The following is a 70,532-nucleotide window of genomic DNA, read 5'->3' on the forward strand; positions in this document are numbered from 1 at the left end:
TTTTTTTTTTTTTTTTTTTTTTTTTTTAAATTCTGTGTGGATCAATTCCCACCAACCTCCATCTTTTGTATGAGGCTCTCTGGGGGGAAACGTCCTTCCACACTCCATGAACCCTCTAACAAAATAGGAAACACGTCCTTTCAGCTCTCCGAGCCCCTTCAATAATCCTGCCAGGATTGTGATAAGAGTTTGAAGAAATGGGGCGGCCTTGGATTGGAGTGAGGGCACACAGGCCAAAGGTCCTCCTCCCTCGACCGAGAGGCGTTGTGGCTGTAGCCCGCGTTAGACTTCCGGCGCGGCAGAGTTTGGGCGTCATCCTGATGGTGTCATGCACGGCGGTCAAGAGGGAGGTCCCTGAAGTACATAAAGCTCTTCTCCGGGGCGCACCCATGCCTGCCCTTCAAACGGGCGGTGACTCGCGCCTGGCCTATCCGTCGGTGGAGGCTCACAAGATTACGTCATGTCCGGTGCCCGGGTGTTGCCGTCTCCAACGGCCAACCACTGTGGGGCCGGGAGAGAATCAAGGTAACATCATAGGGAGGGGTCGTCATACGCCCATGCATCTGCTCCTCTCTTCTCACCGGCACCAACCGCACAGGCCCGGGGGTTGTTGACAGCCTTAAAACAAGCTTGCCTCAGCCCCCCTCCCTAAAGTTAGCTTTAAAACAGGCCCGTTTGGGCCTCTATTTGTAGAATTAGCTTTAAAACAAGCCTGTCTGAGCCTCTATTTGAATCTTGTATTTACTTTTCGACTAATAAAACGTTGTGATGTTTGTTTCCTTCTCCTATTCTCTGAATCTTTTACTATCCTGCAACGATCATATCTTGTGCAAAAGCGTTATTGTTGGTTGTTACTTTTTTTTTTTTTTTTTTTTTTTTCCTTTTTTTGAAGTCGTGGTCAGTGTCGCAGGTGGTGACGAAAAACTACACAATCTTGTGCAAGCCCCCAACGGTGGAAATCGCTAGCCGTTGCGCCTGCTAATGCCCTAGTTCTCCCTACAGACGGCGCCAATTGTAAGGACTCAATTTGGAAAGGCCCTCGTAAATCAAAAGGAAAATCATCCCAAAAGCCCAAACAATACATTTTTAGAGAGTGGGTTTAAGAACTAGGCCCTAACAAACGGACAACGCCCAAAACAAGACTCACACCCGTTGAAGGCCAGCATGCCAAAGTTACTCCTCAAGGTTTCTCCTCGGCACCGATCTGAGGATCCTAACAGAGGTTCCCCCCTTAACTGTTCTGTTAGTTCCCCTTATATAGTCCTCTTCTCACCATCTCTTTCTTCCACCTGTTGATCATCCACGCGCTCCCCTTCTGACCATCCGTCCCATCAGTTGCATTATCAGTAATCATGTGATTTGTAGTGGCCAAGGTTGCCCTGTCCAGGAGTCACATCTCCATTAGTGCAGTTAGAGGGTTAGGCGAGCGCATTTATTGTGGAGGTGACAACCTGTCCTGGGCTTGTTCCCCCACTTGGTGTTGGCCTCGGTCCACTGAGGACAGGGTCATCCTCGGCGGGGGTCCTTACAACTCAGGCCTTTATACAACGTCCTCGGGCGATTCTCCATCCTCGGCATAGGCCTTGGGCCGGATGTAAAATGGGCCGATGCTATCAGACTTTCAGGCCCCACAATTATAATAAAAGAACTTAGTATCTTATATCTAGATTATGTTCGATGGTGATCTTTCATAGAATAAAACTCATCTTTTATCATCTCTATGGTGTAATTAGAGAAATTTTCATTTTCAATATAAATTACTAAATCATCTACCAAAGTGAATAACAAAATTTCAATAGAACCAATCAAGATTTCGAAGACTTGAATGATGCAAAATTTTAATAGATATAAGGGCAAGTTTTACAATTAAAAAATGAAATTAAGGAAAATAAAAATCTCTGCCTCTATAATTACAAGGTCAATTGACCAATTCTTTTTTTGGGAAATTCATTTTAAGCGCATAACAAAATAGCACATTTTACAAATTATGGGTCACAACTTTTGGATCTGTCAGTTATTTTTGTTGGTCGGTGAATAGGAGTTTGGTAGTGGAAGGAGATATTTACCACTGGTTTAATTGTGGGTGACAAGCTATTACACACATTCATTTTTGAATTGAAACTTTGACTTAAAATCATAACTTTAAACTTCAAAATCATAATTTTAAATTACGATTTCAGTTTTAAAAAAATCGTGTGTGAAATTGTGTACAACAAGTAACAAACACAAGCCCTACGGGATTGACGGGTAGTTGAGATGGTAGGTTCCATCATACCCACCTAACAAAGTAACTAATGTGTACCTATTATTCAACATTATCGTTTCATCCTGTAGCATTAATTAATTTTCCCTCACCTCCTCATTCATTCATCTGTGCTATTGCGGATTGGACCCACAAAAATAATGTTGAATCAAAGTTACACGCACTTGTCATGTTGAGATTGTCTTCTAGTATGTGTTCCGTGTACCATACGTTCACGTGCACGGTTGTACTTGGGACTTTTTTTTCTTTCCTTCTTTTTTTTCTTTTTTTCTTTTTCAAGCCGGGTTCAATTAGAAGTCAAAAAGTTAAAAACTTTTTTTTTTCTTTTTATATAATACAAATTCTACCACATCTAATCTAAATTTATAGGAGTCTGATTTATGGTTGTAGTTTGTGTTTAGTGAAAGTTTTCACTGAACACGTTGAATAGTGGACATATGTCCACCTTTAAATACGTATCCAAATTTAAACGTGTCCAATAAAAATTTTTACTAAACAAAAGTCGGGTCCGTGATATATAGGTAGGTGAAGCTTATTTTGAAAACTGGATTCCTAATCTTTTTCCCTTTACATCATACAAATAATTATAATATAGAATACTCAAAGAAAGTGACTATCATTTCTATTTTTGGTAGTGCGAGAGTTGCTTATAAGTACACTTGTTTTGTGATCTTTTAGGAGAGACAGACAGAGATGGACTTTTGGATCTGTGTAATCTGTCTATGCCTTAGCTGGACCATAATTCAAGCGCTTCATTCCATCCCAAGAAGAAGCACAGCAATACGCAGTAAGCTTCCCCCAGGACCAAAATCATTTCCCATCATCGGAAATGTATTTGAACTCGGTGACAAACCTCACAAAACACTGGCCAAGCTTGCCAACACTCATGGTCCCTTAATGAGCCTAAAGCTAGGCCAAATAACCACAGTGGTCATATCTTCAGCAGCCATGGCCAGAGAAGCTCTCCAAACCCATGACCAAGTGTTCTCAAACCGTACCATCCCAAATTGTATCCATGCCCACAAACACCATGAGTTTGGCTTGCCTTGGATGCCTGTTTCCACTCGGTGGAGAAACCTTAGGAAAATATGCAACTCTGAGTTATTTGCCAGTAAGATTCTTGATGCCAACCAAAATCTCCGACGCAAGAAAGTGCAAGAGCTCCTTACTGATATCCATAAAAGCAGCCTAGCCGGTGATGCAGTTGATATTGGTAGAGCAGCCTTTAAAACTTCACTGAATCTGTTATCAAACACCATTTTTTCAATGGATTTAGCAAACCCAAATTCAGATACAGCTAGAGTGTACAAGCAGGTCGTGTCGAGCATCATGGAAGAGGCCGGAAAGCCGAACTTGGGGGATTATTTTCCCATTCTAAGAAAGTTTGACATACAAGGCATAAGGCGGCGTATGACAATTCACTTCGGGAAAATGACAGACATCTATGACAACATAATTAGTCAACGGTTGAAGTTAAGAAAAGTACCTGGTTTTATATCAAAGAAAGATGTGTTAGATACTCTTCTCAACGACAGTGAGGACAACAGGGTGGAGATTGATAAAAATCAGATTAAACATTTCTTACTGGTCTGTATATTTCTACTCTTTTCTGTTTAACATAAATGTTTTTCAAAGTAAGTTAATAGCTTTGACTTATTGTTTATGTATAACTTGTTTCAATCACGTGGCAAATTCCAAAAGGATCTATTTTCTGCCGGCACGGACACAACATCATCCACCCTGCAATGGGCAATGGCTGAGCTTTTACACAACCCGGAGATACTATCAAAGGCCGGAGAGGAGCTGAGGCAAACCATTGGCAGAGGCAATACAGTTGAAGAATCAGACATTCCTAAGTTACCTTATCTACAAGCTATAATCAAAGAAACCTTCCGATTGCACCCAGCAGTTCCCTTACTACTTCCTCGTAAAGCCGAAGCACATGTTGAAGTTAAGGGCTTCACAGTCCCAAAGGGTGCACAGGTTCTGGTCAATGCATGGGCTATAGGCAGGGACCCAAGCATATGGGACAACCCAAACTCATTCATGCCAGAGAGGTTCTTGGGGTCAGAAATTGATGTTAGAGGCCACAACTTTGAGCTGATTCCATTTGGTGGTGGGCGGCGAATATGTCCTGGCTTGTCATTGGCTATACGAATGGTGCACTTGATGTTGGGCTCTCTCATCCACTCGTTTGATTGGAAGCTTGAAGATGGAATTACAAAAGAGGACATGAATCTGGAGGATAAGTTTGGCCTTACATTAGATATGGCTCAACCATTACGAGCTATTCCTATCACTTTCTAATGTCATTGTGCTTTTTACATAGCTATGTAAAATAACTTGCTGCTTTAAGAACTGAATAACAAATGCAATGTGCTTTTGTATTTTCATATCGTGTTGCAAAGAGCAATCACACCGGCCATTGTAAAATACAAAAATGGTGAGTTTTACATTGCTAAAAAAAACTATCCACATCAATGGATCTATAATATTGTTTATGTGCAAAAAATGTTATATAGAGCACCTACTGTAGATGTGGAATATGTGCCAAATGCTAAATATTTGGCACATATCCCACACCAAACCCAATTTGAGGCCATTTAGCAGATGTGGGATATTGTATTTTTTTTGCAACATTGAACAGTACCGTGGCAAATTTGCCACGGCACGGAATGCACGTGGTAAAATTTTTAATGTGTTAATTGTGTTGTTAAGTTGTAATAAATATTATTTTAATGTGTAGTAAATATTATTTTAATGTATAGAATTGAATTATAAAACATCTGATAAATGAGATGTTGTAAAATGATGTGGTAAAATAATAAAGTAGGCTTTTGGTGTGGTAAAATGACATAATTTTTAGAACATCTGCTACGGATGCTCTAAGATGAGTCCAGAAGGTGTTTCCTGAAGTATGTGAATTCCTGTCGAGACTCGAGTCCAACTTAACTTCTCTTTACATAAAACAGCCCTTAGATCCTTCCATTTATTAATTTTTTGGTGAAAATGTACTTAGTTTTGGTCTCTACATTTTAGGCATATTCTCATTTTGGCTCCTAATTTGATTTCGTGCCTATCTCAATCTCTGAAAACAAAAAACCATGTCAATTTTGGTCGTTGCCATTAACCCAATAATGGAAAATTCATACATGGCAGACGGAACACAGTGTTAGCATATATGCTGACATTCTTGGGGTCTGAAATTGATGTTAGGAATTTTGAGCTAATTCCATTTGGTGGTGAGAGGCGAATATGTCCTGGCTTGCCATTGGCGATACGAATGGTGCACTTGATGCTGGGCTCCCTCATCCACTCATTTGATTGGAAGCTTGCAGATGGGATCACACCAGAGGACATGAACCTGGAGGATAAGTTTGGCCTTACGTCAGATATGGCTCGTCCATTACGAGCTGTTCCTATTATTTTCTAATGTTGTTTCGCTTTTTGTTTAGCTATGTAGAATAATTTTCTGCTTTAAGAACTGAATAAAATATGCTTTAGTATTTTCATATTTTTTTGCAATTAGATGAGTACAAAAGGGATTCCCTGATGTATGTGAATTCCTGTTAGCTAGATACAATTTAACTTCAATTTACATCAACCACCCTTAGATCCTTCCATTTATTTATTTATTTATTTTCTCTAGTCGACTAATTAATGCGGAAAACAAAAATGAAGCTGCCGCACTGCAATAAAGCATTTCCGCTCCAACTTTTTGCTGTGTCTGAAATGTTTTAGTCAAAAAATAAAAAAAGAGTGTGGACTTAGTCTGTTCTGTTAACATAAATTCCATCTTATTTATGTAAAAAAAAATTTCTCTCTCTCTCTCTCTCTCTCTCTCTCTCTCTCTCTCTCTCTCTCTCTCTTAATAGACAGAGTTAAGAAAAAATTCCATTAGATTTCAAATTAGAATTCAATTAGAGAATAATTTTACATCGTGTGTCCTATCTAATCTAAGTTTTAAAATTTTTATACTAAGTGAGTTAATTCAGTATATAAATTGGATTTCAATTAGAGTTTAATTTTGCACCACATGTCCCTTCTAATCTAAACTTTTAAATTTTTGTGCTAAGTGAATTAATTTAATGTAGAAAACGAGGAGTTTGAATGATTTTATATTTTTATGAGCCATTTTTTTGTGTAACAAAAAATAATTCAAATTTATAAGTCATTTATGTAATATCATGATTATGTATGGTCCATTACCAACTAGGTAATATATATATATATATAACCAAATCTTGGAGAAAATTCAATTAGAACCAAAATTAGATTTTGTTTTTGTTAGCTTCCCATAAAAATTAAATTATTTAGATTTTTGCTGTTATTATTTCTCTAAACTAATGATCGTATTTTTTATATTGTTTCTATTAAGATATTTTGTACGCGAAGATCTTGAAGCTAGCAAATTGTAATTGAGCTAAACGATCTCATGCACATATCTCTGTTCAATTTAGGAGATACTATTAGACCAATCTGTTCTTTTTTATTTTGTGTTATATTTAGTAAAATTTCACATACAATGATTGTAAATTGATATTGTATGTGTATTATCTAATCATGGTTTTTAAAATTATATACATAATAACAATATAGTGAGAAATTTGGCATAACTAATATCATGAAAATTGCAAGGAAAATCTATTTTAGGGGATGTTTGGATTTTTTTTTTTTATCACTCAATTTCCGTCACTCACCACTCATCACTCATCACTCATCACTCTAAAATACCATGTTTGTTTGGCATCATCACTCACTTCCCATCACTCAATATTTTTCACACTATTTGTGGGCCCCATACCTGTCACCCAGTGCAGCTGTTTTTTTTTTTTTAGTATCCAAACTCACCGAACCTAGTGAAAAAAAAAAAAAAAAAAAAAAAAAAAAACCCAGAACATGAAGACCGAACCAGTGAAAAAAAAAAGAAAAAGAAAAGAAGAAACCAAGAACAGACCGAACTAGTGAAGAAGAAAAAAAAAAGAACAGACCGAACTAGTAAAAGAAGAAGAAGAAAAAAAGAAAAGAAAAAAGAAACCCAGAACAGATTGAACTAGTGAAGGGAAAAAAAAAAAAAAAAAAAAAGAAGAAGAAACCCAGAACAGCAGTCTAGTGAAAAGAAGAAGAAGAAAAAAAAAAAAGGAAGAAGAAGAAACCAGAACAGTGGTCCAGTGAAAGAAGAAGAAGAAGAAAAACAAAACTGCACAACCAACCTAGGAGAAGAAAGAAAAAAAAAAAGTCAAAAGTTGTCAAAAGGTGCAGTTGCGCACTATTTGTGGGTCCCCTATGTGTGTTTAATTACAATATTGCCATTGAGTAATGAGTTATGGAAACTGAAAATAGCCAAAAATGTGTTTTTAGTTTCCATAACTTATAACTCAAAAATCAGAGAATTGAGTGATGGAAACAGAGTTATCATTTGCCAAACAACCTTTTTGCTATGGGTCCCACTATTTTTGAGTTATGAGTTATGAAAATTGAGAATTGAGTCATGGAAATTAAAAATCCAAACACCCTCTTAGTATCTCTAAATGTCCTGGTCAAACTAATGTTCTATATGTTTAATAACCCAAGCTAATATCAATAACATCACTAAAATTCATCATTCTCATACGTAAGCATACAAGTTACATACTAGTAACAGTAATAGAAGAAGAAGATCAATGTATATATCAATGAAAATAGTCTTTGTGTATAAAGCCAAATGGCCCAAGTATCCAATTACCAACAAATGTGAAATGTTTTCATCAAAAAAAAAAAAAAGTTTACTTGAAATGTTGACTTGTTTTAATCGGTACCTTCCAATTGCACCTAGTAGTTTCCTTCCACTCACGTCTAGGGGTCGGGTTGAGGGAATTTTTCAACCCAACTCACCATGGTGGGTTAAAAAAAGTCTAACCCAAGCCAACTCAACATAGGAGTTCAACCCAACCACATGGATTGGGTTGGGTTGGGTTGAACCCATGGGTTGGACAGTTTTTATTTATTTATTACTATTGTTGTTAAATTGATTAGAAAAAAAATATCCCACCTACCACCTGAATTGATAAACAAAATATACACAAACTAGTATTCGAACTCAGTTATAAACAAAATATATCCAACTAAATTGATAAACAAAATATATATGAGCTAGTGTCATAACTCAGTTATAAACAAAGAGGAATGGAGTGGGAGAGTGGGAATGGGAGACAGCATAGAGAGAAATAAAATTGCTAGAGTTTGCGAGGTAATTGGGTTTTATATAAGAGGGGCCGAATAGGGCAAAAATTAAAAAATTATTAATTATAAAATATTTTTGTAAATATATATAATTTAAATTTTAAATATATAGGTGGGTCGGATCAGGTCGGGTTAGGCGAGTTGTGATTATTATGACCCCAACTCAACCCAATCTACTATTAAAAAAAAAAAAAAATCATAACTAAACCCGCCAACCCACTAGTCCCTAAAAACCGACCCAACCTGGCAGGTTGGGTCGGGTTGGTTTTGGCAAGTTGGTGGGTTGGCTACACACCCCTACTCACGTCAACCTAAAGCAGAATATTGAAGTTACGGGCTTCACAATCCCAAAGGGTGCACAAGTGCTAGTCAATGCATGGGCTCTATGCAGGGACCTAAGTATATGGGACAAGTCAAACTTGTTCATGCTGGAGAGGTTCTTGGGGATAGAAATTGATCTTAGAGGCCAGAATTTTGAGCTAATTTCATTTGGCGGTGGTTGGCAGATATGTCCTAGCCGCCATTGGCGATATGAATGTGCACTTGATGTTAGGCTCCCTTATCCACTCCTTTAATCAACTTATGCTTAGATCATACCTAATTTTACAATTTGTTTAAGTGTCAAATTGTGATTAGATTACATAGTACTTACATATGGACTACCACAGTACTTGTTGAAAAATTGAATTTAGATGTACCAATCAAAATATGACATTCATGCTTATTGTAAATTTTGATGTGTATTTATGTGTGTTTCAAGAATTTTCTCTTATGATGTGTAAGGTTGAAATTTATTAACCATCTTGTTGGCTTTATTCTGTGCCAATTTACTTATAATTTAGCACTTAGTAACCCTATATTTAGGTGGGATTCATGTAAGGGTAGTGTGTGAAGAGAGTGTGAAGAAAAGCTCAAGTTTGTGCAAAGAAGCAGAGTTTTGCGGCTAGGACTCGCGGCTAACTCGCGACTGGCAAGCTACCAATTATAGGCACGTGAGAAGCACACAGGGAAACTAAAGGGTCGCGCCAGCTGTCACACTACAGGACAAAAGTCCCAGGCTGGCTAGGCCGTTACCTCGCGACTTGAACAAGTCGCGAGGTCAAGCCACCAACTTACCCTGTTTGGCAAAAACTGACTTTTCGTATTCCAAACACACACCACTATATATATACCCTTATACCCACGAAATCAAGAGAGGTTCCAGAGAGAATTTTGTGAGATAAACCCTAGAGAAAAACAAGATTGCTTCATCCCTAATCTTCACTAAAAGACTCTACAAATTCCTCTACTCTCTTCCTCTCCATTGATACATCCTTGAGAGGCTATTAACCAAATTGTTTTCTCATCATACCCACATCTGTGAGAAGGTACATTTGGTGCTAAGGGAAGCAGTTTTGAAGGGACCAATGACTATTGATTGATGCTATGGTGTATAGCGGAATCCGATAAACTAAAGAAAAAATAGGTTCGGCGCAACCTCATTAGAGCAAGAAGCTTTGAGGGCTTAGTTATACTGGGTAAATTAGGCTTGGAGGGTCTTCTATTATTCATGTATTTCAACTACATTTTTTAGTAGATTATTTACAGCTTGGAGGGCGGCAGAGAGGTTTTACACCGAAGGCTTTGGTTTCCTCTTCGATAACACATCGCGTGTTGTCCTTGTGTTTGCATCTCTCTTCCTTTATCTTTGCCTTTTATTTTTTGTTGTGGATGTGATTATAATTATCTTAGATTGTTTATCAATTCTGTATTTAGCTTATGTTCATGTTCCGCACATTACGTGTTTGATAATAAGCTTGAATTGATATTTTGTAATTTGGGGTTTAAACGTTCAAAGGTGTTTTACACGCATTTTAAACTTTCAATTGGTATCAGAGTGGGTACACTCGCTGTGGTTTAAATACCTGAGTGTGATCCTTGACCCTTTTGAGATAGATAGGTCTCAATCCTTCAATGTTCCACCATTTTTTGATGGTAACAATTATGCCTTCTGGAAAGTTAGAATGAGGGCATTTCTATGCTCTATTGATCACACCGTGTGGAATGCGGTTGAAATAGGTTAGACTAGGCCGGAGGCTGCTAAATCTACTTGGGATAAGGCAGCTCTTGCGGCAACCAATACTAACAGTAAAGCTTTAAATGCTATTTTCTATGGTGTGTCTCCAGATGAATTTCACAGGATATCTCACATGACTGTTGTCAAGGAAGCTTGAGAGATTTTGGAGACAAATTATGAGGGGACTAAGAAGGTGAAGGACACAAAGCTCCAAATGCTTACCACCAAGTTTGAAGAGCTCAAGATGGGTGAAGATGAATCGTTTGATTCATTCTATATGAAGCTTAACGAAATTGTCATTGCTAAGCTCAATCTTGGTGAGAAGATTGAAGATATTAAAGTGGTGAGAAAAATCTTGAGGTCCTTACCTGAAAGCTTTAGAGCAAAAGTCACAACCATAGAAGAGAATCAAGCCTTGGATGAGATCAAAATTCAGAAGCTGATTGAGTCTCTCCAAACATATGAACTGAGACTGCCTTCCCACAAGACGAGTAAATTGCTTGCTCTCAAAACCATTACCGAAAGAATAGATGATCCTTTCGAAGAAGATGGAGTGGAGAAGGAAGTAGCATATCTTGCGAAAAACTTCCGCAAATTTCTGAAGATGAAGAACACTAGGAAACCATTCAACAGAGGGAAATTTTCATCTTCAAGAGGTAATAGGAAAGAGTTTACGAGGAAAGAAGTGCAGGATTTTCAATCTCCTTCGGACATTGTGTGTTATAAATGCAATGGCCATGGACATCTCAAGAAGGAGTGTCCCAATTTCTTGAGAGGGAAAGGCAAGGCGTATGCCATAGCGCTAAGTAATACAGACTCTTCGAGTTCTGATTCTGAAGAGAGTTATGACGAAGAAGGAAACTACTCCGCATTCATAACCATTGCACATGTGGAGTCCTCAGATGATTTGGGTACACTTGCGAAGGAGCTTGGGGAGCATTCTGATTTGGAGTCTATTGGAATAATTAAGGAGTCTGAAGATGAGGAAGTTGGAGAAGTAGTGGGATTGCAAGAGACTTACAACTCACTTCTTGAGAAGACCAGTGAATATGCTAAGATGGCTAATGCAGCCATTAAGAAGATGAAGAGGGCTAAAGAGGATTACAAAAGTCTTCTGGAACGATACAAGGAGGTGAAGTGTGAGATTGAAATACGAAATGGTGAGCTATCAAAAGCTTACACAAAAGTGAGATTTCTTGAGTAAGAGATAATGCAAGCTCATGCCAAGATAGAGAGAGACTCCTCCAAAAATTAGAAGATGTTATTTCATCTCAAAAACCTTCCTCAGACAAGTCCGGGTTGGGTTACACCAGAGGGAGTAGCTCATCAGCCAAGGTCATCAAAGAAGTGAAGTTTGTAAAGATTAAAGAGACGACTGTGGATAGGTCCATTCCTGAGAAGATTAAGACTGAGAAGATGAAGAATGTGGCTGATCAACGAGTGTTTAATAATTCCCATAATCAATCAAAAGCCAGATTTGAAGTTAGAGGAAGATCTCTTTCGAGATCATAATGGGGTCCTAGATCGAATCATGTTTGCCACTTTTGTGGAGTGCAAGGACATACAAGATCCAACTGTCACAAGTTGAGAGCATTGAACAATGCAAGTGCTTCTCGGTCATGAGGAAGAAGAAATGACAATAGGTCTTGGGGTGGTGAGCGACCAAGAAGTCAAAACCGTGATCCGGGAATGATGGACATGATGAAGATGATTGGTGCCTTCACAAATTTCTTGGAAAGCTTCACACGAAAGTTTGATAGTCCAAACTCTCGTACCCAATCTGTAAAGGATATCACCCCAAACACACGTGACGTGTGAGTGATGAAGGGTACCCATGCATAAGCATCATAACATGTCCATGCATCAATTCTTCCTATGCCTTGTGAATATGTTTGGTTATTTGCCTTATGCTTCTGTTTGTTTTTAGTTGTTGTTTGTTTATTTGTTTCGCTTTAAAATGTTCTTACATTGTCTTTGATCAATCTTTATTACTTTTATGTCAAAAATCCAAAAACACATAAAAAGTAGAAAATCCAAAAGCTTGATCAACTTGGTTGAATGTTGTCTCAATATATGTTTTGCCTTGTATCTTTGTACTAATGGTTTTGTGCATTTAACGAACTTAGCTTGTATCTTATGTGGAAGAACTTCTAAAATCTTTGTGACTGTTGTAAATAGATCTTCAACCTTGTCACGAATGATTGGTGAATGGTTTTGTTAATCTTGAGACATGCATAGACTTATGTCATATATTTTCCCATTTTTATTTTTATTGCTTTTACTTAAAGAACTCACCAAATGTAAATCTTCAAATGAAAAGAAATATTAAGCTGCAATAGCTTGTCGCACATACTAGTATTTGACTAGGAAAAAGGGAAAGCAACCAAGATAAAATTTATGATGCCCAAAAAGTCAAAGGCTAAATCATCAAATTGAAATATTGAAAATTTCAGGCATCAATCTCACAATGAGATATGTTTCTTCAAAAAGATCAAATAATATGTTGAAAATGGAGCCAAATGAAAAGCTTCAAAGAATTGTACTCAAGATTATGTAGGAGGTCATATATGCACATTTCTATAATTGAGATGGATCACATTATCTAGTGCTAGTTGTGTATGCCTTGATTAAATTGATCATTGAAGCTTCACATTAGACTAAGGACTATCTCACTTTTGATATTCACACACAACACACAAGTCTATGTTCAATGAATGTCATATTCATTTGTATAACTGTACTTGTTTAAATGTGTTTTCACAAGTTCAATCTGTGTTGATCAAACGCTAAAAGATTTTTGAGTGTTTTATTTTGTTTTTGGAAAGTATTTTGTTTTCACAAAATTGTCAAAAATTTCAAAAACAGTGTTGCCCTAATTTGGCGACTCAGTCGCGGGTAGGTCTAATCGCGTGTCCCAGTCGTGAGCCTACTTTGAGAGTTTTTGCGGCTTATTGGCGAGTCATGGTTGCAGTCGCAAAAAATACTTAGAAAAGTTTTCAAAATTTTGAGTTTTTATGGTTTTTGTGGCTCAATGAGGCAACTTGTTCACGGGTGGAAAGTCCAGTCGCGAGGGGTACACAGAGATTTTCGCGGCTCCCTTGGCGACTATCTCATGGGTAGACCTTCCAGTCACGAAAAACACTTAGAAGATGTTTTTTGGAAATCTTGGTCTTACAGTGTTTCGCAGCTTACCCTGGCAACTGACTGGCGACTTAATTAAGTCGCGAAAAATGCGTGTTTTACGTTTTATGGACAGTTTTTAAAATTGTTTTTCAGTTTTTCCCTCAAACTTCAGTGACTGTTCATTGTCTTCTTCATTTCTCTCTCTCAAACTCTCCAAGTCTCACTGAAAAAGAATCCATTTCTGCATCACGTCTTCATCAAACACCAAGAAAAATGTATGGGTTTTATATATCTCACTTTACTCTTACTGTTTTGGTCATTATTTTCTTGATTTGAATGGTGCATCTGCGTTCTACGATATATTGTGTTCAAAAATGGGTTTGCCTAAATATGTTGAGAATGTTTGTGTGAGGATATTTTCTCTTGTTGCAGTGGTGTTCTAGGGTTATGTGTCTTCATCAAGTTGCTAATCTTTGGTCTGAGCATTGATATTTGATAGATTGTCTTTGGGCATATGGTTTTGGGGTTTTCTGTATTTCTCCTTGATTGAGGTTCTAAGTTTGTATGTTTGGTTGTGTTTTTGGTGTTTGTGGTTAGGATTATTTTGAATCACCATATCTTGTATGTGTTGTTGCATTTGTTTTCCTTTATGCACTGTTCATACTCATTGGGCTATGTCTCATTGTCATTTGCTCAATTCTATCTGAATGTGTTTTTACAATGCCATTGTTTTTGCTCATGTCTGCATTCATACTGATTAAACTTGTTTGACTTGATCTATCCATTTTTGGTTATCATCTGTGCTTAATTTGTGTTTTGCCTAGTCACTCTGTTTCTATCCTTATAATTACCTTGTTACTAATGTGTGTACATTTCCACATTATGTGTTTTGTTCTTGTTGTGGCCTTTTCTGCTTGTTTACAGATGGCTGCATCTCCTACAAAGAAGAAGACTGCTGTTAAGAAATCTGACAAAAGGATAAAAATGGATCCTAACTTATTTAGGTCGGTTCAACACTTTGAAAGATATAGGGATTTCTTCTTAAAAGGAACCATCATTCAAGAAAGATTTGTTGATCTAAATGACTTGAAAGATACATTCATTCTAGAATGTTTTGAAGGTAGGGGATGGGAGAAGCTGCTGGGTGACCTACCCCTTGTGTGCGAACCCTTGATACGGGAATTCTATGCAAATGCTGTTATAAAGGAGGATGAGCTAAACTGTTGGATTAGAGGATGTGAGTTCACTATAGATGCTCATGATATTGATAAGGTTCTGGGGCTTAGGGGACTAGAGGACTATGATTTCACCAACTACAAAGACAGGATGCTATCTTTAGATGTTGTTCAGTCTCGGCTTGGTGGCGTTAAAGAAAAGAGATGTCTCAACACTACTGACTTTTCTGCCAAATTGAGGTGTCTGACTACTATCATGATGTTTAACTTGTATCCTATAAGAAAGATGACCACTCTTACGAATGCTAGAGCCATCTTCCTCAGGGAGCTCTAGGAGAAAACCTTCATTGATATAAGTTCTCACATATATGACACACTTGTGGATGAGACTAAAACCACCTCAAGGGCCAAACAGATCTTCCCCAATCTTCTTATGTGGATTTTCAGAGCAAAGGGTGTTGCAATCCCTCAGGATATTAGTCCCTTGCCTCCTCTATCTACCATAAACAAATTTACTCTCACAAGGATACAAAGTCGTCTTCCAAGTGAAGAAGAGGAGGATGTTCAAGAAGAAAGGGATCCAATGGAGATTGAAGCAGAAACTGCAGAACAATCAGTCACACCCAGGAGCAGAAGAAAGAGGAGTAGAGCCTCAACTTCATCAGCTGTCCCTCCTGATGCATTTCAGATCATCCTGGAGAGACTTGATACACTCAGAGAGGTTCAAAATCAGCATACTGAAAGGATGACAGCAATGCAAGATCAGCTTAATGTACTTTCCGCCAAATTTGATAGCATCCACACCAACCAGGAGCAGTGACCCTTTGGCCATTCTAGTCAAAAATGGGAAGAATTTTTGGGGGCTACTACTTGAGAGGGAGTGATTTTTTTTTTTTAGGGGGAGCTTTATTATCATATCTTATTATGTTCTTAGCTTTGTTACTGTGTTTTGTGTTTTGGTTAACTGCTGTTGTTATAGGTTTGTTACACTTTAGTTCTAGTTTTTGTGTGGTTAAAACTCATTACTCTTGGATAGTTTGAATCTTTGGTGGAAGTTTACTCAGTATATATTATGATGTTTATTCAGCATATCTTTTTTTTTTTTTTTTTTATTTGTACCTGCTACCTTTGTAGGTTTTAAGGTTTATGTTTATGGTTTGTACTCATGTTACTTTTGTAAGCTTTTAGGGTTGTTTATGCACACTTGTAGGCCTTTGTGGTTTGTACCATGCCTTATGCAGCCTGTGTGCTTTGCTAAATCAGTACTTCTAACTTAATGTTATGCATTTCTTTTTAAGTACTATCATTGTTGTGCCCGTGTAAGATTTTTCTTAGATGCACATACTTCATGTACTGTGCATTGGTTGAGTGTTGATCATTCAAGTGATTTGCCTTGTGTTTGTCTACTTGAATGTCTGGATGTTCATTCCAAGTGTGAATGAACATTGCGATCACTTGTATGTGGTGATTTCTTGTTTTGGTCTTACCATGTTCTATTGTTTTATTCCATTGTGCTTGATCGCATTGTGCTTGCTCCATATGTATTACAAGTTTTCTGCATACAATGAACTTATTGTGTTGTTGTGTTTCAGGACTTCTTGTTATTATGGTTCAAAAGCTTCACAGATTCTAGAGCTAGGTGTGAGTGAGTTTTCCAACTGTTCCCAACTCACGCGTTAAGTCTAGAGTTTGTTTTAGGGTTTTGTCACATAATAGCCAAAGGGGGAGATTGTAAGATAGAAATTTATCAACCATCTTGTTGGCTTTATTTCGTGCCAATTTGCTTATAATTTAGCACTTAGTAACTTTGTATTTAGGTGAGATTCATGTAAGAGTAGTGTGTGAAGAAAGTGTGAAGAAAAGCTCAAGTTTGTGCAAAGAAGCAGAGTTTTGCGGTTAGGACTCGTGGCTAAGTCACGACTGGCAAGCTGCCAATTGTAGGCACGTGAGAAGCACACAAGGGAACTGAAGGGTCGCATTAGCTATCGCACTACAGGACAAAAGTCCTAGTCTGGCCAGGCCGTTACCTCGTGACTTGAACTCGCGACTTGGACAAGCCGCGAGGTCAAGCCGCCAACTTACCCTGTTTGGCAAAACTGACTTTTCGTATTCCAAACACACACCACTATATATATACCCTTATACCCATGAAGTCAAGAGAGTTTCCAGAGAGAATTTTGTGAGAGAAACCCTAGAGAAAAACAAAATTGCTTCATCCCCAATCTTCACTAAGAGACTCTACAAATTCCTCTACTCTCTTTCTCTCCATTGATACATCCTTGAGAGGCTATTGAGCAAATTCTTTTCTCATCACACCCACATCTGTGAGAAGGTACATTTGGTGCTAAGGGAAGCAGTTTGGAAGGAACCAATGACTATTGGTTGATGCTATGGTGTGTAGCAGAATCCAGTAAGCTAAAGAAGAAATAGGTTCGGCGCAACCTCGTTGGAGCAAGAAGCTTGGAGGGCTTAGGTACACTGGGTAGATTAGGCTTGGAGGGTCTTCTGCTGTTCATGTATCCCAACTACATTCTTTAGTGGATTATTTGCCGCTTGGAGGGCGGCGGAGAGGTTTTACGCTGAGGGCTTCGGTTTCCTCTTCGATNGAGAACCAAATGAATGCTCAGTTGAGATTGGTTTTTTGTTGTGTCCCTGATATTTCTCCCCTTTTTTATATAGCTTGGTCTCTTCATATGATGCTTCAAATTTTGACGTGGATATTAAATCCTTGTATGAATTTTTGCTGACCCAATAATGAAGATAGAAGACAGAAGAGAAGAGAGTAGAGAGCTGAGGGTGACTGTTCTTAGTTATGAATCTGAGTTTTGAGGATGCCAGTGAAAATGAAATTAATGAACCTTTAAATGTAACAATAAGAGAATTTAATGATGCGACCGCATACTCTTGGTGCGATGGTCACTCTACAAGTATAAGTGCTTGGAGGTGTAGGAAACAAGGGCCGGGGTTCAAGTCTCCAAGAAAAAGCCTCACACACATATACTAAATTAGGCTAGAGTAGAAATTCTATCTTGTATTAATAAATAAATAAATAAATAAAAAGTTTGAGGAATCCATTCAAGATAACAAAAAGTTTGGTCTTTATAATTGAGTGTGCTTATGGTCTTGTTTGAAACATTGTTATTTGCTTTGTGTTATTTACATGAGACATTATGTATTGTTATTTGTTTTGACTTGTTTATGTAAGACATTATGTATATTTGTGGTATTAGAGCTTAGAATTTGGTATTTGTGAGTTGTAACTTTTGAACTTTGAACTTTATTTATGTCTTTATAATTTGTTCATTTGTCTTTTATTAATTATTTCCATAAAAAAAAAAAAAAAAACTTTTTCAATTTATTTATATACATACATATATATATATATATATTATGAATTATAATTATACATATCTTTTTAGTATATGTATTTTTAAATTGGAAAATAGGATCTTACAATTCTTGTGCTGATTCTAGCTGTGATTCAATTCTCGAACTCTCTCACCGAGTGTGTGTAGGATCTCGATCCTAACAACCTTGGTTAAACATCATGAAAGTTCAAAATGTGTGTAAAACACCTTTGAATGTTTAGACCCCAAATAAAAAAAAAAAAAAAAAAAAAAAAAAAAAGAGGCTGAGCATTCACATCCACATCAGCATAGATAGATGGTATGTTTAGTCATAGTTTTGCTCAATCAACCCAAAATAGTCCCCATATCAGGCTCGCTTTAAGCTGGCCCAGATCTCTATCTCACCTCGAAACCCCCAGACATTGGGTAATGGCACTGGCCAGTGGGTGTTGTCGTTATCGTCCCCACCGACTTCCAACAGAAGCTTGCTAAAAGGAGGGAATATTTTGCTACTATAATAAATTGAGTAGGTTATCAAGGTCTTCCACACTTGAAAATCCAGAATTGGGTAATTCCTTAATGTGTTTGGTACGTGTGTTTAAACAATAGTTTTCAATTTTTTTTAAAATACGTGTGAGTAAAAAAGTGCGTAAAAATACGTGTAATGTTGTTTAAAAACTGAAAATATGTGTTTAAACATGTGTACCAATCAGGCTTAAGTATTTGAACAAATCCAAGGTGGGGAAATGAAACCCATTCCGAAGGGAAAAGCTAAAGAAAATCCTACTCCCTCACCCAAATATTCCATGGAAATCCATGCCTAATTATACAAAGTTGGCCCAATTGGGTGATTCCAGGTTCAGTGAAGGAGAATCAAAGAGTGAACCAAGGCCCAAGACTAATGAGAGATGGAAAGAGAGATTGGAAAATTTTATGCCCAGCGGAAAATAATAAAAATATAAAAGAAAATTCAAATGGTAACATAAATCAGAATATTCACATCAATTCGTACAAAAATTAATATTTATTTTAGCATAAAAACCAACTTTTTATTTTAATTAAACAATTCTTCAAAAACACATACATTAGACTACAATTCTAAACTTTATTTCATAAAAATAATAATTTTTTTTTTAATTGTTTCTCTTGTCATGCACCACACCATTTTCTACTCTCTTCCTTTATTTTCAAGATACATAAAAGAAAGGAATAAAACTCTGATATGCACATGAACTGTGCCACTACAAATTTTTATGGTTACCATAGCTTTAGATGGATTTTGCACAATTTTACATTATCTTATGTGAGTGGATATTGGGGTTGGTTGGACAAAATTTTCCACTTAAGCTATTTTGCACGAACTAATACAAGTGCCTATGTATGTGCAAATGAATAGTAAAATAGCTATAATAATTTTTTTAAGTTTAAAAAAAACATGTTTTTATATTTTAATTAGAATTTAACTAAAATTTTATTTTAATTCAATTAAGGACTGGTTTTACATTAAATATCTAAAGTGTGTTAGGCTAGGCAAGCCCCCATCAAAACTAGCTTTTTTTTTAGAGTTTAATGTGTGGAGGAAGTTAATGTGGAGTTAAATTGTCTAACCTAAGAATTAGGTTAACTAAGTTTTATGAGCAATAGCATTAGATATATTAAAACACCCAAAATGCTATTTTAGCAACCAAAAAAAGAAAAAAAAAAGCTCCATTTAGTGTGCCATTTCTAAAAAAAAGTTTACAAACATGCTACAGTGATCTGCTACTATTAGCTGTTACTATTGCATATCTATTACTCCATTTATTTCTTTTTTATTCTCTCCCACTCGTCCCTCTCCTCTCTCTAACTCTCTCACTCTCTCATTCTTCTCTTCTCTCAAACCAACCCTCATTGCTCATTACCATGGTCACCAATGGCACTGGTTTCCACTCACCACCACCAAAAATTTCAACCTCTCACTGCTCTTGTGATCTAGTGTTCGTTGTTTTGATCGGGACTTGGGTTGGGTTGACTCTTTTTGGGTTGTTTTGATCTGGGTTTGGTTGAGTTGATTTTTTTTTGGTGGTGGTGATAAGTTTTTTTTTTAAAAGTTATGGTTGGTATGCTAAAATAGCAAATAAGATGTATGGTGTATTGTTAAATAGTATGAAAAAATGGCAAAAAATAGATTTTTGGTGTGCTAAAATTGGTTTTTTTATTTAGCACACCAAATTATAATGCTCTAACCTCTTACAACCAAAAATATTTTATTTAATAATAATGATCACAAGTGGCATTACCTAGGTGAGTGCTTTGCATTGGTTTTATTATTATTATTTGAGAAGCCTTTCTTTGGTTTTTAGTTGTTATAAGTTTATAATGATAGCAGGTTCTAATTAGTTCAACTAGTAAAATCTTTAATGGTTGAATAATAGATTTGGGGTTCAATTCTCGCCTACATCAAAAATCAATTGGTGTCTTTATTTGATAATAAAAAACTATCATTAAGAGCCGATACCATAAATTGAAACTCTTTCTAAAAAGAAAATATTTGCAATGGTAAAGCCGTAAAGTAAATGCTTTGAATTGGCTTTATTTTAATAGTGCTGTCAGTGGATGTCTTCGATCGTGTGGTGAATAATTAATAATGTTGGGTAGTACAGTTGAATAATTAATTCCATATTGAGATAAAAGTGTCACACAAATTTATTGTATAACGGAAAAAAAAATTATTGCATAGTTGAATAAATAATTGCTTAATGTCTCACAAATAATTAATTACGTAGTTAAATAATTAATTTCGTACCAATAACAATTAAATTTATAAATTGAAAACAAAATTTTATAATTAATGAATTATGCATAGTTGCACATATATACTACCCACATTCTTGTGTTATTCTTTCTTTGCTTGTAACAATAATTAGTCTAGAAGATTATTAGACTTATAATGAGATCATAAATATAATTTTTATTTGATTTATAAATTATGGGAAAATAAATTGCAATTTTAAATTCTTCAAAAATAATTTAGAAGACAATAATGCAAAATTGCCAACTACTAATGTTGATATCCCAATTATGTAAAATTCTCAAATAAAAAAATTTGATATTAATTGGATATTCATAAATTTTTTTGTTCATATATTCCCCCCTTCCCCCAATAAAAATCTAAGCTCCGTACTTGAATTGATATCATGTTAGAATTGTACAGGAGAATACGAAGGAGAAAAATGAAGAAGGCAAATATTAGGAACAATGAATTTAACACGGTTCAACTTAACTGATTACATCACAATAAAAAGTCTTTAGAAATTGTCTTTTTACTATGTAAGATTGTTGTATTACAATGCCCAGTGAAGAGTATATATGATAAAATAAACCATAGATTAACCAAAAGTTCTACTTCACTGCATGTGGGATTATGTTTACTTTGCATATGTTACAAACAATATAAAGATCAATAAACCTTTTTTTTGAGAATCTAAAGATCAATAAACCTAAATTATGGTTATCTAATAAACTTAGGATTTCACTAAGATAATGAAATATATTTATTTAAAAAATATATATACATATATATACACAAATTACACCCTCTAAATTTTTTCAGTTTTCATTTTTGTCCCTATAGTTTCCATTTTTTTTAAAAAAATTAAGTAATTTAACTTATAACCCATTTTTAATGTAGCTCCTTCATCCACTTCCATCCAATCCAATCCACACCTTAAATGCAACAATAATTATACAATATCTTATCTTTCAAAACAATAAAATATGCCCCAACAAATTAAAATTTTTTGTAAAGTACTAAAATACAATTTCAAAAATTAATAAACTCAAGGACAAGGCAACAATGCCAAAGAATATTTTTAAAAAAACAAACAATTCAATCAAATCAAAATTAAAGAAAGAACAAAAAATTCCTTTAAACTAATTTGGAAGAATCCTGCCCATTATGTGATAGTTTATAAAATAATCTAGGTGTAATAAATCACATATCTTGTTAAATTATTGAATAATTCACATAACTCATTAAATAAGTTATGTGACTAAAAGAACATGTCGATGGCTTTTTTTTTTTTTTTTTTTAATTTTATTTTATTTTTGAACTCATTTGAAAAAATTAAACTTATAATGACAAAAACTAAAACATTTCTAGATGGTGTAATTTGAACTTTGGACTTTATATTAGTTCAAAATTGAAGATCATTATATGTCTCAATGAAAATGGCCATGTATATGTGTAAGGTTGAATTTATTCAATCATGTGTTGGCTTTGTTCTGTGCTAAATTTGCTTATAATTTAACAATTAGATAACCTGTATTTAGGTGGGAATAATGTAAGGGTTGTGTGTGAGAGAGTGTAAAAAATTCAAGTGTGTGCATTGGAGGATTCTCACGACTGGATCTCTCAAGTGACTTACAACTGGTAACTCGCCAAAATGCCACACGTGTGAAGCATGCAGGAAGCTGAAAGGTCACGACAGCTGAAGCACTGCAGGACAAAATGACAGTCTGGCCAATTAGTTATCTCGTGACTAGAACTCGAGACTGGTATGAGTCACGAGACCAAGTTGCCAGAATGCCCTATTTTGCAGAAAACTAACTTTTCACATTCCTCACATACACTACTATAAATACCTTTATACCCACAAAATGTAGAGAACTTCCAGAAAAAATTTTGATAAGAAACCCTAGAGAAAAACCAAGATTGACTCATCCACAATCTTAGACATTTGATTCTCTAAATTCTTTTACTCTCACCCTCTCCATTGACATATCCTTGATAGGTAAATTTGCTAAATCCTTATCTCCCCATACCCATATTAGTGAGGAGGCATTTTGGTGTTTGGGAAGCAATTCAAAGATGACCAATTCATTTGGTTGATGCAATGGGCTTATTGTAGGATCCGGGAAGATAAAAGAAGACACGGTTAGGCGTAACTTTGTTGGAGCAAAAAGCTTGGAGGGCTTAGGTGCATTGGATAGATTAGGCTTGGAGGGTCTATTGCTATTCGTGTATCCTAACTTTATTTTTTAGTGGATCATTTCACTGCTTAGACGGCGGTGGAGAGGTTTTTCGCCGAGTTCTTCAGTTTCCTCTTCAATAACACATGCTAGTGTTATCTTTGCGTTTGCATCTCTCTATACTCTTACCTTTTAATTGCTGCTGTGTTGTGATTAATTATGGTGTAGAGTTGTTTATTTGCTTGGGTTTCTATGTGTACCTATTATTCCGCACATATATTGTTTAGGTATAAGTTTGTGTTTGTTTAATTTGAAATTAGGAGCCTAAACATCCATTAGTGTTTTACATACTAATTGAACATTCACTTGGTATCAGAGCGGGTGCACTTGTTGTGATTCCATTACCTCCGTGTGATCCTAGACCCTTTTGAGATGGATCAATCTCAATCGATTAATGCTCTTCCAAACTTTGATGGGAGCAATTATGCTTTTTGGAAAGTTTGTAAAAGGGCATTTGTATGTTCTATTGATGATAGTGTTTGGGACACTGTCGAGATAGGATGGACTAGGATAGAGGTTGCCAAATGCACTTGGAATAAGGCAGCCCTTGCAATAGCTAATGCTAATAGCAAGGCTTTAAATGCTATTTTTTTTGTGGTGTCTCACCTGACGAGTTTCATAGGATCTCCCATGTTTCAATTGCCAAGGAGGCGTGGCAAATTTTGGAGACTACCTATGAAGGCACCAAAAAGGTAAAAGATACCTAGTTGCAAATGCTCGCCACACACTTTGAGGAGTTGAAGATGAGTGAAGACGAGTCATTTGACTCATTTTATGGAAAGCTAAATGAAGTGGTGATTGGAAAATTCAACTTGCTAGAAAAGATGGAGGACTCCAAGATTATGAGGAAGATTCTACGATCATTGCCAGAGAGCTTCTGTGCAAAGGTTACTGCCATTGAAGAGAGTAAAGACCTTAATGAGATTAAAATTTAAGAACTCATTGGTTCTTTTCAAACCTATGAGCTATCTCTACCATCACAAAGGAAGAACAAATCTCTTACTCTCAAGACAATCAATGAGAGATTGGAAGCTTAAGACTCCTCGAATGAGCATAAGGTTGAAAAGGAAATGGCGTACCTTACTAAGAACTTTTGTAAGTTCTTAAAGTTCAAGAGGGATGGGAAGTCTTTTAAGAATGACAAATTCTCAAATTTCAAGAAAGACTTCAAAAAGAAGGATTCCAAAGACTCTTCTCCATCTCAAGTAGTCACGTGCTTTGAGTGCAAAGGGCATAGGCATGTGAAGAAAGAATTCCCCATGTATTTGAAAGCAAAGGGTAAAGTTTTTATAACAACCCTTAGTGACTCGGACGGCTCCAATTCATATTTGGAAGAAAGTTGCAACAGAGAAGGAAACTACTCCACATTTATGGCTATTGCACTCATGGACTCGTTGGAAGATTTAAGCCTTCTAGTGGAAGAACTTGGTGAGCACACCAAAGTAGAGTCTATGGGGATCGAGGAAGAATTCGATGATAAAGATGAAGGAGCAAAGGGATTACAAGAATCCTATAATTCTCTTCTTGAGAAGACCGGAAAGTATGCTGGAGTGGCTAAGGCAACCATTAGAAAAATGAAGAAAGCTGAACAACACTACAAGAGCATACTCATGAGGTACAAAGAAATGAAGTGTGAAGTTGAGGTGCTGAATGAAGAACTAACCAAAGCCTACTCCAAGATCAAGTTTCTTGAGCGATGAGTCTAGAAAAATCATTAAGGTCGTCCACTAATATGGATGACCTTGCATCATTAGTAGGCCATCAAAGATAACCGCTTAACATATTCAATAACAACCATCAAAGGTCATAAACTCTCATCAAGACAAAGAACATTACAATCAAGGTAATAATCACCCTAAATTATGTACAATAACTACCTAAGTCACCTACAAAAGGACAATTTGTCTCACTAGCTAAGGTATGTTAAAAACTACTACAAAACACTGTCTAAATATGAAAGATATAAGTGAATACTAACTTAAGCATCGGAGGCTTTCCCACCGGGCACAACCCGGTGGTCTCTTCGATCTATCTCTCCTTTATCTTGCAAGTCCTATGAGATCGTCTAATACTCCGGATTGGATATGTGATCCAACTGACGATTTTGACATCATTAGTGAGCTTGAAGTGATTCAAGCTAATGCCAAAATGGAGCATGTAGCCTCCAAGAAACTTGACGAAGTGTTTGCACATCAGAAGCCTTTTTCAGACAAAAGCAGTTTAGGATTCACCGGAGAAAGTAGTTCAAGCGCCAATGTGTCCAAGGAGATGAAGTTTGTTAAAGCTAAGGAACCAATGGTAGCAACTCTAACTTTTGAGAATGTAAAGGTTGAGAAGAAGCCAAATGGAACTATTCAGAAGGTTTTGACAAAACCTTAAAACCCATTTGTGGCCAAACCCAAGGCTAAAGGGAAGTCTCTTCCTAAGTCTCTGAGAGGTCCACAAGTTCAACATTTTAGCCACCATTGTAGAATCCAAGGACACACTAGACCTAATTGCCACAAGCTTCAAGCATTGAAGAATGTAGTTTTTCAAAGGCAAATGGCAAAGGGAATCTCAAATGGTCAAAAGGGTGTGAAGTTGACTCTGATATTGGTGATGTGATGAAGGCAGTAGACACCATCACTTCTTGTTTGGCAACTTCACCCTAAGGTTTGAGAATCGCAACTTAAGTACCAAATCCTCTAAGGATATCACCCTAAACGCACGTGCCGTGTGCGTGGAGAATGGTACACATGCATAAGCATTAGAACATGTCCATGCATTAATTCTTCCGAATTGTTGTGACATTGTTTAGTTGTGTGCTTATATTTTTCATTCTAGCATGTTTTTACTGCTTTTGTTTGTTTTTAATAGCTTTGAATGTTTGTTCTTTCTTTTTGACCAGTCTTTACTATTTTTTGTGTCGAAAATCCAAAAACACACAAATTAAAAAATCTAAAAAGTTTGATCGGCATTTTTTTTGTGTTTTCTCACACGCATGTTTTGCCTTGTACCTTCGTACAAATGGCTTTCTGCCTTTACGAGTGTAGCTTGTTCTCTATGCACTCATATCATTGTGGGAAAAATTTTGATATCTATGTAATTGTTGTAAATAGATCTTTAAACTTGTCATGAATGATTAGCCAATGGTTTTGTTGATCTTGAGACATGCATAGACTTATGCCTATATATTTTCCCACTCTTTTATGTTTTTGCTTAAAGAGCTCAACTAATGTTTAATCTCGAAAAGAGATAATGAGCTGCAAAAGCCGTCACACAAACTAGAATTCGACTAGGAAAAAGGAAAAGCGACTTGTAATGATAATGTATGGTGCCCGAAAACCAAAAGCTTAATCATAAAATTGAAATATCAAAAATTTTAGGCATCAATCTCAAAATAAGATATATTGTTCTATAATGATCAAATGTTATAAAATGTAAAAAGCCAAATGAAAAGTTTCAAAGTTATGTAATCAAGTTATGTGGGAGGTCATATATGCATATTTCTATAATTGAGATTGGTCACTCTTGCTAGTGCTAATTGTGTATGTCTTGGTTGAATTTTTCATTGAAACTTCAAAGTAGAATAAGGACTATCTCACGTTTGGTACCCACACACATCACACATGTCTATGTTCAATGAATGTCTTATTCATTTTATGTGATAATACTTGATTAAATGTATTGTACATACTCAAACGTATGTTGATCAAACACAAAAAGATTTTTAAGTATTTTTACTTATTTTTGGAAAGTGTTTATTTTTTCCCCAAAAAATCCAAAATCTGTGGAACTCTGTTTTGGCGACTCATTCTCGCGGGTCTAGCTAGTTGCAAGAACCCAATCACGGGCTTACTCAGAAACTCTCACGACTCTCTGGCGAGTCAGTCCCCCAGTCGCAAAAAATATTTAGAAAATTCTCAAAATTTCAGGGTTTTTGGCATTTTAGCGTCTCGGCTTAGTGACTTGTTCGCGAGTGGAAGCTCCAGTCGCGAGCTTACACAGAATGATTCGCAACTCCTGTCGTGACTTGCTCACGAGTGGACTTCCTAGTCACGAAAAATACTTCAACAAATAGGGTTAAATCCTTAACAATTTTCAAAAAAATTTCAGTTTTCCCTCGCATCACTTGCACGCACTTTGTGTTGTCTGCCTCCCTCTCTTCCAAAACCTCCATTTTCACTCTCTAAACCTCCATTTTCTTCATCAATCCTTCATCAATCTTCAATAAAAGGTATGGGTTTTCTCTTATTCTCAAAGTAGTTCAAGTTTCTAGCCCTAGTTTTCTTGGATTTTGTATTTATGATGAGATATGAAAATATGATGATTGAATATGGTTTTTGTTGATGGTTTGTTGAGTTTGATCTATGGGTTTTGTTGGTTTTTTTAGTATAATGCTTATTCTACATGTTTTACATGTTTGTGCTTCATTTTTTTTGCATTATATTATGTTTGTGTTGTGTTGTGCATTTCATGTTCATGATAAAATGTCTCTTAGATGTTTTTGTTTGCCTCTTTGGATTCCATAGAATACAAAGTTTGTAGGGATAATCATATTCCTTTGATTTTAAAACATTATATGATTATGCGTTTTTCTTTACACTTTGCCCTAGTTTGCACACTTTTGCATTTGATGCGCACGCACACACACACATACCTTGACATGATTAAGTGCTTAATGTCATGATTCTATCATGTTTTGGTACTATATGTCTTCACATGTCAATTTCTTTCTGAATTACTCTTTAATTTCATTTTTTAGGGTTTTAATTCAAATTCTCTAATTTGGTACTAACTTGTTACTAATCAAGTTTGTTATCATATTTTGTGCTTTGTTTTGTGGTCTTTGCTGCTTTGTTTTATAGATGGCTCCAAAGAAAACCTTTGTTCAGCATGGTGACAAGAGGAAATGCATGGATAAGACTTGGTTTTGCTCCATCCAACATTTTGAGTGATACAACCAGAACTTTGTGAAAGCTCCAATCATTCAAGAGTGATTTGTGGATCTTGTTGATCTCACGGACTACTTCATCCCAAGCTGTTTTTTGAAAAGAGGTTTGGAAAAGCTACTGACTAATCTCCTAGGGGTTTATGAACCACTGATTCAAGAATTCTATGCCAATACCATCCTATGAGTGGATGTCATAGACTATTGGGTTAGAGGCCACGAATTCACCACTGAAGTGGAGGACATTAATAAGGTTCTCAAATTTGGAGATGTCAAACATGACTTCACTCACTTCAAGGGCAGAATGCTTTCTATAGAGACGGTTCAATCCCATACTGGTAGTGTTAGAGAGGGGAGATGTCTCAACATAATTGCTTTCACACCAGATTTACGATGTCTTACCTACATCATGGTGTTCAACATATATCTATTAAGGAAGATGACCACCATTAACAATGCAAGAGCCATCTTTCTCATGGAGCTTTAGGAGAATATCTTCATTGACATCAGTGCCCATTTATTCTGAATTCTTGCCAATGAAACAAGGACAATATCAAGGTCTAAGCTTATCCTCCCTAGTCTAATCATGAGGATCCTTCATTAAAAAGGTGTAGAGACTCCCTAAGACATTAGCCTCATGCCTACACCTCCTGCTATCAATGCTCTAACAATCACAATGAGCGAAGTTTGTCTTCCAAGTGATAAGAATGAGGTTGATCCTGAATAAGGAAAGCCTATGGACACCGAGACTGAAGCAGAAAGACAATCATCTTCGTCCCAAAGAGTTGGTGGTAAAGGAAGAAGCAAAGCCTCATCATCTTCAGTAGTGCCTCTAGATGCTTTTCACATCATTCTTGAGAGGATTAACGGCTTGAGAAAAGTTCAAAATGAGCACTCCGACAGGCTAACTACCATTCAAGAACAAATCAACTTGCTTGCAGCCAAGTTTGACAGCTTCATCGACTAGCCTTAGCCCTTTGGCCATTCCGATCAAAAAGGGGGAGTAGATGGAGTAGCTCTTGAGGGGGAGCCTTACCTTGAGAGGGAGATCTTTTATAAGTTTCTATAGCTTTTATGGTTTAAGTTTGGTTTTAATTTCTATTATGGGTTTTCATAGCACTTATATTAGTACTTTGGTTTGCTTTTTAAGTACTTTATAACTTTAGTACTTGGTTTTAAAATATTTGGACATGGTGTGTTATGAATGCTTGAATGTTTTAGCTATTTAAACTATGCTTTATTATGTACCTTTGCTTTGTAGCTTATTAGTACTTTTAGATTATGTATGCATTATCTTAAGTACTCTACTTTTGTGGCCTTATTAGATCTTATATCCTTGATGCAATTATCTTAGTGTTTTTTTATCGGTTGAGTGTTGGACATGCAACTGATACTTTGCATTGAGTTAATAGCTTGCATGTACGGATGTTCATTTCTTGTGTGAATGTTCATTGTGATCACTATTTATAGTGATTGTTCATGTTTGGTCAAGCCATGCTTTATTGTTATATTCTATGTTCTTTGTTACTTGATCGCATTGTGCATACTCCATTTATGCATTTCAAGATTTCTGCTTACAATAACCTTCTTGTGTCATTGTTTTTAGGAAACTTGTCTATATGGTTCAAGAGCTTCACAATATCTAGAGTCTGTTTTAGGGTTTTGTCACAGAATAGCCAAAGGAGGAGATTGTAAGATTGAATTTTTTCAATCATATGTTGGCTTTATTCCGTGCCCAATTTGCTTGTAATTTAGCAATAAGATAACCTGTATTTAGGTGGGAATAATGTAAGGGTTGTATGTGAGAGAGTGTGAAGAAATTCAAGTATGCGTGCATTGGAGGATTCTCGTGACTGGATCTCGTGAGTGACTCGCGACTGGCAACTCACCAAAATGCCACACATGTGAAAAATGCAAGAAGCTGAAGGGTCACGACAGTCGGAGCACTACAAGACAAAAATGACAGCCTGGCCAATTAGTTATCTCGTGACTAGTACAAGACACGAGACCAAATCATCAGAATGCCCTGTTTTGCAGAAAATTGACTTTTCATATTTCTCACGTACACTACTATAAATACCCTTATACCTATAAAATGTAGAGAACTTTCAGAGAGAATTCTGAGAGAAAAACCCTAGAGAAAAACCAAGAATGACTCATCAACAATCTTAGACATTTGATTCTCGAAATTCCTCTATTCTCACCCTCTCCATTGACATATCCTTGAGAGGTAAATTTGCCAAATCCTTATTTCACCATACCCATATCAGTGAGGAGGCATTTTGGTGTTTGGGAAGCAGTTCAGAGATCACCAATTCACTTGGTTGATACAATGAGCTTATTGTGAGATCCAGGAAGCTAAAGAAGACACAGTTAGGTGCATTGGGTAGATTAGGCTTGGAGGGTTTAGGTGCATTAGGTAGATTAGGCTTGAAGGGTCTATTGCTATTCGTGTATCCTAACTTTATTCTTTAGTGGATCATTTCACCACTTGGAGGGCGGTGGAGAGGGTTTTCAGTGAGTTCTTCAGTTTTCTATTTGATAACACGTGCTGATGTTATTTTTGTGTTTGCATCTCTCTATACTCTTACCTTTTAATTGCTGCTGTATTATGATTAATTATGGTGTAGAGTTGTTTATTTGCTTGGGTTTCTACTTGTACCTATTATTCCGCACATATATTGTTTAGGTATAAGTTTATGTTTGTTTAATTTGAAATTAGGAGCCTAAACATTCATTAGTGCTTTACACACTAATTGAACATTCACATGGTATCAGAGTGGGTGCACTTGTTGTGATTTCATTACCTCCGTGTGATCCTAGACCCTTTTGAGATGGATCAATCTCAATCGATTAATGCTCATCCATACTTTGATGGGAGCAATTATGCTTTTTGGAAAGTTCGTATAAGGGCATTTGTATGTTCTATTGATGATAGTGTTTGGGACACTGTTGAGATAGGATGGACTAGGATAAAGGCTGCCAAATGCACTTGGGATAAGGCAGCCCTTGCGACAGCTAATGCTAATAGCAAGGCTTTAAATGCTATTTTTTTTGTGGTGACTCACCTGACGAGTTTTATCGGATCTCCCATGTTTCAATTGCCAAGGAGGCGTGGCAAATTTTAGAGACTACCTATGAAGGCACCAAAAAGGTGAAGGATACCTAGTTGCAAATGCTCACCACACGCTTTGAGGAGTTGAAGATGAGTGAAGACGAGTCATTTGACTCATTTTATGGAAAGCTAAATGAAGTGGTGATTGGAAAATTCAACTTGCTAGAAAAGATGGAGAACTCCAAGATTGTGAGGAAGATTCTACGATCATTGCTGGAGAGCTTCCGTGCAAAGGTTACTGCCATCGAAGAGAGTAAAGACCTTAATGAGATTAAAATTCAAGAACTCAGCGGTTCTTTTCAAACCTATGAGCTATCTCTACCATCACAAAGGAAGAGCAAATCTCTTACTCTCAAGACAATCAATGAGAGATTGGAAGCTCAAGACTCCTCGAATAAGGATGAGGTTGAAAAGGAAGTGGCGTACCTTACTAAGAACTTTTGTAAGTTCTTAAAGTTCAAGAGGGATGGGAAGTCTTTTGAGAATGACAAATTCTCAAATTTCAAGAAAGACTTCAAAAGAAGGATTCCAAACACTCTTCTCCATCTCAAGCAGTCACGTGCTTTGATTGCAAAGGGCATAGGCATGTGAAGAAAGAATGCCCCATTTATTTGAAAGCAAAGGGTAAAGTTTTTATAACAACCCTTAGTGACTCGGATAGCTCCAATTCATATTCGGAAGAAAGTTGCAACGGAGAAGAAAACTACTCCGCATTTATGGCTATTGCACTCATGGACTCGTTGGAAGATTTAAGCCTTCTAGTGGAAGAACTCGGTGAGCACACTGAAGTAGAGTCTATGGGGATCAAGGAAGAATTCGATGATGAAGATAAAGGAGTAAAGGGATTACAAGAATCCTATAATTCTCTTCTTGAGAAGACCGGAAAGTATGCTAGAGTGGCTAAGGCAGCCATTAGAAAAATGAAGAAAGCTGAACAAGACTACAAGAGCATACTCATGAGGTACAAAGAGACGAAGTGTGAAGTTGAAGTGCTGAATGAAGAACTAACCGAAGCCTACTCCAAGATCAAGTTTCTTAAGTGATGAGTCTAGAAAAATCATTAAGCTCGTCCATTAATTTGGATGACCTTGCATCATTAGTAGGCCATCAAAGATAACCGCTCAACATATTCAATAACGACCATCAAAGGTCATAAACTCTCATCAAGACAAAGAACATTACAATCAAGGTAATAATCACCCTAAATTATGTACAACAACTAAAAAAGTCACCTATAAAAGGACAATTTGTCTCACTAGCTAAGGTACGTCAAAAACTACTACAAAGTACTGTCTAAATATGAAAGATATAAGTGAATACTAACTTAAGCATTGAAGGCTCTCCCACCGGGCACAACCCGGTGGTCTCTTCGATCTATCTCTCCTTTACCTTGCAGGTCCTATGAGATCGTCTAATACTTCGGACTGGATAAGTGATCCAACTGATGATTTTGGCATCATCATTGAGCTTGAAGTGATTCAAGCTAACGCCAAAATGGAGCATGTAGCCTCCAAGAAACTTGACGAAGTGCTTGCACATCAAAAGCCCTTTTCAGACAAAAGCCTTTTTCAGATAGAAGCAGCTTAGAATACACCGGAGAAAGTAGTTCAAGCGCCAATGTGTCCAAGGAGATGAAGTTTGTTAAAGCTAAGGAACTAATGGTAGCAACTCTAATTGTTGAGAATGTGAGGGTTGAGAAGAAGCCAAATGGAACTATTCAGAAGGTTTTGACAAAACCTCAAAACCCATTTATGGCCAAACCCAAGGCTAAAGGGAAGTCTCTTCCTAAGTCTCTGAGAGGTCCACAAGTTCAACATTTTAGCCACCATTGTAGAATCCAAGGACACACTAGACCTAATTGCCACAAGCTTCAAGCATTGAAGAATGTAGTTTTTCAAAGGCAAATGGCAAAGGGAATCTCAAATGGTCAAAAGGGTGTGAAGTTGACTTCGATATTGGTGATGTGATGAAGGTAGTAGACACCATCACTTCTTGTTTGGCAAACTTCACCCTAAGGTTTGAGAATTGGAACTCAAGTACCCAATCCTCTAAGGATATCACCCTAAACGCACGTGCCATGTGGGCAAAGAAGGGTACACATGCATAAGCATTAGAACATGTCCATGCATTAATTCTTTCGAATTGTTGTGACATTGTTTAGTTGTGTGCTTATGTTTTTCATTCTAGCATGTTTTTACTGCTTTTGTTTGTTTTTAATAGCTTTGAATGTTGTTCTTCCTTTTTGACCAGTCTTTACTATTTTTTGTGTTGAACATCCAAAAACACAAAAATTAAAAAATCCAAAAAAGTTTGATCGGCATTTTTTTGTGTTTTCTCACGCGCATGTTTTGCCTTGTACCTTCGTACAAATGGCTTTCTGCCTTTACGAGCGTAGCTTGTTCTCTATGCACTCATATCATTGTGGGAAAAATCTTGATATCTATGTGATTGTTGTAAATAGATCTTTAAACTTGTCATGAATGATTAGTCAATCGTTTTGTTGATTTTGAGACATGCATAGACTTATGTCTATATATCTTCCTACTCTTTTATGTTTTTGCTTAAAGAGCTCAGCTAATGTTTAATCTCAAAAATAGATAATGAGCTGCAAAATCCGTCACACATACTAGAATTCGACTAGGAAAAAGGAAAAGTGACTTGTAATGATAATGTATGGTGCCCAAAAGCCAAAAGCTTAATCATAAAATTGAAATATCAAAAATTTTAAGCATCAATCTCAAAATAAGATATATTGTTCTATAATGATCAAATGTTATAAAATGTAAATAGCCAAATGAAAAGTTTCAAAGTTATGTAATCAAGTTATGTGGGAGGTCATATATGCATATTTCTATAATTGAGATTGGTCACTCTTGCAAGTGCTAATTTTATATGTCTTGGTTGAATTTTTCATTGAAACTTCACAGTAGACTAAGGACTATCTCACGTTTGGTACCCACACACATCACACATGTCTATGTTCAATGAATGTCTTATTCATTTGTGTGATTGTACTTGATTAAATGTGTTGTACATACTCAAACATATGTTGATCAAACACAAATTTTTTTTTAAGTATTTTTAGTTATTTTAGGAAAGTGTTTATTTTTTTCCCCAGAAAATCCAAAATCTGTGGAACTCTGTTTTGGCGACTCATTCTTGCGGGTCAAGCTAGTTGCAAGACCCCAGTCATGAGCTTACTCAAAAACTCTCACGACTCTCTGGCGAGTCAGTCCCCCAATCGCAAAAAATATTTAGAAAATTTTCAAAATTTCAGGGTTTTTAAAAATTTATTTATCTTAATTATTGAGAGCAAGGAATGCATCTCATAAACAAAGGTGAAGTGATTCTACTTTTGTTTGCAAAGTTTTGCAAGGCAAGAAGGTTATGATGGGAGAGCTTTAGTTGTAGAGCTAGATAGAAGAATGAAGCAATCTGAGAGAGGCTCTTTGGTATACAGTGTAGAGTCCGCATCAATATGTTTGCCCTTGTTTTCTCATATTTAGTATGATAACTTAAGCAAAAGTCTTATGAAGAAGGTTATTTGTATTTGTAAAATATAGTTATTGAAGTTTCCTTAAACCAATTTGATAAGATTTTGTTGAGTTGATATTATGATTATTGGTAATTAGTGCATGTCTCATATTTTTACTTTTTGTTAGTGTTTCTTTTAGATGTGATACGTCATCTTTGGATTTGAATTATACTCTCTTTGTTGTGTAGGCAAAAACCAATGCTCATTGAGCATCAAAAACATTATTTGTTGTGTAAGCAATAACCAATGTTAGAGCATAAAAATGGATATAAATCAAATTATTGCATTTGGCTTCTAATAAATTCTTTTGAAAGCACTATTAACAGTGTCATTCATTTAATCATTGAATTGGCCAAAAAAAAAAGCTAAAATTTTAGTAATACTAAAAAATTTATTATGTATCACACAAATTAACGACTAGTTTTACATAAATATGAGTCTTATATGTGAAACTCATATATAAAGTCAATTTTTATGTAAAAAGAATATGCTTTTAATAAAGTAAACTGATATTAAACAAATTTCAATTTAATTAGGTTTGAATTTTGTTTTCTAAAAACAATCTAGTTAAATTAGGTATATTCTTTTTCTACAATTCTCTAATTAACTTTTTATCATTATCATTTATTGAATAAATATATGTCATATATAAATATATTCTTTTGATTGAACTTGATGGGTTGGGGTGGTCACAAAACTCACAACTCTTTTTTTTTTTCGATAGGAGACAAGACTCAACATATTTTGGGGGTGTCTATTGTAAACAGACAATTTCAATTCGACCAGTATTTTAAGTATTTTCAATACATTATCATTTGGATTTTCTCCACCAACCCTACGGAATGAGTTCGCGAATCACGTGGATTTGGATTGAGATCATCTAATGCTATTGTTCTGAATGGAATTAATAGGTCTGTTACAAAACATATTAGCCTTATCAAAGGTTAATAAATAAGTACCCACCACAGGTGGTGGTTCAATAAAAATAACAAAAGAAAAACTAATACTGCTTGATCTCATCTTGGTCAGCGTGGATTGATTGACTTCACCGTATGTGTGCTCTAAAAAAACAATTTTTAATTTTAACCATTAAATAAATAAAGTTAAAAAATAAAAATAAAATAGTAGAAAATGGTAATAAAAACTTTTCAGTAGAAAGAGGTTATTGTGGTGCAATCAAAATCCGATTTGGATTGTCTGCAACTTTGGATTATAAACCAAATTGCCAAATTGGTTAGACATATCATGTCATATTAAGATATGCCAAATGCCTCCCCTCCCCGCAACAACCCCCCCCCCCCCAAAGAAAAAAAAAAAAAAAAAAGAAGAAGAAGAAGATATGCCAAATCCACAATAAAATTGACTGCCTCCATAATTTTAATTAAATAAGATTGCCCCCCAAAGAAAGGAAGATGACTTTGTGATTCTGATGGAGCCATTATCCTTTTATTGGACAATTACGAGCTCATCCACGTCTTCTTCTTTCTCTATTGTCTGGGTCTTGGTGTATTGTTTCATCATTTTCACGGCATAAAATTACTCGAGGATATCAAAAGGGGTTGTTAATCTAAGTGGTTTTCCAGTTTGAGTGTTATGCCATTCCAGTGAAGCTGTTCGTGGGGCACTTGTTTAATAAGGCTTTAAGAAACCTGCTGTTGGTTCCAAAAATATATGTGGGATTGTATTAACTTTGTTTTCAAAATTTGAACCGTTTGAGTCTAAAACGAATAAAAACAAAAGATATAGAGAAATGGAGAGAACAGAAGCAAATTAAGGAAAATATTTGGTTTGGTCTGAATATAAATCTTCTATCTTAGTCTTTGTTTCATTATTTGTTCCACCAATTACAGCTTATTATGTATTTATTTGACTTCATTTGCTTATAAAATAATTAAAGTCTAAGGTAGAAAAAAAAAATTAAAAGATAAAGAAAGGAAATTACGTGGTTTACTCTAATAGCATACAATCATAAATTCATAATGAAAAACCCTTAATGACTACATCTTTATTATTTAAAATTATCATTTTCTAATCGGTTATCAAAAAAAAAATTATCATATTCAATGAAATTAAAGTAAGGTCTATGTTGGAGAGATAACACATTAGGAAAATTTCAATTTAGTAGTTAATATAATATATAAAAAATACTATTTAATGCATAGGCGTGTGGAATTGATTGTGGTATTAACATTTTTTCATAATGTCTTCACTAGTCCTTTGTTTATGGTATATTTTGTGGCTAGCTTGTCCTAGTTGACTAGTTCTTTTTCTAAGCCCTATCTACAATCCTTCGTATTAAACTTTTGAAAACAAGTTGTAGAATTTGACTGCCCTTCAATTGACGTTCGAACGATCAAAACAGGACTACTTCTCAATTAAGGGTATAGATAAATCTAGGATTCGAGAACTTGTGTCTCGGGTGTTTTAATGAAGCTAGTCTCATGAGTGTATTGAACCCTAATTAAAAGCCCATATAAGGGGCCTTTATGCATGACTTCAAGAGCTGTTGCGAAGTCAACATTTTAGAGCTATTCAGAGAGAACATCAAAGCCTCCACCTTCTAACATGTGAGTACACAGCAAATAGGAAAAGAAAAATGTTCTACGATGTTGCTACTGCTATAGTAAGGATCAAAGCAAAAATTACTGGTCTAATACGTCACTACAGTAAATCAAATTTTTAAGAGGTTCTTAGTGTTAGTGCATCACCTACGAAGGTATCTATATATTGAAGATTTCATGGGTTACGGAGTAATAGAAGGATTCAACTATAACTTCATCTACCAAGTAAAGTCTAGGTATAAAGGTTTTATAGTATTTGGTAAAATTTTCTCTTATTATAGTAAATTGTATGTTGCATAAATAAGGTTTCCCTCATAGTAATTTTTTCTTTGGATTGCTCCCCATTGCTTTTCTACTTTGTAAACATATGCTTGTTTTCCTCACTTCATTGTTATTGCTTTAAATATGGTGATTATTAATAGACATGGCAAAATGGGTCAAAATTTTCTGACCCAACCCAAAAAATACCTAACCTGAACTCATTTTACCCAAAGCAAAAATGAGCTGACCCATGACTCGACCCGTGTTTTTTGCAGGTTAACCCGACCCAACCCGTGACCCAAACCATTTTTTAAAACTTTTTTTTTGGTAAAAAAAAAAAATAAATTAATATAATATTGGTTTAATTGTTTGTTGTAAGTTTTAAGGAAACAATTAAAACATTTACATAACTATATGCAAATTAATTGAAAGATGAATGGTTGAGCATTCTGTAATAAGTAAAGATTTTTAAATATCAAATAGCAAAGTACATGCTAAGATAATTTGGTTACAGTAGAATTAAAAATATAGATTTAAAATTATAAACATGTGTGAGAAACATTCACAAGTGTGAAAATAATGAAGTTAAAGTATCAAATTATCATAAATTGTGAATTCTTATACCTATTTTTTAACAATTTATGTTCAAAATAAATGGCATTTCAAAATAAATTATGATATTTCCTAGAGTGTGTGTTGCTTAACAATGATATAATATTCATAAAAGAGACCATGTATAAATAAATAAATAAATAATAAAACTTTAATGTATATCTCAAATTAAAATAGAGTGTCAACCACAATTGATAATAGATTATTAAATTAATTTTCAAGATTGTAAATTTCTTATATGTTTTAATTCTTTGTCATATGAGTTATCCAATAAGCGATTTGTAATTTTGTTTTGTATTTTGGGATGATGATATTGTGTAAAAATAAAACTTGTGTGTATCTTTGTGTTATTTTGTTTTAGATAATAATGTTAGGATTTGTATCATTTTAAAATTATTGAATAAGTATTAATAAGTTTAACTGAGTTTATTCTTAATATAAGTGGTGAATTCAAAGTAATGCATTTTATATCAAATAATTTGTTGCATGACTTTCCAAATGACAAATACAAGTTGTTTCTTTTATTTTAAAAAAAAAAATTTAAAAATTATGTGAAAAATACAAGTCAACCCGACCCGACTTGCAACCCGATTGACCCGACCCCTTTTTAACCCGCTTAAAATGACCCATTTTAACCCGTAATATGTTTGACCCACAACCCGATTGACTCGACCCAAACCCAAGCCAACCCACCCGTTTTGCCATGTAATTATTAATATAACATCCCAGCACCAAAAAAAAAAAAAAAAAAAAAGTTATGGACAGATATTTTTTGGGTCCCACATGCCCCACCTACCACACCATTCCCATTGCCATGTAATTATTAATATAACATCCCAGCACCAAAAAAAAAAAAAAAAAAAAAGTTATGGACAGATATTTTTTGGGTCCCACATGCCCCACCTACCACACCATTCCCTACCACTCATTTCAATTTATCTCCTCTCTTGGCGGGCCAAAGTTCCTCACTTCTCCTTTCTTTCTTTTTCTTCTTTTTCATTTTCTCTCTTAACACTCCTCTCTTCACTCCCTCACACTCTCCCAAGGTACCCACCCCACACTATCATCTCCACCATAATTTTTTCTGGCAAAATCACCGGAAAATCCTTAAGAACCTTTAAGCACCTTCACATCTTTTATTTGAGGCAAAATTTTCTAATATTTTATGTGGGATTTTATACTTTTGCTTGATGTTATATTTTATCTAAGTTTTGATAATGATACCCATGTGATTTATGAGATTTGGAAGTGATATTTATGTGCTTATATGTATGTATTTTGTCTTGGTGGATTTATTTGATGAGTGGATTTGTAGTTTTTACAATTGTGACTAAGTGGTGAAATTTTGGGGGTTTTGGCTTTTTAACATGAAATAGATGGTAAATACAATTTTTATTGATTATTTGGAGTTAGTTGAAGTTCTAAATTGTTTGTCTTGGAGGATATTGTGATTTTGCTTCCATGGTTCTCTTGATGATATTATATAAAATTTTTGGAAGCTAGTCATAAAGTTGGAGATGATATTGAATGGGTTAACATTATAAATTGGAGCCCACGCCTTGTGAAATAAATTTTTGAGAAACTTTGGAAGCGGAATACATTATTGATGAGGTTAAGTACTAGGCTTGCCTAATTAAGTGCTTATTTGGCAATTCCTAATTTTTAGCTAGATACAATTTCAAGCTTTATGCTTATTATGATAGGTTTGCTTGATATTGTTTAGGTTATAGCTAATCTCTTTTGGAGCTTGGAGAATTAGGTTTTCTAGGGGTTGTAAGGTAAGTAGCTTTTTAATGGGATTTTTGAAAAATATCCATGTTGCATAAACATTATTTTTGGGTCAACCACATTTTGGAAAATTATATATGGATATATGTTTTCTTAAAAGTGTTGTGTTGATTTTTAGGGACATATTTTATGTAATTGTCTAATCTTTTGACAAAATGCAGTTTACTTGTAATTGGGTAGATCTATATAGGTTTAAGACTTCAAGAAACATGTTGTTCAAGTCAAATGTTAAAGTCATGAAGATCTGACCAAGAAACAAGTGAAAAAGGGTTATTCTTTAAAGCTCAACAACAATCTTGACAGAAAGACTTCTATCAAGATTTAAAGTCGAAACTCGACACAAGCTCAACACAAACTGTTTCTATCAAAACTTACGAAATTAGAAATTCTTGATCTGATTTTCGGCCCATGCTTTTATATTTGTATAGGGTTTCTTTTATCACAACCCTAGACATATACAAGGCTTATTTTAAAAGTTGTTATATATAGAGAACACACGCAGAAAAGTGACCTAGTTTATTATTCTCTCTGAAGAAGTTACTGCGTCTTTACACCAAAGGTTTTGTAACTAAAGAGCTTCCTGATCTTCATTGTTGATGAACTGAATAATTTTGTAGCCAACATCTTCTTCAAATTGTTGGTGTCAGTCATGTACTTGGATTCGTGTATCATTAGTTAGTCCAATGTTGGGATTCATGCATTGAACTGAAAGATTGCTACTACAATACAAGTCCAATTGGGTATTAGGGTAAGGGTTCAATTGTAAGTTGGTATTTTGAGATAGCCAAAAGGTTTGGTAAGATTCCTTATACTTGTAACCGCTTGTGATTGAAGTTAGGTTCTAAGGTATTAGGAACTAATGTATTAGAACTTCAATTTGTAATATTAGCAAACCATGATCAAAACGTTTTAGTCTTATTTAGATTTGCTCAAAGTATATGTTTCAATGTAAAGTTGGAATCGAGTTACTGCAGGATTTACAGTGTAAATCTACCTAGCTTGATCGATCGAAAATTAGGCTCGATCGATCGAAAGTTGTGCAGATTTTTTTTCTGCAGAATTTTTCAACTCAACCCAGACCCATTGGACGTGTAGGGTTTTATGTTTTTCCCTAGGTATAAAAGGGTAAACCCTAGCCACGTTTTGAGATTGCTCTTTATGCTATGTGTGTGAATCTTTTGTGAGATCTAGAGGTGTTTGCCTTCACACATACTTAGGGTTATCAAGAATCAAGACTATGTCAAGAACTTGGTGATCAATTCAGTTGCAGATTCAAGAGTTTACAGATACATAAGCGAGAGCAAATGGAATCCAAGAAAGAAGTAGTCTATGGACTCGGAACTAACATATGGTCGTGGTAGTAAGTTTCCTACTTAAGGTAGCAATAGAATGTTAGTGGTCTAAGTCGCTATTGTGTAAACTTCAATTCTTTCATAGTAGATTTAGTTTACCTTGAGGATAGTTAGGTTAAATCCTCCCTAGGTTTTTTACCGGTTTGATTTTCCTAGATCATCATATCTTTGTGTTCTTTATTTTTCGCACTTTACATTGATATGATATATTTGTGTTAACCTAGATCGATAATTTAATTAAGTAATCACTTGACTAATTAGAGTTTAATCTGGTTGTGTTTTAAGGGGTCTAAAATATGCACAAGTGGTATCAGAGTAGGTAGCTCCCTTATTATAGATCCTTTGATCTAAGAGCTAATCCTTGATCTCGATTGTGATGGAACACAAATACTCTCTTGTTATTTCACCTCACTTTGATGGGAATAATTATGCTTATTGGAAAGTAAGGATGAAAGCATTCCTATAATCTATTAAAAAGAGAGTCTAGAACTCCGTTGAATATGGATGGGAGAAGTCCACTACTCTTGTGAGTGAGTGGCAAACTTCTCAAAAAGAAGTAGCTGCTTATAATAGCAAGTCTATGAATGTTATCTTTAATACTGTTTCTATGAAGGAATTTAATAGAATCTCTAATTTTGAAGTTGCTCATACTGCTTGGAATATCCTCCAAACTGTGCATGAAAGCACAAAGGCAGTTAAAATCAATAAGTTGTAGCAATTAGCAACTAGATTTGAAAGTATTGCTCATACTGCTTGGAATATCCTCCAGACTGTGCATGAAGGCACAAAGACAGTTAAAATCAATAAGTTGCAGCAATTAACAACTAGATTTGAAAGCATTAAGATGTGTGATGATGAATCTTTTAATGAATTCTATGCTAAGTTTAATGATATTGTTAATTCTACATATAATTTTGGTAAAATCTATGATTAACCTAAAATTGTTAGAAAGATTCTTAGATCTTTGACTGAGGATTTTAGACCCAAAATGACTGGCATCACTAAAAGCAAAGATGTGAACTCCATCCCTGTTGATGAACTTGTAGGATCTCTTCAGTCCTATGAGTTGGACCTACCTAATACTAGCAAATCCAAATCAATGACCGTTAAGTCTGTTGATGATGTTGATGTGAATAGAATTGATGATGAGCTCTCTGCTACAGAGATTGCCTATCTTGCCAAGAACTTTAGAAACTTTCTTAGAAACAACAACAGAAGGGCAAGATGTTAAAACAATACTGAACTTAGAAATTTTAGGAGAAATGATCCCACTAAGGTGAAAAACACTGAAAAACCTAAAGAGAAAGTGGGTCAACAATGTTTTGGGTGTCAAGGGTATAGTCATGTAAAATCTGAATATCCTAAATTCTTGAGGTCTAAAGGTAAGACTATGGCTGTAACTCTTAGTGATAATGAAGTTTCTGACAATGAATCTGGTAGTGATGAGGATAGAAATTTCATTACTTTCACTGTTACTGTTGTAGTTGATGACAATGTTGCTGTTAAAGAGAACCCTTCTGATGGGGAACTCTTTAAGGATGCAGATTTACAAAAAGCCTACAATAAACTTTGCAAAGTTGCTGCAAAAAATTCTATGAGTGTTGATTTAGGCTTAAAGAAAATTGCATCTCTTGAACTTGAAAAGAAAAATTTGCTTGTGAAACTGTTTGATGCTAATGAATTATTGAATAATGTGAAGACTGAGAACATGCTTTTGCTAGATAAAGTTAAGAATTTGGAACTTGAGCTATCTGTTGCTAGAGAACAAACTAATAGGTCTGCAAGCTCCAAACTTAATTACATGCTAAGTGTTCAAAAGTCTCTCTCTGACAAAACAGGCTTAGATTTTGTAGAAAGCATCTATGTGCCTAAAACCAATTCCACAAATTTTATTCCTTCTTCTGAGCCCCCTGTGAGTGAGATTGTCAAACCTACTAATATTACACCTTTTAGGAAGATTAGGGTTGATCTTCAAGAGTTTAAACTTAAGGCTCCTAAGGGCAAGTTGCATGATAAGCCTACATGGGTTTTTCATTTTTGTCGAAAGTCTGGTCATATTCGTCTAAATTGTTTTAAGTTACGAGCTACTAAGCGAGCAAATAAGCCAAAGTACCTATGCCTCAAGCACAAGATCCTATGGTACTTATTGGTGAATTGGTAAAGGCTCTAAACCTTTATTCCAATCCTGGAGTTGGTCATCGTTCTACCGTGAATTAGAACTCCAATGCTAGAGTTGCATCTAAAAAGCTTTGGATGCAAAAGGCTCAATCTAATTGAGTCCTTTTGACATGCTCCTTGCACTTCATCGCTCTACTCTTTGTGACCTTTGTTCTTTGTTGTTTTTGCTTTCTTTGCTTTTATAGAATTTGCATTGCATAACATTATGCATTTCATTCTAGGCCATTTTTGTTATTTCTTTTCAATAAATAAATTTAAAAAAAAAACCAAAAAAAAAAAAAGTAAGCAAAATGTGTTTTTGCATTATTTTTCTTGGATTTGAAATCAAGGTTGGCCAATTTATTTTTGCATAACAAGTTTATGTACCTTTTTTTAGCTTTGATGAGCTTATTTCTTGCACTTTACTAGTTTGAGCTTGTATTGCATGTTGTGTGGGACGATGTTTATAGTTTTTGATCACAAGATCTTGATCCTAATGTCACATGTCTTTTATTGTTGGACTTGAACTTATTGAGAAAGGTATAAATAACCATCTCACCACTGTTTACTAGCCAATCATGAACACCTTAGTGCATATCATAAGATTTTGTGCCCAAGAAAGTGTAGCACATGCACAAAAGGAACATAAGCTGTAGCCTCAGTTTAAATGCTAAAATTGATGTGTACATTATTGGGCCATAATAACTTTGAATCAAATAAAATTGGTCTGTACATTATCCCGGCTATCTTCAATAAGTTTCTAACTAAATAAAATTGGTGTGTACATTATGAGGCAAATCAAGAAACTTACATGATTGCAAGCTTTTATTCTAGAAGATATGGGAGTTATATGATGTAACTCTTTAGGTGATTGTCTCTTTCAAATTTATGTGATGAATTTTGTAGAGATTGTAGTTGATTACTGTTCACAAATCACCTCACATGAATCTCAAGTTTTTGCTAGTTGCACACACTAAACAAGTTACTCTTTGTTAACCTTTGTACATGTTATTGTGTGTGATTTTGGTTTGGCCAACCAAATTTGAAAATTCCTTGAGTTTTATACAAAACATGTTTGCTGTTTGAGAATTTAAGGAGAATTGTTTGAAAATTTTATTTTTGGGAAAACTGGGTTCAAAACAAGTGTTTTTGAAAAGCATTTCATCTTACTCATGCATTTTATTCATAAAATACTATGCTTTAAGAAGTTTCTGCATAAAATTGTTTTGTTTTTCAAAAAATTGATTTTTCAAGATTTTCAATCGATCGAACCTGATTTTTGACCAATCGAAATTGCGACTAAAAATTTGGTTTGGTTCTGTCTATTTCGATCAGTGCTCAATCGTTGTTGGATCAATCGAAGGCATTTTCGATCAATCGAATCTAATTTTCGATCAATCGAAAATTGTATAGAGAGTTTCTTAAAAGCTTTGAGTTTTCACATGTTCATTACTTTTTCATAACTTTTCAAACTCTATTCTCTCTCTCTCTCTTCAATCAGTCAAGGAGTCAAAGCTAATTTTTGTCATTTTCCTCTGAATCTTTTACAAGGTTTTTGTTATCTAAGGCCGGTAAGACCTTATTACCCCTCATTTATTTATTTATTTATTTTCATGTCTCATGCATTATTTCATGCATTGTTGGGTAAATTTTGAACCTAAGGGAATTTGGGGTTCCTTGGTGATTAATTTGATCATTTTTTTGATTTAGGAAAATTTGAAATTTCTAGGGCTTGAAACTACCTGAATTGGGGATTTTGTTCAATTGAGCTTAATTTGATAAAATTGGCTTGTTAGATTGATTCAATTGATCATTATAATGTGTTATCTCTCTTGTGTAATGGTCCTTTGATCAATTTGTTGGTGTTTGTGAAAATGGGTTTTTCAAAATTTGGGGTTTTTGGTATAAACCCTATGCTCAAGCCAATTTTGTCTTTTTAAAGTAAAATTGAACTTATTCTCACTGCATTAGAGCATGTATCATGAGTTAATATTGTTCATGCATCATATAGAATTATTATTTCTATATTTTTTTTGTGCTGATTCGCAATCTGCCCTTGGTTTTTCTTTTTTTCTTTTTCTTTTTTTTATTCTCTTCTATGTCTGTCTTTTTACTCTTTAGCACCATGTCTAGGAAGACTAGAGCTAATAGGAAATCCTCTTCTTCTTCTTCAGCCCCCTCATTCGATAGTGAGCATTTTCTAAGTGAGAAAAACTAGGAAGCGTATGAGAAGCTTAACCTTCATAGGAATATTTGGGCTGAGCATAAGGTTTTGTTAGATGAGCTAGATGGTGAGATTAGGAGGAACTTTTACCGTAGGGGTTAGCTTCCTTTGCTGGATGTTGATTATTCTCCTCTGGTTACCTTGATCAAAGAGTTTTACTCGAACCTCTCTGTCCACAACTATGATTCCAACACTCTTGTAAGGAGTTGGATATAAGGTGAAGAGTACGCCATTACTCCTTCAATAGTGGCTGATGCTCTTGAGGTGCCACTAGTCCAACATCCAATTTATCCGTACAATGAGTCTCCACCCCTTGATGATATTATGTCATTCATTACTTGTATTACTATCCAATGGGGTTTTGATCCTTGGATCACCTCTCACGAGTTGACCGAGACTCATTATCTCTTTTTTCGAATTTCTTGCCATTCCATCTAGCCTATCTCTCATTTGCTTACCATTCCTATAAAGAGATGTGCATTTTTGTATGCTCTTGTTACTAATGCTCCTATGAGGTTTCCTCATTTTTTTCATTCGTTCTTTGATTGAGGTTCATAGGAGTAGTTCTACTGCTCACGCTCTTTTCTTTCCAGTTTTTATTCATCGGATTCTTTTGCATTTAAGGTTAGAGGACTTTCCTGTGTCTGAGCCTGTTCACATTATAGCTCCTATAGGTGCCACCTTTCTTAGGCAGAGGGCTGCTTAGATGAAAGTAAGCTCTAAACGTCCTAGGGTTAAGCCTTCCCATATCGCACTTCCTCCTCCCTCTTCTACAGGTGATACTTCTGCTAAGGCATATGTTGATCCTGCTACTGCTACTACTGCCGCTATTCCCCCACCTTCTACTTTGGATGATTCAAACATTCGTCATACATTGGAGACTGTAATGACCATTCAGGCAGCTTATGGTCAGATTTTAGTGGACATGCTTGATGAGCTTCGTGCTTTGTGAGTGGATCTGCCACCTCCTTTTGATGATGAGTTTTGATTGCCCTTTGGCAATTCATAACAAAAAGGGAGAGTACATTTGTAGAGGGTTTTTTTTGTTAGGGGGAGATTTTTGTATTTTGGATATGTAGAGCTATAAATTGTATCTAGGTGCTTCACTTTGTATTTATTATTTTTGGCTCATGATGTATTTTGTTTGGATTTTCCATGATAGGGGGAGATACATTGATTGTATATGTTTCTTGTTTCACATTGCTTATTGATTTATATTTATGAGGTTATTCATGATATATTGTCTTTATTTTGTGTTATCTGAAATCAAGAAATTATTTTTGTTTTACTTGTATTTTCCACACATACATTTATGCGTTTGTTGAGTGTTTTAGGAAATATACAGGTTGATTCAGTCGTGCTACTATCTACACTTGCAACTGATAGATAGTAGTTAGGTTGAATTTGTTATGTTGGGCTATGTTTTTATAATAGGCTGTTTTTATGTAAACTTTGAGCATTTAATTAAGTATGTGTTTTGTCACAGATTGCCAAAGAAAGAGTTTGTTAAGTTCTAAGGAATTAGGAACTAATGTATTAGAACTTCAATTTGTAATGTTGGCAAACCATGATCAAAACGTTTTAGTCTTGTTTAGACTTGCTCAAAGTATATGTTTCTATGTAAAGTTAGAATCAAGTTACTGTACGATTTACTGTGTAAATCTGCTTGGCTCGATCGATCAAAAATTAGGCTCGATCGATCGAAAGTCGTACAAATTGTTTTTCTGCAGAATTTTACAACTCAGCTCAATTAAAGCCTGTTTGACGTATAGGGTTTTATGTTTTGCCCTAGATATAAAAGGGTAAACCCTAGCCACGTTTTAAAGTCGCTCTTTATGCTGTGTGTGTAAATCTTTTGTGAGATCTAGAGGTGTTTGCCTTCACATATACTTAGAGTTATCAAGAATCAAGACTATGTCAAGAACTTGGTGATCAATTTAGTTGCAGATTCAAGAGCTTAAAGATACACAAGCAGAAGTTCGTGTATTTGATGGGAATCCAAGAAAGAAGTAATCCATGGACTTGGAGCTATCATGGGGTCGTGGTAGTAAATTTCCTACTCGAGGTAGCAATAAGATGTTAGTGGTCTAAGTTGCTATTGTATAAACTTCAATTCTTTCATAGTGGATTTAGTTTACCTTGAGAATAGCTAAGTTATCCTCTCCAGGTTTTTTCCCGGTTTAGTTTTCCTAGGTCATCATATCTTTGTGTTCTTTATTTTCCGCACTTTACATTTATATGATATATTTGTGTTAACCTAGATTTGATAATTTGACTAAGTAATCACTTGGCTAATTAAAGGTTAATCTGGTTGTGTTTTAAGGGGTCTAAATCCCCAGGTTTTTTACCGGTTTAGTTTTCCTAGGTCATCATATCTTCGTATTCTTTATTTTTCGCACTTTACATTTATATGATATATTTGTGTTAACCTAGATCTAATAATTTGACTAAGTAATCACTTGGTTAATTAAAGGTTAATTTGATTGTGTTTTAAGGGGTCTAAAAACGCACAATTGATAATAGTGAATTCTTGAAAATGGTGACCTTAAAATCACCCGGTGTGGTTTTGCCTTGGTTGTTTTCCCTATTCGTAAACAAATCACCCATGTCAAATTTATTTTCCGCTGCATTGAGTATAATTGGTGATTTGTTTATGCTACCACGGTATTGCATATAATTGAACCTAATTAATTAACTTAGGTAATTAATTAAATTGCAATGGGTCAATTCATTTTAACCCAACAGTGACCCTAATATATTTTATTATATGTGAAAAGTATATCATATTTGGTATTGCATCTGGAGAAATGCATGAACTGTTGACATGGAAAAATGAGCATATTTTATTTAATCTTTGATAAGGAAATCATGGATTTTATGGTATATTGGAAAATTTAAAGATATTTATCTTGTCTTGTTATTTGGAAAATTAATAGAAAATCTTTTTGACAAGAATGAAGTTAAAAACCTTACAAACTTTGTGGAGGTTAGATTATTTAAGATTTTTATGAAATTACTTGGATATAAACTATGTATTTGAAAATACATGTATACATGTGAGCTTTATGTTGGTTTTCGTAGTGTGATTTACCGGTGATCACCCGATTTGGTTTTCGTAGTCTTTGTAACAATGGAATCAGATCTAGGTCAGTGTCTTTTCACTTTGGATAACGCATTTTTCCTTGCTGCCCATAGGGGAAGAGGTTTCTTAATTTTGCGTGGGTAAGGCTACTGCCCATAGGGCCAAAAGACCACATACAAAAGAGGTCTTATTTGAGACGTTCTCCCTACTACTCATGGGAGGAGAGACAAAACCTTGAAGGTATGGGTGAGGCTGCTACCCATGGGATCAAGAGACTACATACCAGAAAGGACATTATCATGCCAATTGTGAATGGGTGGATCCCCTAACCAATCTATGTGATAGTATGATATATTTGTGATAAATTACCTTATGTTAGATTTTATAGTTTTGGAATTATATTGTTAGTGCTCATAGATTATAGTATATATTTTCATGGTATTATTTTGAGAAACTTTATGTTTCATCATTTAATCATTTTTGTCACATTATTATTGAAAATGATCTTGCAGGATTCATTTAGAAATTTCTCAAATTAAAACTTGTTTTGTAAACTATTTATCATTATGAAACTTGTATTTCTTCCAACCCCATTAATTATGCTACTTACTAGGGTTTAGCTCATCCCATCCTCTAACAATTTTTCTGATCAATTAGCTATACCTTAGGTATAGAACTTACTTCATTGGTGATGATTGGAGTGCTATGTTAAATTTGGAAACTTGTGCTGTAAATGGTTGGTGACTTGATCATGCTATGTGCAACGAGGCCATGATTACTTCTATAGGAGGTTAGGCACTTGAGGTTTGTTGGCCTTAGGCATGGTAGGCCTAGACTTGATGTTAAGATTCTTTATTCTTGATAAGATTGTGATTTTGTGTAATCCAATTGGAATTTTGTAATATATCCATGTATTATGTGAAGGCACATGATTTTTAGTTATTATTCGTAAATGTGTTATAGAGTTCTGACTAGTAATGTGGAGATTTTAGTATGGTTATATATTCTTTTTCTGTGGAAAAGAAAAGAAAAATCTCCTGCAACATCTCTCCATTTAGTTCTTTTCTTATGCTTTAGACCCTTTTAGGTTTGGGACGTGACAATTAATCTATGGAAATTAATAGATGCTAATCGATCATACAAAATTGGTTAATTTAAGTTGAAAAAATCTTAAATTAACCACGAGCAAGAGGTTGACATTTTTTTTTCATATAACATTTTCAAGAACATGACAAGAAATAGAAAAATCAAACAGTTTTTTGAGAACATTTTTTGTGGAAAAAAATTTCGCCCAAATCTATGAGTAGTATGATAGTTGGAGACTCTTAATCTCCACAAGGATCACGACAATGATATCATGCAACCTCATGCATACTTATCATTTTGCTATTAAAAAAATCTTGTCGACTGGACAAGAGACTTGGAAAATATCTAATCTTTAGAATCTCTTCTTCACCATAATCCGCTGCAGCATGTGTTCGTGTCTTTTCCTAGTCCACTGGTTCTTTGTCTAACCACTTATCTTCGATAGAAAACGTCGGTTACCTTCATCTAGATAACGTCACGTCTAGATAGAAAACGTGGTTACCTTCATCTATTTTTTGTTCTTCCAAAAAGAGGTGGTGTTTTCGGTACTGTTAGAGCAAGTGGGCCTGTTTTTCTGTTCTGCTTGTTGACTATAAAGGAACAACGGTGAAGTATAGTGTTGTATCACTTTTCACTTTAGATCTTTTCTCCTGGTGATCAGAGTTCGTAGATAAAGATGAATTTCTTGAGCGGTATAATATGTCTTTGCCTCACTTGGCTCTTAATCCAAGCCTTGCATGTAATTTCAAGAAGCAAAGCAATCCCCAAAAGGCTTCCACCAGGTCCAAAACCTTTTCCATTGATTGGAAACCTCTTAGAGCTTGGTGACAAACCCCACAAGTCCCTGGCAAAACTTTCCGAGGTCCATGGTCCCATAATGAGCCTAAAACTAGGCCAAGTAACCACAGTAGTCATTTCTTCAGCAGCTATGGCCAAAGAAGTCCTTCAAATACATGACCAACACTTGTCTAATCGAACCATCCCAGATGCACTCCGAGCCCACAGACATGACGAGTTTAGCTTGCCATGGATACCTGTTTCAACCCGGTGGAGAAACCTTCGCAGAATATGCATGGAACAAATATTCTCGAACAAGACTCTTGATGCTAACCAAGCTATCAGACACATGAAAGTGCAAGACCTCCTAGCTGATACTCATCAAAGCAGCCTAAAAGGTGAGGCAGTAGATGTTGGAAGAGCTGCTTTCAAGACCACGCTTAATCTATTGTCAAACACCATTTTTTCGGTGGATTTGGCTGACCCAAATTCTGACACGGCTAGAGAGTACAAGGAGATCGTTTGGAATGTCATGAAAGAGGTTGGGAGACCAAACTTGGCAGATTATTTTCCCGTGTTAAAAAAGGTTGACCCCCAACGTGTAAGGCACCGTTTGGCAGTTCACTTTGGAAAGATTTTAGAGCTCTTTGACCGCATGGTTAGCCAACGGCTCCACCTGAGAGAAGTGTGTGGTTCTAAGACGAACAAGGATGTGTTAGATACTCTTCTCAATATCAGTGAAGAGAACAGTGAGGAGATGGACAAAACTAAGATAGAGCGTTTGTTCCTGGTCAGTATTATTTCTTACCCTCTCTGCTTCTTCTTGAATTTCTTTCAATTTTTTTTCCTTGGATGAATAAGAAATTTTATTCGCAAAGGACAGTACATGCAGCCAAGGTTTTTGCTTGGATAAAGGAAATTAACACAAAAAATTTACATATGTGATGTGTCAAAATGTTAATGGTTCTAAGTAATGTCAATAAATAAGAACCATTAAAAACTTATCAACTTAATTGCTGTGAAATTTTTGCATGCTTGTAACCTTGCTCATTTTGCTAGAGCACACTCTCTCAAAGTATAATTACTTTACTTAGACCCCACTGTGAATATAACACCTCACATTTTCTGTTTAAGCTTAACTTCGGTTAGGAGCTGGTGTAAACGCCACGTCACAATCATAACTCAATTAAATTTTACAATCCTCAAACACGAATACACAACAGACTTGGAGGTTCTTTCATTGGTGGAATAAAACCTCACTTTTACACCAGCTCCTGACCAAAGTTAAAACTCTTTATGATGGAAATAGTACATTTTTTTCCACTAAATAGAAAAAGAAGTTTCAAAACAAAACAAATTAATTTCCGAATACAAATCAACAAAAATCTTCAAAGTCGCAACAAGTTGACTTGTCCACTTTTTAGCTAAGGTGTATACACACTGAAAGCTCAAAAATGTGTCAAAAACACAGGAGCTATTTAGACCCCCAAATTAAAGATACGGCTTAGTTGATTTTACACAAATTTAATACTAAGTGCGGAATAGTGTAAACACAAGCGTATAAGCAAGAGAACTACTCTAATCCATATTTAAAGCAACACAGTAGTAAAAATGAAATGAATAAGAGTAGGAAAGAGAGATACAAACACAGATAACACCGAGACGTGTTATCGAAGAAGAAACCGAAAAAGTCGGCAAAAAACCTCTCTGCTTCTCTCCAAGCGGAAATCGATCCACTAGACTATCAGTTAGGATACATGGGTGAGCAAGAGACCCTCCAAGCCTAATCTACCCAATATACCTAAGCCCTCCAAGCTCCTACTCCAACAAGGCTGCTCGGAACCGTGTCTTGTCTTAGTTCTCTAGATCCCGTAACAAGCTCCATGTTGCATCTGCCATCCTTAGCTTCTTCCAATGTTTCCCAGCAACACCAAAACTTCACTTGACACTCTCAAAGGATGTGATAAGTGTTTGGGCTATCAACCTCTCAATGGTATAGAAATTGAGAGGTAGGAGTTGAGAAATTTCCACTAGCAAATGTGTAGAGGATTGTGGGTATGACAATCTCTAATTCTCTAGGTGTTTGGCTAGGGTTTTCTCTCAGAAGCTCCCCTCAATATTTGTGAGTAATATGGGTATATATAGTGTGAGTACATAAAGTGTGTATCAAACTGGACAGACTGGCAGAACAAAATGTCTCGCGGGTGTCTCGCTAGAAGGTCTTACCCGCGAGATACTCGCGAGACACAGCTATCTCCATTTGGCCTGACTCTTCGCATTCCAGCACGTGCAGGGCACATGAGTTATTTCGCGGGTAGCTAAGTCGCGATACACCCGCGAGAAATCTTCAGTCTTCAAATACTTGAGTCTTCACTTTCTCTCTCTCTATCACACAACCCTTACAATGAAGTCCAACAATAAATATAGGGTACAACAGATTGAATAAAAATACAATCAAATTTGGTACGGAAGAAAAGCCAACAAAACATGATGTTGTAAATAATAACTTTACACACACTTATTCGCTTCTGTAGCAATGATTTTTCCTCACTTGAGAAATTTGGAAATCAGTAGCTTGCAATTATCAACAAGAGAGGAAATGAACCATTAGTTGAATTTTTGTTCGATCATGACAATTGACATCCACTACTGATCTAGCATCCACTTCAATTTCAACAACTGCTAAAGATAAGCTTTGACAAAGGGAGTGAGGTGAATGGAATGTTTTTTTTTTCCATGAAAACATCAGTATCTCTAGCAAATCTCTGCCACAGACAAAGTACACTAGGAGAATCTCTTTAAAAGTTAGTTATTTATTTACTGTACTTATGAATGATGAACAAGGTTTGTGAACATGGATTAGGACCTATTTGTTGCGGGCACTGATACTACTTCCGCCACACTAGAATGGGCAATGGCAGAGCTACTCCGCAACCCAGAGGCATTGTCAACAGCCAAAGCAGAGCTGGAGCAAGTAATTGGCAAAGGTAACCCAGTTCAAGAATCAGACATTCCTCGGTTACCTTACTTACAAGCAATAGTCAAAGAAACATTGCGGTTGCATCCAGCAGCTCCTTTCTTAGTTCCAAGGAAAGCCCAAGTAGACGTAGAAATCAGTGGCTACATTATCCCAAAAGGTGCACAAGTGCTAGTGAATGCATGGGCTATAGGACGAGACCGGATGTCATGGGACAACGCAAAATCATTTATGCCAGAAAGGTTTTTAGGGTCAGAAATTGATGTTAAAGGGCTGAACTTTGAGCTAATACCATTTGGTGGTGGAAGAAGAACATGTCCTGGTTTGCTACTGGCAATACGAATGTTACACTTGATGTTGGGTTCGCTCGTGCAGGCATTCAATTGGAAACTTGAAGATGGGGTTAAACATGTTGACATGGACATGGATGACAAGTTTGGCATAACCTTACAGAAAGCTCATCCTCTAAGAGCTGTCCCTATTCCAGTGTAAAAATGGTTGAAGAATTTACCTAGTTGCAGCTAGTTGTATTGTCTCCTATAATCCATTCACGGTGTCAAATAGGTTGAATAATGTACGTAATTGGTTGTCGATTAAATTACTACTGGCCCCTACCCCTACAGTGCAATTTAATCATATGGGTCACGGGTGATTATGTTTTTGTTGTTTTCTTTCTTTTCTTTCTTTTTTTTTCTTTCTTTTTTGCAGAAAAGGTTAGTAGTTTTTTATCAATGTATCAAATAATGCAATATTCAATTCGCTAAAGCATTTCCTGTGCTTCATGAATCACACGGCCATACCTGGTATATATGGCTGGGCATGGGGTTAAATAACCAAATTGGTGATTGCATAAAACCAATATTTCACCTTAATTTCGAGTTAAAAACAAATAAATTTTTTTTTGAAAATCACAACAACAAATATATATATATATATATATATCATTCACTCATTATGAGGTCAATTTGTGAACTTTCTATAATATATCATTAGACAAAAATACGTCTAAACTTTATTAGAATAATATGAATATATATATATATATATGTGAGAAAGTTTATCAGAATAATATAATACGTCCAAAGTCCAAACTTCCTATAAATCAATATTGCACGCGTCTCATTTTTTTTTTTTTTTTTTCTTTTTTTGGTAAACCATATCGCACGCTCCTCACATGTCTAACATGCATAGATTTTGGATTTTCTGTACATTATCATCTGGATTCTCTCCACCAACCCAAACTGAACGAGTTGACGAATCACGTGGATTTGGATTGAGATCAGCTAATGCTATTGTTCTGAATGGCTAAGATTTTTTTCTTTTTTTCTTTTTTTGGTTAGAACGGAATATACTCATAGATTAGGAATTAGTAGGTCTGTTATAAATCATATTAACCTTATTAAAGGTTAATAAAGTACCCACCACATGTGGTGGTTCATCAAAAACAACAAAAGAAAAAACTACTGCTTGATCTCATCCTGGTCAGCGTGGATTGATTGACTTCATGGTATGTGTGCTCTAAAAAAAGTAACTTTCAATTTTAACCATTAAATAAATAAAGTTAAAATTTTAAAATTTAAAACTAGAAAATGGTAATAAAAAAATTTTAGTAGAAAGAGGTAATTGCGGTGCAATCCAAATCGGATTTGGATTGTCTGCCACTTTGGATTATAAACCAAAATTGCCAAATTGATCAAACATATCATGTCATATTAAGATATGCCAAATCCAAAAATATACATATATACCAAATCCACAATAAAATTGACTACCTCCATAATTTTAATTAAATAAGATTGCCCCTCAAAGAAAGGAAAATGACCTGTAATTCTGCTGGAGCCATTATCCTTTTATTGGACAATTTCGAGCTCTTCCACGTCTTCTTCTTTGTCTATTGTGTGGGCCTTGGTATACTGTTTCATCATTTTCATGGCATAAAATTACTCAAGGATATCAAAAGGGGTTGTTAATCTATGTGGCTTTCCAATTTGAGTGTTATGCCAATCCAGTGAAGCTGTCCGTGGGGCACTTGTTCAATAAGGCTTTAAGAAACCGGCGCTGTTGGCTCCAAATATATGTGCGATTGTATTTACTTTGTTTTCAAAATTTGAACCGTTTGAGTCTAAAACGAATAAAAACAAAAGATATAGAAAAATGGAGAGAACAGAAGCAAATTAAGGAAAATATGTTGTTTGGTCTTAATACAAGTCCCAGAAACCAATAGAGCCTGGGGTGTGTGTGGGTTTGGAGTTTCCGAGCTCCAGTTCGAGCTAGTGGTACCCATAGGCTTACCCAACTGTACCATGGGGCGTGAGATAATGACTGCCACATGCAAGTCTCCTTTTCTTTGCTCAAAAAAAAAAAAAAAAAAAAAAAACCCTTCTATCTTACTTTTTGTTTCCTTATTTGTTTCACCAAATGGGGCGTGAGATAATGACTGCCACATGCAAGTCTCCTTTTCTTTGCTAAAAAAAAAAAAAAAAAAAAAAAAACCCTTCTATCTTACTTTTTGTTTCCTTATTTGTTTCACCAATTACAATTTATCATGTATTTATTTGGCTTCATTTCCTTATAAAATAATCAAAGTCTAAAGTAGGAAAAAAAAATTAAAAGATAAAGAAAGGAAATTACATGGTTTGGTCTAATAGTGTACAATTATAAATTCATAATGGAAAGCTCCTAATGACTACATCTTTATTATTCAATATTATCATATTCAATGAAATAAAAATTATCATATTCAATGAAATTAAAGTAAGGTGTATGTTGGAGAGATAACACATTGGAAATTTTTCAATTAAGTAGTTAATATAATATATAAAAATACTGATTAATGCATAGGTGTGTGGAATTGATTGTGGTATTAGCATTTTTTCATAATGTCTTCACTAGTCCTTTGTTTATGGTATATTTTGTGGCTTGTCCAAGTTGACTAGTTCTTTTTCTAAGCCCTATCTACAATCCTTCGTATTACACTTTTGAAAGCAAGTTGTAAAATTGATGTAGGACAAAATTTATAATTTAATTATTGTAATTTATTAATTTTGGTATTTAATTTGTAATTTTCGTTATTTTAGGTCTAGGTGATTTATTTTCTTTTTTTTTAGGTACTTTTAATGTTTTTTAGGTCAAATTTTCTTGACATACAAAAAAATATATTCTAAAATAAGTCATAATTAATACTTAACCATAATAGAAATGAAATTTGACCTAAAAAACATTAAAAACACCTAAAAATAAGGAAATAAATTACCTGGACCTAAAATAACGAAAATTACAAATTAAATACCAAAATTAATAAATTAAAATAATTAAATTGTAAATTTTGTCCTACACCAAACCCCTCCACTTAAAACAAACTCGTTCTCGAGTTTATCTTTGAAATCTAAAATCTTTCATGCCAAAAGAACAAATACTTTAAATACTTCATCTTCCTTGTCTTCTTGCCAAACTTGAAAGCCATCAATTGAGCAACTTGAACTTCTTGTCCTTTGATCTTCATGCAATTGACAATATTCATCAAATAAGAGTCAATAATCAAATCAAATCTTTCCACCCCAATAAAATCAATAAACTTTGTTTCAGTATCTCCCACCAAAAAAAATAGGAGCTTAAACATTGTAATAATCTAACTTGACTTTATTGAGATCATTGACAACTTCCTCTATAATTTCTCCTTTAATGATTTCTACTATCTCGACCTTAAAATCTTTCTCTATAATTGGGTCTTCATTAATCTCCTCCACAATCTTGATTCCAGGTTCTTCTTCTATAACAGATCTTCATTAATTCCTGAAAAATCTCTATATTTTTTTTCTTTGACTTCTACATTTTCTTCAAAAAAAAGTATTTTCTTCAACATGTAATTCTTCTCTTAATAATGGAATATATGGCTCTTTAAAATAGTTCAAGTGTGTACTTCTTGGCCAATAATAATCTTGTATTGTATACGACAAGATTTCCTCACAATTCAAAGGATAAAATTTGTTAGCAAGCATCTTTTTTATACTTGGCCATGAACAAATTTTGTCTTTACCTTATTGAATTCTATCAAATTGTACTCATTCCCACCAACGTAAGGCATACTCACTAAGTTTATACAAAGCAAGTCCAACTTTTCTCTCATAATAAATATTCTCAAAGTCAAATAAATCCTCTAGATCAAGTAACCAATCAAGAAAATCTTCTTTATAAAAATAACCATTAAAACTTGCGATTCTTTTATTAGGTCTATATGAAATTTGCTTACCAATAGGTTGCCCGTGAGTTATATCTCCGCAACAGTTATCCCTATTGTTTCCATGCTCGCGAAGATATTTGTGAGTGCTAACTGTACATCATGTAATACTTGTAAAGTTTTATGTCACCGGAATTGCTACTGTCTCATACGTCAGCTACCAGATCAGGATAAGTCAAGACTCTGATACCAACTGATGCGGGATGCGAAAGCATCAAGAAGTAGAACACATCTACTTTTAGAAAATAAGAAACAAAATACACTTGCTTATGAAAATAACCTTGAATCCACGAGGAGAAAGGGTTCTAGCATCCATCAGAGAAATAATAGATGAAAGCCTAAATTTTTATTAATATCAATAATCTAAAAAATGTATACAGACTTGGAAGCCTATTTAAGGGCTCTATAAAACTTGACAAATAATAAAATATATTCTAAAATAAGCTCTAATTAATACATAAACATAATAGGAACCAAATTGGACATAAAAAATTAAAAATTAAAAAAAATAAAAAAAAAACATTAAAAGCACCTAAAAACAAAGAAATAAATCACCTAGACCTAAAATAACAAAATTAACAATTTCATTATTGTAATTAATACAATAAATCACCCAGAACCCTTTCTCCTTATGGATTTAAGGACCCTTGTGGATTCAAGGAACCCTCATGGATTCGAGGTTGTGGGAGACCGCCAAAGGTGGCTCTCAAAATAGAGATTTTGGTACTTTAAAGGGCACCTTTCTTTTGGGTAAGTGGTGTGGATTCGCCACTTATTTTTTATACAAAAAAAATAAGAAAAAACTAAGTACAAATTTACATGATTGAATAGTTCATTGTCATTGATTAAATAAGAATAAACACAAGCTTGATAAATTGAATCTTACAAGACTTTGAGTCCAAGTCACATTCTACCCAAAAGAATACATAGCTTTTTGTCCTAGTTACATTCTACCCAAAAATAAAAGAAAGGCAAAGACAGGTTTACCTATCCAAAAGATCTAAATTCAGAGGCTAGGTTATGGAATGGGAAGGTGTTAGGCACCCATTCCACCCAGACGGAGTTTGGTCTTCTAAACTCTAATGACCAATAAACCCTTTATGCATGATATGAATGATATGTTAAACATATGACAAACACTTAACTAACATTAACTCAAATAAATTTATCTTATGAATGTATCCTCTTCTTTCTTAAAAAATTCAGATCCATTTTTGTGAATAAAATAAAAATTGATTTAATTCATTAAAAAAGAAATCAGGTCTGTTTTTGTGTAGAAAAAAAATAGTTTTGTTAAGAAAATCATATCTGTTTTGGAGCCAAGAAAGAAAAAGGTTTTGTAAAAAAATATCAAATCTGTTTTTAGTGTAAAGTATAAAAAAAAAAAAATGATTTCATTAAGAAAAATCAGCTCTGTTTTGAGTAGTAGAAAAATGATTTTTTGGTTTATATGTAAAAAAAAAATCAGATCTGTTGTTTATGAATAAAATAAGAAAAAGACTTTTTTTAAGAAGAGGCACTACACTCATGGGATAAATCTATGTTACATGCATCACATATTTTTTTTTAAAAATTACAACCTAATTTTCAATCCTTTCTTTTGGATTTCAAAATCTGCAATTTTATAAGAAGAAAACTTTTTCAAAAAAATTCAAATTAATTTTATGATCAGAAAAATACAGATCTGCATCTAAAGAAGATAGAGATTAGCTTTGTGTTTTAAAAAAAAAAATTCAAATCTGCATCTAAGGAAGATACAAATCTGTTTTGTGTTTGAAAAAAAGTCAAATCTGTATATAAGGAAGATACAGATCTGTTTTGTGTTTTGAAAAAAAAAAAGAAGTTAGATCTGCATCTAAGGAAGATACAGATCTATTTTGTTTTAATAGTCATTGCAAATTTTGAAGTTAAAGAGAGAGAATTGAAATAAACAATCATCTAAAAACATATTTAAAGAAATAAAAACAATCTGAACAAAGCATGGCAATTATATAAGAATCAGAAATAAATAAATAAATTTAAAAAATCCTAAACCTATTCATGCATCATCAATCAAAATTAATAAAGAAGGCTAGAAAAAGAAAAGAAATTAACTACCTCTTGCATGCATGCTCTTCTTAGTATTGAAAGAATATTTTAGGGTTCAAATAAATTTATTCAATTATTCTTGAAACCTAAAATATTTTGCTTACAGAAAAGAAATTCCTAAGGTCAGAACGTCCAGAACATCTTTAACATAAGAAGGAAAATAAAAGAAGAGAAGAGTTAGAAAGAGGAGAGTCAGAGAGTGTGAAAAAGTGTGTTGAATTTTGGGAGGCCTCCCCTATTTATAGAGGTTGGAATGCTTAAAAAAAAAAAAAAAAACCAAAAAACGTATGGGGGGAAATCCTAAAAAAATGGGGATTTAGATAAAAGTAAGCTGATTTTTCAAATCAAAACAAGTTTCAGTATTTTGATCGTATCATTTTACTCAAAAGTCGGATTAAGATGAAATTTTGAAAGCTGAAGGGAAATTCAATGCTCAACAACTTTGCCAGAAATAGCCTAGTCCAACTTTTGAGTTTTACCATGCCAAAAATTCCTTGGAATGTGAATCTGAAATCTGCTACTTGATTAGCACGTTTTTGAAGTGTTTTTCAACTCTAAAACTATATCTGGATGAATTTAAGAGTTATTTTCATGATAAACCTCATTCCAAACTGATTATTAGGATTTTTAGAATAATTATTTTGAATATAATTATTTTATAAACCTCATTCAAGAGTAGTTGCTATTAGGATTAGTGCCCTTAAATCCTATTGCATGATGCTATGTACATTATTATATATGACATTATGTATGACTTAATGTTGTGATTAATAAAGTTGTTTTATTATTATCTAAAATAATGGTAACATGAATATTCGGACATTATCATATAGTCCATGAGATGCATAGTATGTGATTTATGTAAAAAATCACAGAAGATATAAATCACAAGTTCTTTGTAAACTCAGAATTATAGTTCATAGTCGGTGATGAAATTAGGCGTTTCATCTAGTGATCACCTGATTTGGTTTCCGTAGTCTTTGTGACAATGAAATTAGATCTAGGTCAGTAGCTTTTCACTTTGGATGATGCGTTCTTCCCATGGAGGGAAGAGGTTCCTTGATTGTGTGTGGATGAGGCCGCTGTCCATGGGGCCAAAAGACCACATGCAAAAGAGGTCCTATTTGACGTGTTTTCTCTGCTGCCCATGGGGGGAGAGACAAAACATCGAGGGTACAAGTGAGGCTACTGCCCATGGGGCCAAAAGACTACATACCAAAGAGGACAATATTATGCCAATTGTGAATGGGTGGATCCCCTAACCGGTTTATGTGGTAGTGTGATATATTTGTGATAAATTACCTTATATTAGATTTTATGATTTTGGAATTATATGGTTAGTGCTCATAGATTATAGTATATGGTTTCATGATACTATTTTGAGAAACTTTGTGTTTTATCATTTAATCATTCTTGTCACATTATTATTGAAAATGATCTTGCAAGATTTAGTTAGAAATTTCTCAAACTAAAAAATATTTTGTAAACTGTTCATCATCATGAAACTTGCATTTCCCCCACCCCCATTAATTATGCTATTTACTGGACTTTAGCTCATCCCATCCTCTAACAATTTTTCAGATCAATTAGCTATACCTCGGGTATAGAGCTTACTTCATTAGTGATGATTGGAGTGCTATGCTAAATTTGGAAACTTGTGCTGTAAATGGTTAGTGACTTGATCTTGCTATGTGCAACAAGGTCATGATTACTTCTATAGGAGGTTAGGCACTTGAGGTTTGTTACCCTTAAGCGTGGTAGGCCTAGACTCGATGATAAGGTTCCTTATTCTTGATAAGATTGTGATTTTGTGTAATCCAATTGGAGTTTTGTAACATATTCATGTATTATGTGGAGGCACATGATTTTTAGTTATTGTTCGTAAATGTGTTATAGAGCTCAGACTTATAATGTAGAGATTTTAGTATAGTTACATATTCTTATCCTGTGGAAAATAAAAGAAAAATCTCTTGTAGTATCTCCCCTGATAGTTCTTTTCTCATGCTTTGGACCATTTTAAGTTTAGGGCGTGACAATTAATCAATGGGAATTAACGTATGCTAATCGATCATACATAATTGGTTAATTTAAGAAGTTGATAAAATCTTAAATTAACCACTAGCAAGAGGTTGACATTTATTTTCTATACAACATTTTCAAGAACATGACAAAAAATAGAAAAATCAAACAATTTTTTGAGAACATTTTTTCTGGAAATAATTTTCGCCCCAAGTCTATAAGCAGTATGATAGTTGGAGACTCTTAGGGTCCGTTTGAATAGAATTTATTTTGTTGAAACTGAAAATTGAAAACTGAAAACACTATAGCAAAATAATTTTTAAATGTGTAAATAGTACCGCAAGACCCATTTTTAATGAAAAAGTTGCTGAAAAGTGATATTTGTACGTCCGTGAACAATGCACAGATGCACTATTCATAGTTGAAAGTCAACATTTACGACTACTGTTCATAAACTGTACAGGAATAGTAATCACGTTTGAGCACTGCATTACTCCCTGATTAAAAAAAAAAAAAAAAAGGAGTTTAAAACACGTAAAGAAGCAAGTGCACGTGAATCTAAACCCACACTTAATCTCAACGAGGATCGCAACAATGATATCATGCAACCTCATGCATACATATCATTTTGCTATTAAAAAAAATATGTCGACTGGACAAGAGACTTGGAAAATATCTGATCTTTAGAATCACTTCATCATTATCCGCTGAAGTATTTGTTCGTCTCTTCCTAGTCGACTAGTTCTTTGTCTAATCACTTATCTTCGAACATTGTATTACAGTACTCTTCAATATATTTTATTATTATTAGAACTATACGTACTTCTGACTCTTGGACATTTTTTTGGGTTGATAGAAAGAAACAAAATATGGCAGAGTGCCGTTGTAGTCACGTGATAGAAAACGTCGGCTCGTTACTTACATCTATTTTTAGTTCTTCCACAAAGAGGTGGCGGCTTTTGGTACTGTTAGAGCAAGTGGATGTGTTTTTCTGCTCTGCTTGTTGACTATAAAGGAACGATGAGGTATAGTGTTGTATTACTTTTCACTTAGCTCTTTTCTCCTGGTGATAAGAGTTCATAGATAAAGATGAATTTCTTGAGCGGTATAATATGTCTTTGCCTCACTTGGCTCTTAATCCAAGCCTTGCATGTAATTTCAAGAAGCAAAGCAATCCCCAAAAGGCTTCCACCAGGTCCAACACCTTTTCCATTGATTGGAAACCTCTTAGAGCTTGGTGACAAACCCCACAAGTCCCTGGCAAAACTTTCCGAGGTCCATGGTCCCATAATGAGCCTAAAACTAGGCCAAGTAACCACAGTAGTCATTTCTTCAGGAGCTATGGCCAAAGAAGTCCTTCAAATACATGACCAACACTTGTCCAATCGAACCATCCCAGATGCACTCCGAGCCCACAGACATGACGAGTTTAGCTTGCCATTTATACCTGTTTCAACCCGGTGGAGAAACCTTCGCAAAATATGCACGGAACAAATATTCTCCAACAAGACTCTTGATGCTTACCAAGCTATCAGGCACAAAAAAGTGCAGGACCTCCTAGCTGATACTCATCAAAGCAGCCTAAACGGTGAGGCTGTAGATGTTGGGAGAGCTGCTTTCAAGACCACGCTTAATCTATTATCAACCACCATTTTTTCGGTGGATTTGGCTGACCCAAATTCTGACACGGCTAGAGAGTACAAGGAGATCGTTTGGAATGTCATGAAAGAGATTGGGAGACCAAACTTGGCTGATTATTTTCCAGTGTTAAAAAACATGGACCCCCAACGCGTAAGACACCGTTTGGCAATTCACTTTGGAAAGATTTTAGAGCTCTTTGACCGCATGGTTAGCCAACGGCTCCACTTGAGAAAAGTGTGTGGTTCTAACACGAACAAGGATGTGTTAGATACTCTTCTCAACATCAGTGAAGAGAACAGTGAGGAGATGGACAAAACTAAGATAGAGCGTTTGTTCCTGGTCAGTATTATTTCTTACCCTCTCTGCTTCTTGAATTTCCTTCAATTTTTTTTCTTTGGATGAATAAGAAATTTTATTCAAATTCAAAGAACAGTACATGCAGCCAATAGTTTTGCTTGGGTAAAGTCAATTATCACAAAAAAATTACATATGTTGATGTGTAAAAATGTTAATGATACTAAGTGATGTCAATAAATAAAAATCATTAAAAACTTATCAACTTGCTGTGAAATTTTTGCGTGCACGTTACCTTACTCGTTTTGCTAGAGCACCTTCACTCTCTCAAACAATTACTTTACTTAGACCCCACCGAGAAAATAACACCTCACCTTTTCTGTTTAAGCTTAACTTCGGTCAGGAGCGCCACATCACAATCATAACTCAATTAAATTTTACTATTCTCAAACACGAATACACGACAGACCGGGAGGTTCTCTCATTGGTGGCGTAAAACCGCACTTTTACACCAGCTCTTCACCGAAGTTAACCTCTTTAGGATGGAAATAGTTTTTTTTTTTTTTTTTCTACTAAATATAAACAGAAGTTTCAGAACAAAACATATTAATTTCAGAATACAAATCAACAAAAATCTCAGAGGCGCAACAAGTTGACTTGTCCACTTTTTAGCTAAGGTGTATACACGCTTATTCGCTTCTGTAGCAATGATTTTTCCTCACTTGAGAAATTTGGAAATCAGTAGCTTGCAATTATCAACAGGAGAGAAAAATGGACCATTAGTTGAATTTGTGTTCGAACATGACATCCTCTACAGATTTAGCATCCACTTCAATTTCAATAACTGCTAAAGATAGGCTTTGACAAATTGAGTGAGGTGAGTGGAATGTTTTTTCCATGAAAACATCAGTATCTCTAGCAAAACTCTGCCACAGACAAAGTACACTAGGACAATCTCTTTAATAGTTAGTTATTTATTTACTGTACTTATGAATGATAAACATGGTTTGTGAACATGGATTAGGACCTATTTGTTGCGGGCACTGATACAACTTCAGCCACGCTAGAATGGGCAATGGCAGAGCTACTCCACAACCCAGAGGCATTGTCAACAGCCAAAGCAGAGCTAGAGCAAGTAATTGGCAAAGGTAACCCAGTTCAAGAATCAGACATTCCTCGGTTACCTTATTTACAAGCAATAGTCAAAGAAACATTACGGTTGCATCCAGCAGTTCCTTTCTTACTTCCTAGGAAAGCCCAAGTAGACGTAGAAATCAGTGGCTACATTATCCCAAAAGGTGCACAAGTGCTAGTGAATGCATGGGCTATAGGACGAGACCGGAGGTCATGGGACAACGAAAAATCATTTATGCCAGAAAGGTTTTTAGGGTCAGAAATTGATGTTAAAGGGCTGAACTTTGAGCTAATACCATTTGGTAGTGGAAGAAGAACATGTCCTGGTTTGCTACTGGCAATTCGAATGTTACACTTGATGTTGGGTTCGCTCGTGCAGGCATTCAATTGGAGACTTGAAGATGGGGTTAAACCTGTTGACATGGACATGGATGACAAGTTTGGCATAACCTTACAGAGAGCTCATCCTCTAAGAGCTGTACCTATTCCAGTGTAAAAATGGTTGAAGAATTTACATAGTTGCAGCTAGTTGTATAGTCGATTAAATTACTACCGGCCCCTACCCCTACAGTACAATGTTAATCAAATGGGTCACGCGTGATTATGTTTTTGTTGTTTTCTTCTTTTTCTTTCTTTTTTTTTCTTTTTTTTTTTTCTTTTTTGGGGGGAAAAGGTTATTAGTTTTTATTAATTCCGGAAAAAATAATAATAATAATCACCAAACATTTTCTGTGCTTCATGAATTACATGACCATATCTGGTATGGATGGGCATAGAGTTAATAACTGAAAGTTCAATATGGATATGAAATACCCTTGAACGTTTAGACCCCAAATAATAAAATTATCAATTCAAGTTTTATATCAAACAATTAGTGTGCGGAACATGATAACAAGCTCATAACAAAATTGATAAACAATCTAAGCTAAATATAAACACATCCACAGCAGTAAATATAAGGCAAAGATAAAGGAAAGGAAGATACAAACACACAGATAACACACGATGTGTTATCGAAGAGGAAACCGAAGTCCTCAGCGTAAAACCTCTCCGCCGCCCTCCAAGCGGTCAAAATCCACTAAAGAATGTAGTTGGGATACATGAACAGCAAAAGACCCTCCAAGCCTAATCTACCCAAGTACCTGAGCCCTCCAAGCTTCTTGCTCCAACGAGGTTACGCCGAACCTATTTCTTCTTTAGCTTGCCGGATTCCGCTACTTGACCATAGCATCAACCAATGTATATTGGTTCCTTTCCAAACTGCTTCCCAAAGCACCAAATGGACCTTCTCACAGACGTGGGTGTGGTGAGATAAGGGTTTGGTAAATGACCTCTCAAGGGTATGACAATGGAGAGGAAGAGAGTAGAGGAATTTGTAGAGTCTCTTTAGATGAAGATTGGGGATGACTCAATCTTGGTTTTCTCTAGGGTTTTCTCACAAAATTCTCTTTGGAAGTTCTCTCAATATGATGGGTATAAGGGTGTATATATAGTAGGCTGAGAAGGGAATGCAAAACGTCAGTTTTTGCCAAACAGGGCAAGTTGGCGACTTGATCTCGCAGCTTGACCAAATCGCGAATTCAAGTCGCGACGTAACGGTCTAGCCAGACTGGAACTTTTGTCCTGTAACGTGACAGCTGGCGCGACCCTTCAGCTTCCCAGTGTGCCTCTCACGTGTCTGCCTTTCGCGGCTTGCCAGTCGCGATTCACCCGCGAGCCCTAGCCGCGAGACTCTGTTTTTCTTGCACACACTTGAGCTTTTCTTCACTTCTTGTCACACACTACCCTTACAATTTTCCCACCTAAATACAGGGTTGCTAAGTGCTAAATTACAAGCAAATTGATCACGGAATAAAGCCAATTAAATGGTTGATTAAATTCAACCTTACGATCTCCCCCTTTGGCTATTCCGTGACAAAACCCTACAACAGACTCTAGACTTAAACGTGAGTTGGGAACAGTTGGAAAACTCACTCACACCTAACTCTAGATTCTGTAAAGCTCTTAAACATATGAATAAGTAACTCCTGAAACACAATAACATAGCAATATCATTGTATGCAAAAAAAACTTAATATGCATATGGAGCAAAATAAGCATGATCAAGCAAAAATGAACAAAGGCATAAAAGCAATAATTCATGGCAAGATCAACACCAGTAGTCACTTAGGCAAAAGTGATTACATTGTTCATTCACACAAGGAATGAATATCCGGACATGCAAAAATGATAAACTCAATTTAAGAGAATCATTTGCAAGTCCAACACTCAACCAATGCATACAACCAAATATGCATCTAGGAACAATCCTACAAGGGCACAAGAGTGTTGTACTTAAAGTAATGCAAAGTATTAACAAGTACCAAAACACAAAGCACAAAGGCTGTAAATGCAAAGTTTTTGCAAATACATGGCACAAACCATACAAGCCTACAAACCAGTGCATAAGAACAAGTAACAACCCTCAAAGTTTACAAAAGCATCAATGGGTACAAAGTACCAATCAAACAATGCAAAAAGCTGAATAACATCATACTATATAAGTGCTGAAGGAAACAATTACCACCACAGTATTTTGAGTTATCAAGGTTTTATATACACAAAAAACAAAAAAAAAAAATGATGAAGAAATCTCCCCCTCAAGAGCAGCCCCCAAAGATTCTCCCCCTTTTTGACCGGAATAGCCAAAGGGTCACTATTTCAGTTTTGTGAAAATACCATCAACTTGAGCTGCTACCACATCAATCTAGTCCTGCATGGCAACCAATCTCTCCGACTGCTCTTTTTGGCCATCTCTGAGGGTCTTTTCCATTTCCGTAAGACGATTGTGAAGATTATCAAAGAGCATTTGCAACTTGTCAGGCTGAGGGGCAGACTGTGGTTGAGTAGTGCCCGGTTGCTCAGAAGTAGAGGAAGTAGGAGAGAATGGATGTGCACTCTTTGGAGCTTTGGATGAGTGACTCTTGCTGGCCTGTAGAGTGAACATAAAGATTGGTCGCGGACGAGCAATCACGTTTCCAATCGAGGGAGAAGTAACACCTTCACGTAAAACGAAGTTCATAATAAGACTACAGAATGGAAGGCATCCTCGTGCTACTGTTCTGGTTGCTGTCTTTCTTATGATGTGATAAATATAGGCACAGATGTGAATTGTGGTGCCAGTGATGAGATCACATAGAAATTGAGCCCTTCCAAGATTTATATACACCGTGTTGGTCAACGGATAGAGGTTTGAAAACATAATTAGCTTCAATGTAGTCAACTTAGGTGAAAACTTGGAAGTACTAATTAATGTGCCTGTGCTGGAAATGTCATGGTCAGGACCAAGAATTTGAAGAATGTCCTGAATCTCTGGAGTACGATCATCATACGGAGTAAGGTCAACATCTGCAGGACGTGTGATTTTGAGAAGATCAGCTATGGTGTTTGGATTAATGATGAACTCAGTTCCTCTTACCAGACAATGTAGTTCAGTCTCAAGATCAACTGTGTTGGCGAGACATTCCTTCACAAGTTCAATCATCGGATCGACAAAATTTTCGAATAGAGCTGCCCAATCTTTTGTCTCGAAGATCCGAGGGACAAAAGTTGTGTCCAAAGTGTCAAATCTGACCTCCCGTTCCACTATAGGAGTTCCCCGGTCGAAAATGTTGAAGTAGGCATCTTGGTGCTGAGGAGATCTGAATAATTCATTATTGAGTTCAGTGGATGGCTATGAGGAAGACCGTGTTCTTTTTGCAACAGGCACAGTTTCTTCTTCTGTCATGACCTCTTTTCCTTTCGAGGATTGTCGAGATATCTGTAAGATAGCAAACACACAGAAAAGTACCAAATGCAATACCACAGGGAATCAACAACAGCTTGATTAGATTCAGTTAAGAATGTGAGAAAAATTTCACTTTAATCACAAACACAAGAATCAAAACAACAACAAGATACCAGATGGTTAAAATGAAACACACTCCACACCAAGGCACACAAGCTATAAATACCACGGAACCATAGACAAATAACCCACGGCCACATACAGAGAGTACCACATAGATCTCAAACTCATATGTTTAAAGAGAATGAGAAACTCTATCAAATGAACAATGCTCAGACTAGAGACAAACATGCTGGAGTACAAACAAGATATGAAATAAACTCAGCAACAAAGGAAAATAACCTCAAACAGACAAAATCACCATATAATGCAAACCCATATAAAAAAAATCGCATAGCACATGTGCAAAGTTCAACACAAGAAGGTAATGGAAAACATAGTAAGAATGAAATGAGGGAAAGAAAACCCATACCTTAGTCTTGGAGATTTATGCAAAAATGATGCAGAGATGAGAGATTTTTTTTCAGTTAGAAACGAACTGTTTGAGAGAGAGATTGAAGAAGATAATGAACAGTCACTGAAAATCGAGGGAAAACTGAAAATCAATTTTAAAAACTGTCTTACCAAGTCGCTAGTAAGTCGCCAGATCAAGCCGAGAAACACTGTGAAGGTAAGATTTTGGAAAAATCTTCTAAGTGTTTTTCGCGACTGGAAGGTTTAATCGCGAAGGAGTCGCGAGCTGAGCAGCGAAAATCTCTGAGTAAACCTCGCGATTGTACATTCCACCCGCGAACAAGCCGCCAAAATGAGCCGCCAAAAGAGCAAAACTCAAATTTTTCAAAAATATTCTAAGTCTTTTTCGTGACTAGAGTACTGACTTGCCAGTAAGTCACGAAAATCTCTGATTGAGCTCGCGACTGGGGCTTGCGACTGTGCTAACCCGCGACTTAGTCGCCAAAACAGGGCAACACTGTTTTTGAAAAAATTTCACATTTTTGTAAAAGCAAAGTACTTTCCAAAAAACAAAACAAAAACACTCAAAAATCTTTTTGTGTTTAACCAACAAAGATTGAGCATGTGAAAACACATTTAATCAAGTACAATCACACAAATGAATATGGCATTTGTTGAACATAGACTTGTGTGTTGTGTGTGGATATTAAAAATGAGATGGTCCTTAGTCCAATGTGAAGCTTCAATGATCAATTTAATCAAGGCATACACAATTAGCACTAGATCATGTGACCTATCTCAATTATAAAAGTATGCATATATGACCTCCCACAAGAACTTGATAATAACTCTTTGAAGCTTTTCATTTGGCTCCATATACAGCATATCATTTGCCAATTTTGAGCAAAGAAACTCTCATTGAGAGATAGATGCCTGAAATTTTTGATATTTCAATTAATGAGTTAGCCTTTGGCTTTTTGGGCATCTTTCATACATTTTATTTTGGTCGCTTTCCCTTTTTCCTAGTCAAATACTAGTATGTGCGACAGGCTTTTGCAGCTCTATATCTCTTTTCATTTTGAGATTTACATTTAGAGAGCTCTTTAAAAGCATAAAAATAAAGAGTGGGAAGATATATAGGCATGAGTCTATGCATGTCTCAAGATCAACAAAACCATTCACTAATC

The 70,532-nt window shown here is 35.3% G+C and overlaps 3 protein-coding genes across 3 annotated transcripts; all 3 read left to right on the forward strand.

The window, feature by feature from the left end:
- Positions 1-2,824: 2,824 nt before the first annotated feature.
- On the forward strand, positions 2,825-4,656 carry LOC112021311 (geraniol 8-hydroxylase). Its single transcript, XM_024053881.2, has 2 exons — positions 2,825-3,850; positions 3,965-4,656. The coding sequence occupies exons 1-2, from the start codon at positions 2,957-2,959 to the stop codon at positions 4,568-4,570; spliced, it is 1,500 nt and encodes a 499-aa protein (XP_023909649.1). The 5' UTR covers positions 2,825-2,956; the 3' UTR covers positions 4,571-4,656.
- A 45,729-nt stretch (positions 4,657-50,385) lies between these two features.
- On the forward strand, positions 50,386-54,314 carry LOC112003831 (geraniol 8-hydroxylase). Its single transcript, XM_024036053.2, has 2 exons — positions 50,386-51,466; positions 53,540-54,314. The coding sequence occupies exons 1-2, from the start codon at positions 50,576-50,578 to the stop codon at positions 54,143-54,145; spliced, it is 1,497 nt and encodes a 498-aa protein (XP_023891821.1). The 5' UTR covers positions 50,386-50,575; the 3' UTR covers positions 54,146-54,314.
- Positions 54,315-62,771: 8,457 nt separating this feature from the next.
- On the forward strand, positions 62,772-65,676 carry LOC112003658 (geraniol 8-hydroxylase-like). Its single transcript, XM_024035863.2, has 2 exons — positions 62,772-63,977; positions 64,957-65,676. Exons 1-2 carry the CDS (start codon positions 63,087-63,089, stop codon positions 65,560-65,562), a joined length of 1,497 nt encoding a protein of 498 aa, XP_023891631.1. The 5' UTR covers positions 62,772-63,086; the 3' UTR covers positions 65,563-65,676.
- The last annotated feature ends 4,856 nt before the right edge of the window (positions 65,677-70,532 follow it).

Source organism: Quercus suber, unplaced genomic scaffold (assembly GCF_002906115.3).
Source record: "Quercus suber isolate HL8 unplaced genomic scaffold, Cork oak 2.0 scaffold_674, whole genome shotgun sequence".
NCBI lineage: Eukaryota > Viridiplantae > Streptophyta > Magnoliopsida > Fagales > Fagaceae > Quercus > Quercus suber.

What these genes read in the sequence shown, in the direction of transcription:
- LOC112021311 (XM_024053881.2), top strand. Translation starts at nt 2,957, where the DNA reads ATGGACTTTTGGATCTGTGTAATCTGTCTATGCCTTAGCTGGACCATA. An exon ending in AGATTAAACATTTCTTACTG is followed by an intron (nt 3,851 to 3,964) that starts GTCTGTATATTT and finishes AAATTCCAAAAG; the next exon opens with GATCTATTTTCTGCCGGCAC.
- LOC112003831 (XM_024036053.2), top strand. Translation starts at nt 50,576, where the DNA reads ATGAATTTCTTGAGCGGTATAATATGTCTTTGCCTCACTTGGCTCTTA. An exon ending in AGATAGAGCGTTTGTTCCTG is followed by an intron (nt 51,467 to 53,539) that starts GTCAGTATTATT and finishes AACATGGATTAG; the next exon opens with GACCTATTTGTTGCGGGCAC.
- LOC112003658 (XM_024035863.2), top strand. Translation starts at nt 63,087, where the DNA reads ATGAATTTCTTGAGCGGTATAATATGTCTTTGCCTCACTTGGCTCTTA. An exon ending in AGATAGAGCGTTTGTTCCTG is followed by an intron (nt 63,978 to 64,956) that starts GTCAGTATTATT and finishes AACATGGATTAG; the next exon opens with GACCTATTTGTTGCGGGCAC.